The sequence below is a fragment of the Papaver somniferum genome, chromosome 6 (genome assembly GCF_003573695.1).
Source record: "Papaver somniferum cultivar HN1 chromosome 6, ASM357369v1, whole genome shotgun sequence".
Taxonomy (NCBI): domain Eukaryota; kingdom Viridiplantae; phylum Streptophyta; class Magnoliopsida; order Ranunculales; family Papaveraceae; genus Papaver; species Papaver somniferum.
Window position 1 is genome coordinate 141,105,483 of NC_039363.1, and position 72,089 is coordinate 141,177,571.

Sequence of the window (72,089 nt, forward strand, 5' to 3'; positions counted from 1 at the left end):
GGAAACCCGCATGGACGAACAATTAAATGAATTTTCAGATGAAAGTGATTCAGATGTTGAAAATGATGTTTATGAGGAAGTCTCGCAATATATCTAGCTTTTCGACCATCTCATTAAGAAAAAGAAGTCAACGTCCTGCTTGACTGAGTTTCTGACTCCTCTCTGTCAAGAAAACAAGAATATCAAAAAACTGTTTAAGGTTATGATTGTGGGTATAATCTGTTACAATCTCTTCTTAAAGACCGTGAAGAAGATGTGCTTTCAAAAAATTCTGAATGTGAAAATATTCATCGTAATCTATTTGTGTTGAAAGAAAAACTTGTAGAATCTGAAGCAAGGTGTGACTCTCAACAAAGTTGTTTCAGTGACATAAAATGCTTTTCTCTCTCGAGAAAAGCAATTAGAGGCTGACCTAATTGCTGCTCACGATAAGGTCAAAATGTTGTAAGAAAACTTGAAAATTTTCAGCTCTAGCTCAACCAAATTATCCACTATGCTGGGAGCATGTAAAAAGCATTTTGATACACGAGGTTTGGGTTATAAAGGAATAAAAGCTCCAAGTATTAGTATATTGGTGTTGTTCGTGCTAATAGCATTTTCCAACAAAAGAATCTCACTGATAACAAAAGTGATAATCTACCTCTAGCAGATGAAGTACCAGAGAAGGTTCGTCAACCTCCAAATACAACTCACAGGAGATCAGTTAGTGGCATTCCATTCAGTTGCCATTACTGCTGAAACAAAGTCACCTTGAAAGGAGATGTCGTTTTCGTCTACGAAATGAGAAACTTCATAACATTCTTATTTGGATGTCTAAAGAAGTGATCAAACTTGTATCTCATATTATTTGTTTTAATTATCCAACCTTTAGAAAAATAAAGTGTTGTGATGATCCAACCTTTGTTCGTAAAGGTAGCACAAATCCTTTCACAATTGTAACAGTTGTCGAAGGGTTAATGTTTTAAGGACAGATGACGGTTTTCGTGTTCCAATAAGAAGGAATATAGTAGTGCAAAAGAAAAATCTTTCAAACTCTCCGTTTATGGTTGAAGAAAGTTTTGGATCGGGAGGCTCAACCATTCCTGGATATATTCATGTATCAGAACACAAGACTAGCATCAATAGACTCAAGCGCAGCATTAGAAAGGCAAAAGGAAGGCAACAACATCATGTAATTCTTGTCCTTTTTTCTATTAATTCTCTTGAGACTAACTTGTTTGTTTCCCGAGAAAGAAAGGGAGAGAAAGTCAACACATTTGATGAGAAAAATGCTCATCATGTTACCACTTGATTACTTTTGTTTGTGCCTCCTCCGTTGAGACCATGTGAGGATGTACAAGATTCTCAAGAAGACATCTTCTTCTTGACAATGTGGTCTTTGTTGTACTTTAATTATTCTTCTTTTGTTATGTATAATGGAAAGCGATCATATTATTTTCGAGCCTTGCTCCAGTTAATATTTGGTTTTGATATTTTGAATGATCAGTAACTTTGTTGAAAACAATTAAAAGCTTCGTAAGTTCTTTCTTCAGAACAGGAAGTTAATTTGTTGTTTTTCAATAAATCTCTTGTGCTCTAAATTTATTTATTGAGCTAAGATGTTTTGACTGAAGCTTTAAACTTGTCCTTGATGATCGGTTCAAACTTTGTTTCTGGTTTAGATAGTTATGCAACTTGTATCTAGGTTAATTCAATAATCCTTGTCTTTTCTAAGGTTCTTCTCTTATAATATAAGGCCATTCAAGGATTGTTGATCATAAACCCTATATTTGGTAGATTTTAATCTAAGATCGTATACCGGTACTAGTTCGCCGAAATCTGGACTAGAGAAAACTTCATATAAGGTGTCTCATAAATTCCTTAAGAAGTTTTACAACATATCTCTAGATTTATTCTAGTTGTTCTTACTGTAGAATAGATTAGATATCTCTACAAGTGTTGAAGAGTATAAACCCTAATTCTACAAGTTTCTTTTAATATCTATTTTTTACTTAATAGTTGTTAAACAAACACAAGATTTTTGAAACCTTGATTCACATCTAAAGGAAAATCAAACTGATATTTTTGTGAAAGCAGAATAAAAAAGCCTTCACATAATTAGGATTGAAGAAACTCTTAGGATGCAAAGGACGTCAGCTAAGGGAATCAATTGCATAGAGCTTTCGAGGCTCAAGAGACGTAAGGAGCACGACTAAAGCTGAATTTCTTGGAGGATTGATTCGGTCTCAACTACATTCTAATCCGAAGTCTGATAGTTTAGTGTTTTTAGCGGCTTAATGTGGTTCGGTGTTCAAATTTGGACGAGGTCCCGGGGGTTTTCTGCAGGTGCAATTTTCCTCGTAAACAATTTTTTTTGTCTCGTGATTTACTTTTTACTTTCGCGTTATATTTGATATATAATTAAAGTAAAAGCACGTAATTTGATAAACAACCTAGACAATTTTCAACTATACCTGTATAAAACATACAAGACTTGTTCTTGTGAATACCTATCGTGAAACATAGATTAGAAGACTTGTTCTTGTTGGAATTCGGTTCATGTACTTTTCCAGTACATACTATGTTTATCTTGGATAATGATTTTTGAGGTCGTCCAAGAGTTCTTGTACACATTCAGGTTCACGGAACTTTGATCTATATTAGTGATTGTACATGAAAGATAAACCGTATATACAATCATATAAAAGGATCTTTTCTATAGGTTTACTTGTTGATAGTATTTGGTTTTGTCTTATAGGTCCAAACGAAAAAGTTGGTGGTGTACTTGGTCCCTTTAATTTCACGAAATGGAGTCCAAGACTTATTCCAAAGTCTATTGATGCAGTGAGTGTGAGTAGTGGAAATAGCAAGAGGTTGTTTGTTAATGTGGATGATTATGTGAATGTGGATGATGATGTGATAGACACATTTTTGTGTCTAAGTTGTCCTCAATTTTCTGTATTGTTGGTACTCGATTTTGTACTTATTATGTTGTTTTGTGTGTTTTTAGGTATTTTTTAGAAATAAACATTGTGGGAAAAATCGGCTCAAAAAATTACTCGGAGCACCCCAGAGGACAACTACTAAACAGACTCTCAGTTTGGATAAGGGGCACCTAGTTACTAAGGGGAAACTTCTTCACTATTTGAATCCCAGGACGCCACCCGTTATTCGCACCCCTGGTTTGGTTAGGGGCACACCCTTCTTCATCGTTCAAACAAGAAATATGGCGGGAAAGTTGATTATTCACTGCGGAATTTTCTAACTTGATTTCGATCGATATTTTCGTTGGATTTGGTTATAATGATCCTGTTTCCTTAAAAAAGAAAGCTATGTGGAATGGTTCGAATAAAAAGGGAGATTTAACCGAATTGAAGAAAAACAGAGGTCACGACAATATCTCGGGTATTCCTCTCACTTTCATGAGTCAGTTAAGATATTTTTGGAAGATTTCGTCTGCTGGAGAAAGTTTGACTCAATTCTAGATAAGATTATTGCATGCTTGGAGCGTGGAGTCAGCTGGAAAACGCGTGAAGGAGTTAATTTGGGAAATTATTTCCGCAACTGCATGAGAGTTATTACAGAGATTTTCGAATTTATTACGGGGGATTCTTGGTGCAGTGGTGTATATAAAGGGTGTTTGTGGTTCATATAAGGGTTATGGAGAGTTTGGGAAGATTACAGAGCATCAAAGAGTCGAGAAAATCAAGTTACAGAAATCACCATTTATGCTGCTGTGAAGAACACGAAGAACTTTAGACGCACAGAGACAGTCGTTTATCAACAGTGACAACGATAGAGGGGTGAGGGTCGTATGTTACAGCATCAGTAACAGTTTACATATATCGTTCTCTGTAACAGTTCGGTTTGTAACACTTATAACTGTTACAAACCCGGTTTTTAATAGTTTTTCTCCATTTCATCTTTGTAAACACCCTTTGAGCAATAAAAATGAATTTTGAGTGTGTTTCCAACATGATGATGAGCTAATTCTCCCACAACCAAGGCAATGAGGAAGTTAGTCACGCGTGAATAATTGGTAACTATTTTATTCTCTCTAATTTATAATTTATAATTCACTCAATCACTGCTTTGCAGAGTTTTAAATTGTTTGCATGATTTTCTTAATTACTTGTGATTCAATTTGATAGGTTATACTTTGTTTAGATAATCTATGCTTAGGGAATACAATTAATGTTTGAGAATATGCCTAATTATTTGTGAATTAAGAAATAATGGACTTAGAAGATAATTAGAGTTTTGGATTATTTACCATAACTTATTCATGTGTGATAGTGGAATCAGTGTCTTGGTTATTTTTAATATCTTGAAATCAATTTTGCAATAAGTTTTCTATTTTCAACTTTTATAAGTCTAAAATCTTTTGCTTTCACAAGTCTCAACGAACCTATTACTACTACAACATCATTGAAAAATCACATCATGATGATTGTGAGGATGTTATACTTAGTATTGAAACACAATAAGCTGAGTTGGAGTATGAGTATGAGGAAATTCAACTAACTTATGATGCTTAAGATGTCTGTCATCCAATTAGAAGTTTAGTTTCTGATACTGAAGAAATGGGCATTGATGTTTACTGTGAATTTGTGAACAAATACTTTGGGGACCACAATTCTGTTGATTTTATACACCTGCGGCAGTATATGAAAGAAATAAATGAGGTACAAGGAAATGGTGTTGAGCAGGAAGGTCCAAATATAAAAGCAATTGTTCCTTATATGCTGAAGAATCTGAATCTGACCACAGTGGTGACAATTCTGGTTGTGAATTCGAAGGTGAAGAATTTTTTTTAACTTACAAGGTTCTAGTTTACTTGGTAGTTTGTTTGTTTGTGTATCTGACCACAGTGGTGAAAATTCTGGCTGTAAATCTGAAGATGAAGAATTTTTTTTAACTTACAGGGTTCTATTTTACTCAGTAGTTTGTTTGTTTGTGTATAATGAACTGAAAACCCAAGTGCTAATGTGTTTGTATGTGTAACAGAACTACAATAAAATATACTGGAAGGTATTATCTCTTCGTAACTCATTGTTTTGTGAATTTTTATTGTCATGTATTGTTATTGGATGGGATTTTAGTCATGTTATTGGTATGCATACCAATATGGATGATCTCTTGAAATTATCTTCAGCTGTTGCAGCTTAATGACGAAGGAAGATCCAACTCAGTGGTATAGGGCCTTCTTTGATAGTTCTAGTTTTTATGAGCACACTAATAATATTTCTCTGAATTATTTGATAACATGATTAAAATATTAGAGACAAGCGTATTTATACCCTTGGAATGATGTATGACCAGCTATTATGGGTACTCTTTTCAAAACAAGAAATCTTAGTGCAAATTTGAAAAATGGTAAGTTGGTGCCAACTGCTCATATATTGATTGGTGAGATGCAGAAATATTGTGGGGCATTCGGGGTTAATGGAGAGATTATTGACAAGTTATATGAAGTGACTTCAAAGACCAATGATGTATTTCAAGTTGAAGTGATTGAGAAGACTTGTAGTTTCCTTCAATGACATCTTAGAGGAATCCCTTGTCAACATGATATGTGTGTACTTATGAACATGAGAATCAATTTGGTAGAGTGAGCTTTCTGACCTCTTTAGCAGTTATTATTTTTGTTTTTTACTTGAGAAGTTATTATTTTGGAAAATTTCTTGTTTGGTCCTAATCCCATAAGGTTATTTATAGTAGGGTCCAACCGGATTTTTTTTTATCTTGAGGTCCAAAATTAATTAAAACATGGAAATGACCATAATACCAATTGTTACCAAACGTGTGTGTTTACGCGTTCATTATATCGAGTACATATCCATTACACTGATTATAAATTCGAGTACATATTTGTTACACTGCTTATTAATTCGAGTACATATCTGCTACACTACTTATAAATCTGAGTACATATCTGCCGCGCTGCTTACAAATAGAACATGTATCCGCTAAACTGCTTACAAATTCGAGTATATATCTGTTGCTTACAAATTCGAGTATGTATCTGTTGCACTGCTTACAGGAAAAGTACATGTTTGTTAGAATCAATGATAAATAAATTAGAAAATGTTTTACATCATATATATTATAGGATCATACCAATTAATCTCTAATATTTCTTTAATAAAATATTAAATCATAGGAAAAATAAAAGAAAACCTTTATCTGCACTTTAAACACAGAAAAAGCTATACAAAATTATCACATATTTCAGTATTTCACATACGTACTCATGGATCAAAGAAATAAAAAAGTGGCAAAACTGAATAAAACAGAATCAGAAAAAAAATTTATCAGTACACCATATACGTACTACGTATTCATGAACTAAAAATCAACTGCATGTAAAGAAGAATTAATGAATTGATGAATATAACATAATCAAAGCACATATTTGAGTATTACACATACGTGCTCATGGATCGAACCGAAAAACAATGACAAAACTATGAACAAAACAAAATCAGAAGAAGTTTCTATCAGTACGTCATATACGTACTGCGTATTCATGAACTAAAAAATCAAACCACATGTAAAGAATAAGTGATGAATCCATGAATATAATTGAATCAAAGCACATATTTCAGTATTACACATACGTACTCATGGATCGAACCCAAAAACAGTGGGAAAACTCTGAATATAGCCGAACCAAAGCACATATTTCAGTATTACACATACGTACTCATGGATTGTATCCAAAAACAATGACAAAACTCTGAATATAACCGAATCAAAGCAGATATTTCAGTATTACACATACGTACTCATGGATCGAACCCAAAAACAATGACAAAACTCTGAATATAACCGAATCAAAGCAGATATTTCAGTATGACATATACATACTGATGGATCGAACCCAAAAATCAATTAAAAAACGCGATGCAACACAAGTACACTCATGGATCGAATCCAAAACAATGACAAAACTCTAAATATAACCGAATCAAAGCAGATATTTCAGTACTACATATACGTACTCATGGATTGAACCCAAAAACAATGACAAAACTCTGAATATAACCGAATCAACACAGATATTTCAGTATTACATATATGTACTCATGGATCGAAGCCAAAAATCAATTAAAAAACGCGGTGCAACACAAATAAACTCAGAGATCATACCAAATCGACAAAAGTAGACTCTTCCAGTTTACTATCAACATCAGATCTAATACCTAAACATTAGATTTTGCTATAAACATGAAAATTTCTCTAATCCGAGAAAGAAAGAAAACCTAAATTAAAATAAGCTTTTGAAGAAGGAAGGAAAAATGAAAACCTAAATTATACCAACAGTAAGGAAGTGAACCTACCGATTAATCTTAGTTTGAATTCACGAATTGATCAACACCTCAGAAGATCTTCATAGCCGGAGCTCTTCAACGAACCACATATGAGAAAATGAAGAAGAAGAATAAGAAGAATACATCGAGAAAATGAAGAAGAAATGGATTTGGTTACTGCTTTTATATACTTGAGGGTGTTTTCGTATTTAAAAATACGTCCTCATATGTTCCACACGTGTGCAGGACCAGAGCTTAAAAATTAGGTCCATTTTTCTGTTTTCTTTTTATTATGGACCTCCAGTTACTGGGCTTTAGTGGGTAGACTTGCCACTAACTAAGAATACTATAATAGGATCTATAGGTAATACCTACTATTATTTTTTGTGTTTTATTGTTGCAATGGGGATTTTAATGCATTTGTATCAATTTTGTGCAGTTACTGAAGTAAGTTTTATCTGGTTGATGCTTACACTCGGAAGAGAAGACTGAAATAGGGTGAGTTGTTTTTTTTTCTTTTGCTTTTCTTATTTTGTCCTTTTGTATCATTTAACTACATTATTTATGGAATCTTGTGGTTTTTTGAAAACTATATTTTAAGATTAAGGTTTTATTTTAATTACACTTCATCTTCTCATTTCATTTTGCAGCCATTGGATGGAATCAACCTATCAATAGATATGAGGAAATCAGGGAGGCTTAGCAAGAAAAGGAAGAGAGGACATGATGAAGTTCAAACTCAAAAGATCCAACAATCTGTTTTAATGAGACTAGAACATATTTTTTCACACATTTTAACAATGAAATGAGGTTATGGAAAAAATATTCAATCTTTAGATATGATTTTTATTTGAAAAATCCTTCTATTTATTTTTATTTATGATGATTTCATGTATAAATTAAAAAAACAGGACGATGATACAATAAAGAACATAAAAACCTAATACCTAAAACGTCGCATAAAAGGATTTAATGAGATATGGGGATATTTTGGTTCAAAAATAATTGAATTTGAGTACTCATTAATTAAACTTTCCTAATTAACGAATCGACTATAATTTTTCCCCTAGTCAGATCACGGATCACTAATTTCCCTCCCTTTAACAAAAATAAGAAAAAGGGTGCATTTAATTTAACATTAAATAAAATTTACTAGCAAGATGATTTAACCTAACATTGTGGCTTTGTCCGTGAAAAAAACAAGATCCTCCCGGTAACATCCAACACGAGTAGAAAATGTACCTATTTTCTAGATGGTTAGATCAGTATACGTATCTCGGACACTGAAGAACAATCTTAGTCCATCAATCAACACAAATATATATTTCGACAAACACACAGATACTAATAACTCCCATCACAAACAAGCACAGCATCAACCTATCAACGAAAAGCAAGAGAACAAGATATTGCATGAATTGACCCTAATGCCCAATTCCAAACACCTAGAAATTGACAAGACTCCGAAACATGCTTGACATTGTTCGACAAAAATACTTAACCCAATTATTTCCATGGCTACCATGAAATCCACCACCTCGTTGGATAGAAAAATAGTACACACAGCCAGGAGAAAAAAAGGAGGAAAAGTTTGTGGTTGAGAGAACCCGGACTACTCTTAAGATATTCCTTCTTTATAAGACGTGGTATCAGTTTGTACCAGTATTCTCATGTACACGTAAGCCTGTCACTTACTCCAACTTATCCACTAAGGAGTAGGCACGTCATCAGGTTGTTTCTCCACCTCATCCTTCATTTTGGATAGACACGTGTTGAGTGCATATTTATCCGGAGCAGGTTAACGGGTATAGTTTGTTTTCGTACTAAAAGTGGATAAGAGTGTATGACTAGCTTTGAGTTTGGACGTTTTTGTAATCCAGTAGAAATTGGGCCGAAACTTGCCGTATTGAGGGATACGGCGATCTGCAATTCGGCATTGCTCATCCAAAGCTAGGGCCCTCGCCCTCCAAATGAAAATCTAGATTTTTGTTTGATTTGTTTTTGAAAAATTGTATACATAAATTTTGACTGAGCGATCTAGAAAACTTGCATCCAACACTGCGTGTAAATAGGGTAATCTTGGAACTATCTGCTGTAAAAAATAAAACGGTTAAAAGTTTGACAAAATTAACCTTTGAAAATTAGAGAAAATCAGCATTCCCAGCCCAGTGTGTTCAGTCATGACTCATGATTAAAACTGTGGGACAGCTTCTTGGTCAGTATGATTTCAAAACGAAAAACAGAAATCTGTTTTGGAAAACAACTATTAGCCACCTTTCTAAAAAAAAAAAAAATCGATTAGAAATGCATTTTCAGAAAAGCAATGACAAATTCTTCCGCTAATGCTCTGTACCGTAAAATGACTAAATTAAAAGGTCACTTCTGGAAAAAAAAATTTTTAACAAAAATGGCACAGCAGTCTAGCTGGGTTGTGAATCTTGTGATGTGCTTAAACTTTAAACAGTATCTACAGTTAATCTTTGGGATATTATTCTGTTCATTAAATTAAGGAAATGCTTAAACCTTAAAAACAGTCTGTTTCTGATTAAGATAAACAACAGAAGGATCTAGAGTTTGCCCGCCGTAGTTAAGGTTACCACTAAAACACGTGTAAGTTAATGATTCGAAACAAATAAATATTTAATCTAGATATTCTAGGCAAATAAATCTTAACTAAAAAATTTGTTCACGTGTATAATATTAAATCGTTACCGTCCATCCAGCTCCCTCATTTTACTTAACTGGACCCACATCAGTGTGCTCAGTCCAAGTTGTTTCACACTCACTCATTTTAATCTCTTGTTCTTCTCTTCTTATAAATAAAAAACAACAGACTTACTTGATTTTTGTAACCGAAAACAAATCGAGATTGAAGAGAGAAGAGAGCTGAATCAAAGAAACCCTAATTAGGGGTTTATTTCTTGGTTCACTCTCTTTGATTTAATCACTCATTTTCTTTTCAATGGAGTTTTTGTAAAAAAAAAAAGTAAAAATGGCAGCAACAAATTCCAGTCATTTTACCACTACTTCTTCAGCATTTCTCAGAAGCAGAGTTGATAATGTCTCCTCCTCTTCTTCGTTAATTTGTGAATTGAGTTTTAGAAACAAAAGTAAATTATTGTGTAATATTAGTGGCAGAAATGTTGGTGATGGAGATAAAAATCTTCAACTCAAGATGAGTCGAATCTCTTGTTATTCTGACTCTGTATCACCCATTCGAAGAAAATCATCCAGTGTTATTGAAAGTGCTGAAGAATTGGGGTTTGAAAAATCTAAAAAAAATCATCGTCGGGTTAAAATCCAAGCTATTCCTACTGTGCCTTTCTCTTCATCTAGGTATACTTGTTTTTTCTTTCCTTTTTTAGGGTTTTAAAAGTAGGTTCCTTATTACTTATGTGCTGATTAATGTGTTTTTAGGGTTGATTAATAACATTGATTACTTGGTTGATTTTTGCTTGCAGACCTGGGGGTGGTACTGAACAAAAGAAGTTCTATCCTAGGTGTATACCAAATAACAATGCGCCGCATTCTCGTGATACTCCACCTAAAAGAGGTATAAAAAGAATGAATTAGTGGAATTTAATGTCAGTTTTTCTCATAATTTCATGCACAAAGCTTGCTAAATTTTGCTTATTTGACCCCAATAGACACTGGCATTGCAAATGAGAAGGATTGGGGCATCAGTTTAAATGATCATGTCAATGAAGCTGGTACTAATGAAGATGGTAGTACTTGGTTTCGTGAAAGTGGAGAAGATATTAATATAGATGATAATGGAAAGAGATGTCGGTGGACTAGGATGGGTGGCAAAAGTAGTGACGCTTCTTCGCAATGGAAAGAAGAGGTATAATTTAACAAGTTTTGAAGGTTCACTTTCTGTAATCTTATTGCGTATAGCTACAATATTAAAATGTTGGTTTTACATGGAGATGAGTTTGCTCCGATGTTGTGCCTTGGTTATGTTTTTGTGACTAATAACCATTATCCCAGGTATATACATTTAATTGGCTTTATTGATCTCTTTAACAGTGGTGGGAGAAGAGTGATTGGACCGGATATAAAGAACTAGGTGTGTTCCACACTTTTACATTCATTTACTTGTTTGATGTGCTGCATGTTTTATTAATGTCGTTAGAAAGTTTCCAATGTAAAGATGGTACTCAAATTCCTTTTATCTTGTTCTGCATAGGCGTCGAGAAGTCTGGGATGAATGCTGAAGGGGATTCATGGTGGGAAACATGGAAAGAGGTTCATCAACAAGATATATATAGGTGCAGCTTACATATTACTCGTCACTGGATTTGATGTCAGTTTTATGTTTGTCTAAACGTGTCGAGGAATTTTGTTAGTACTCTTTTAGCAGAACCTGTAGTCTCAAAAGAACTATCCATATAACTTGTTTCAACTTTCAGTAATTTGGCAAGGATAGAGCGAAGTGCAGAGAAACAAGCTAAGTCAGGCACCGAGGATGCGGTATGGTTTGAGAAATGGTGAGTAGACAATTCAGATTATACTTAAAGGTCACTTGTTTCATAGAACACTAATTTGAGTGAAGAAGTATACTGATGACAAGATCTTGCTTGTAGGTTCGAGAAATATGATGCTAAAGGTTCAACAGAAAAAGGGGCTCATAAGTATGGGAAATTGAATGAACAGTCATGGTGGGAAAGATGGGGAGAGCACTATGATGGAACTGGATCCGTCCTGAAATGGTTTGTCAAACCCTCTCTCCTACATTTTATGTTCACTGCAAAATAATGCCACTTCAAAAATTTCTGCGCGAATTTGTGTAGAACTTACACTAGGAATCTGATATGGGTCCTTGAAGCACGGCTTAAATACTTTTTCCAAGGACAATCATACCACAGAGCATCTATTAAGCTTTTGTGTAAAATTTGAGAAACAAAGAATACATCGAGTACTATAAATGTGCGACCCCTTGCAAGTCATTTTGGCAGGAAGACAGGTTGATAAGATAACACGGCTAGAATGATTAATGATAGTTGTGTATTCTAATGTAATTTTAGACGTCTTGTAACACAAAGACACTCTAACACGTGAATGCAGTGAATGTGCAACTACTATTAATCCCAAACTAATCATTTTTATGGCTAGCAAAGTACACCCGTTTTTATTATGCAATTAGTATTTAAACTGCTAATGAAGACTTCATAAGTTGGAATCCTTTGTTAATTTTCATTGTCTCCACATTTTCTCAGGACGGATAAATGGGCAGAGACCGAACTAGGAACCAAATGGGGAGACAAGTGGGAGGAGAGGTTTGTTTCTGGCATAGGTTCGCGTCAAGGAGAGACGTGGCATGTGTCGCCCTCTGGTGAACGTAAGTTTATCCTTTATCGAACTGCATCACTTTGTATCTTTACTTTCTAAATTTTAAGTTATTTATACAGAAACACGTCACATGTTCTTCTGAATGCCACTAAGATTTTTTTGATAATGCTTATAGGCTGGTCAAGGACGTGGGGAGAAGAGCACTTCGGAAACGGGTAAGCATTTCCGAAAATAAAAGAGGCCATTAGCATGATTCTTCTCTTTGTAATTTCAGCCCAATGACTAGAGACTGTTCTGAATCAGTTATTCGTTCATAACCTAGTAAAATCTAATTCCAGCTATTTGTGCCTATTTTATTTTATTTTCAGGAAAGTGCACAAATATGGTAAAAGCACAACGGCAGAAAGCTGGGATATTGTTGTTGATGAGGAGACCTATTACGAGTAAGTTCGTTCTCTGCTCAATATGAAATATCATATATCATAACCTAAAATTTGCGCACTCCATCCTGTAACAATTCAAAACTTCGCACTGCTAGGTCTAAACTAAAAAAATGTTTTTGTTTTTGTTGAAGAGGTCAACCTCATTATGGATGGGCAGATGTTGTTGGTGATTCAAGCCAGCTTCTAAGTATAAAACCTCTGGATAAACCACCTGGTTACTACCCCGGTCTTGGAATTCCTCCGTCACCTTCAGTTGATGAACCATTCTCAGATGACAAAACACCTCCAGTTGACGAACCGCCACCATCTCCAGGATTTGATTCAGAATGAAGAAAAATAGCTTCCCTTTTCTATTTTTTACATTTTAATATTTAACTTCCTGGAAGATGAAATATTTATTGCAGGTCAATTCTATAGTGGTAAACAAAAGACTCCTCCATGTAAACAAAACATCAAAGCAGTTAGTCTTTAATCTATTAATTCTTTCATTTTTGACAGTTGCTTATTCAACTGTTCTTTATTGACCAAAGTTCAGTCTATTATGTTGCTGCTACTTGATAGGGGTGCATTTGCTTTTTCTCTTTAGCAAAGAAAGAAAATGATGACAGTGTCAAGCAAGGCTGTTGAAGGCAGCAATCTAAAAAAGAACTGGAATGCAAGTGTTGAAATATTTTTGATGCACTGGTCTTGCTGGTTGTCGCCAAGTTGGTTCTCCTACCTGGTATATAAAATCTCAAGTACCATATTTGCCAGTTACCAATAGTACGTACTATACGATGGTTACACTCCACTAAGTTGAAACCTTAACTAGCAAAAATTGATCCTCATTAGATTGCAGCTAAAATCATTACTTGAAGATCGCTGAAACTAGAAAGATTCTCAGGAAACCACTATAATACAAATGCTGCAGCAGACAAATTGTAAATGCAAGCCAAAAAGAGTGGATCCACACATGGTTTGAAGATGAGTTGAAATACAAAACACAAAATCTAATTCTGGAATGCCATGTATTTTACTGGTAATCTAGTCTGGAATTTCCTTGAAAATAAAAGCTGGTATAACTTATGGCAAAAGTTAAAGGCCTATAAATTAACATAGCCACATAGGTCTGTTTGTTGTGAGCACTTGTTGGATGGTATCATGTAACTAACAGTTATGCAACAGTATTAACAGCTTCTATCCTGATTCTTGCCATTCGTACTTCTACTGAAACCTGAGAGTGGGAGTCTAACTCAGGGCTACATTGCTGAAGACACTTATATATACAACTGATGAATCTCAAATCTGCACGGGCACATCTGTTCTCTTTCGGAGGGCACCACATGTCAAGGTTAAAAAGTTGGCTCCGCACAAGAATGCACAATTGCTGGTTAGATTCGACCAGTAAAGGTAGTCTGAAGGAAGCTTTTTATTCAGTCTGATAGTAGCTCTTCCAACTCTGATTGTTCCTCATTTTTCTGTAACTCATCATAATCTGAATTAATTATATTGGCCACATCTTTCTCTAGAGGCTCATTCTGGTTATCCCAATAGTCTGTATCAGGCCACAATGGCTCACCATCATTATACTGATCGTCATTTGATTCACCGGTATCTTTGCTCTCATTTCCTTGATTTATCCTGCTCTGACTCTGATTACTTGTATCCTTGTTTAACTTGGCCTCAGAATTTTCACAGATGCAAGTTGAGGGGTTCTCATGAAATTCACCTCTGCCTGGCCTTACCTCACTCGGCTCCCCCATAAAGCCTCTTTGATAAGCATGAACCTTAGATGAAAATGTTTCCCAGCTCATCTGAGTACGGTTCAAAAACAAAGAATACAGTTTTCTACCATTTGGACGAATTGTACGCTTATGTCCAAAGTATCTCCTGCAATAAACAAGCATTGTGAAAAGTTAATTTCAAGTTTGTGCTGGTTTAGCAGATTAGAAATAATGAAAAGGAATGCAAAGAACATCACTATACCTTCGCCCAGCCAATATTCTGGCCATGTTACCATTGTTATTGGTCACAAACACGTTACTTTCATCACAAACAATGAAGTCGAGAGCAGCCATGCGTGAAGAGAATGATGAGAATGGTGCCAATTCTTCCTTCCTGGCTATAGTGTCTTTTGAATGAAAATTAGGGAAGAGACGTTTTAAGGGTGCCAATGTTTCTTCTCCTCCATAAACATCTCCAGATGCTACGTAGATGTGCACGTCGCTACCAAACCCAAGTGCTCGGAGCATAAGACCAACCTCCTCTGGAGTAAGTGGACATCTTCCATGCCTCCTTTCCTTGTCTGGGTTGTTTGACTATTATATATATATATAGTTTATTATAAAACACATCTGAAGCATCAGTCATTTGACTTAAAGAGCTGTAAATGCTTTCAAGTTTCAACCAACCACTCAAACTGTAGAGACTTACATGTAAAGTTTTCCATCTCTTGCGTATTGCACCTAGTTCTCTTATTTCCTTCTCTCCTCCACCATAATAGCAACCCGAAAAGGCTAGCATATCAGGTTCAAACCTGTCACGGGAAACATCTGACTGTATCATACAGCTTTTCTAGTATTCATTGTCGATCTACAAAGTTCTTAAAACAGATGCAGTTACCATATATGGGCCAAGTGAACAAATACTCTATGTTTCTAAACAGAAAAAGTAAGCAAGCATGCGGGATGGAAGGGAATATCTAATTGACAGACCATTTCCAGTAAAGTTTCCGATTTCCCAACGCATACAACCCTTTTATCAATCTAACGGGCATGACACTATTGACCAAAACGTGACTTTGTGGGAGGATAGAATATTTGTCATTTTAAGTTTTTAACTGCTGACCAAAGCCAATAGCTGGCACTTTTAGCAACTTACACAGTTCAATTTTACAGAACTTCGACTGTATGTTAAACACACGGAGACAAAAACAAAGATCTTCCACTGGTATCATATTGGTAGCCAAGATCGGAGTTAGCATAAAGCTGAACTGTACCTTAGGTGCAGGGCAATGAAGTGGGTGCTTTTATTCCTCATCCTTCGGACCAATTCTCCACCCATTTTGAGTATAGGATCGGTAAACTTTAAAGCATGGTAGTTAACTCTACATCTCAGCTTTTGTAAGTCTTTATCCAGCTTATTTGCAAGCCTGTAATCAAACTTGGTTAAGTGCACAGCCTGTACCACAAAAAGGAAGCCATTTCAACAAAGTCTTCTAGCAATCCATAAAAAATAATGAGAATATTCAATTTATTGGACATACATTTAAATCTGAATTACAAATGCTAGGTAGAATCCGAAAAAGAATAAATAGAACTCACGTGTTTTTTCAACAGAACAGGTAACACACGGTTTCTATAGCATTTTGCGGTGCACTTCCTTGGGACACGCATCCTACGTGGAATCATAATTTTCCCTCCCTTTTCAGGAAGTTGCTTTATAATTTTTACATCATTTGCGAGAAAGGAGATGAACCAATCAACATTGAATATCTCGCCAAAATTGCTGCAGAAGAAATAATAGAAAAGAAAATTAGTGCACTAGTATTTGACCCTTGGTGTAGAAAACTTAAAGCCAGAACAATCTTTAACCACAAAAATCGCCAGTAAAAAACCTGGAGTCTTTCCAAAAAGATTTTTCATCCAGCTTGGGAACAACAAGAGTAGCATTCAAAATGCGAGCCGCAACAACTGCATCTGTTATCTGCAAATGTAGTAAAGCAATAAGCTTACCATAGGAACCTAATTAATCAATTCAGGTAGTTAAGTAATTTAATCTGCTGAATGATATCAGCATAAACCAGCATCGAAGAATAATCTTACCCCGGTTCTTTGCTGATTTAACCCTCCGCTAGCTGAGATCACTAAATATCGATTTGCCATTGTATTATCTTCAGCAGCTGTTACTCAAAATTGCCATTCACGTTTAATAAGCACAACCATGACGGCGACAACAGCATTACATACAATCAAAACCCTTAAAACCAAAACAATATGAAATCGTCGAAAAATATAACCACCATCTATTTCGATAACACTTCATTGCAAGACTAATCTCTTCTACTTGTTGAAAATATGCACTAGATTCAAAACCATGATTCATATTGTTTATCTATATCTACTATGTGTGATTGATAAAGATATACGAAAAAATGGGTACTTACAAGTAAATTTTTTGCTAGCTTCACTACAACCATAGTATAACTTTGACAAGCGTGAACTCCATAGATCACCATGACGTGTAGTTCTTCCAGTAATCTAAACCCCAAAAATAAGAACCCAAACCCACAAATCTCAATATACAAACAACAAATTCAATCACAAAGAGATCAAGTAAAAAGACAGGAGAAAAAGCAAACCCTAACCGGAACATGAAAAACATTGTCATTGTTTTGGATCTCATTCTCATTCTCCTCATCATTAGATTGAAAAGCAAAAACCCCATCAATTAAAACATATGCAATAATCAAAAGGTGAAAAAATATTAGAAATGGGGTTTGGATTTGTTTACTTACAAGGTCATGTTTACGATTGGCATGACGATGACTTGTATTCTCCACAGGCGTAGAAACCAGAACAGAAATAAGAACTATTAATATGAGAATGGAAGCTGAGATTGCTACTATAAAACATCTTAAATGTTTTGAATTCGAATATCTCCTTCTTAGTAATGCCATTTTTTTCTCTCTAGTAGTTACTAGCTAATGAAGTAGGTTTTAAATAGTACAGAAGAATCTTCAATTTCTTCTTCTCCATTTATTTCTTTTTCTAGTTGTTTTAGACATCTCAATACTGAATGGGGATGAAGAAGAAATTAGTTATTCCATGTATATCAAATGCCAGCTAAAAATGAAACTGAAACTGTGTACGAATCCTTCCTCACAATAAGAACAACAATTTGTGCATTGCCTACCTTTTCCAATTTCGTTTCTCCCTAATCATCATCGTTGGATCATTCAACTTCTTTGACCTAGATTCTACTGGTCAATGTATCCAGCGGTCTATGCTAGTTAAGTTCACCTTTGTTCAAAATGTAATGGGCTGTCTAGGTCCACCAGGAACCACATGGATCGCATAAGAGACCGGTTCATGCATGAATTATAAGGGCCGTTACCAGTCTTACTAACGGGGATACCATTCGGTCGATCCAACGACCGGAACACTTTAGATCATTTTGTCTTATATGGAATGGTATCCCTTAGTAGGACTGGTATCAGCCCTTATAAATCATGAGTTTATGTGGGAACTATCAAATTTTCATTTGGTATGCCTGACACATTAGCGGTGCTATTATGGGAAAAGGGTTCAGCGGCAGAGATGGTATTGGGCGTTCTTACGGATAGTGCCAGCGATATAGTATCTACTGCTGGTGTTGAAGATTCTATCGTTCGGTCGAAACTCTGTCGTTAACAGCTATTTACTAACGGTTATTTCCTCCTTATTGCAGTCTTATTTATTTTAAAATCGATGGTTTATTCTGGCGAAAAAAATGCAAATTCATATGGATCGATTTAAATCATGACATGAAAAGCGTATTCGGAATTTGTAACAACTTGATGATGAGGCAGATGAAGATAAAGAACTAATCAACACTATGATGCCCGTACATTTGGCAACATATACCTAGATCTCCAGAGCCAAAACAAGTATTCACAAGAACATATGCGTATGGATGGAGGAATGAGTTCGATCAAAAGCTGATGCATGATTATTTAATTCGCGATTGTGTGTACTCTAATGAATATTTCTAACGTCGATTCCCCATGATACTTGGTGATAAATATTATACTAAGGAACTTTGTCAGGTAGAATCTTAATCCAATTATCAGTTTGATGCACATAATTAAAGTTCATAGTACTGAACAAAAGGTCAGTCCATCCCTAAGGATTCTTGGTTGCGGAATACTTGCGGATTCGATTGATTAATACCTTTGTACGAGAGAAACAACTTCACATGAGTATCTTTTATTTTTTTTCGAAACAATAATTAATCATTTTAGTATAACGTATTTACGAGAACCAGCTGAGGAAGATGTTAGAGAAATATTACACTAATATCAGGATATGGGATTCCCATGAATGCTAGGTAGTCTTGACTATTTGCATTGGATAGGGACGAGTTTCCCTACCTATTGGGGCGTCAATATAATGTTAATTACCCAAAACCAATTGTTATCCTTAAAGGTGCTCCTTCCTATGTTGGATATGGCAGAATTCTTTTTGGTCTTTGGGGTCGCAAAATGAAAAATGATTTGCATAAAGCGTCTCTATTTGAAGATATAAAGTATGAAATTTGTCCCAGAGTACATTTTACAATCAACGTCCATCAATACACTTATGGGTATTATGTTATGGATAAAATCTATCCAACATGGTCGACCTTAGCTCAAGCTCACTATCAGCCCCCTCCGGGCGAATTGGGTCTTTCATACTAGTATTTTAACAACAGACAAATGGATTTGAGAAAGGATGTGGAACGGGATTTTGGAATTTTGAAGCGGAAGTTCGTTATCTTTTGTGGGTTATATCTTGGTTTAAGTGCTCATAAATGCACAACACTATGATCACTTGCATATTATGCATAACATGGTAATTCAGGAAACCCGACATAATAAGAATTGGACTAACAATGATGATGAAAATTTGAGGCCTGAAATTCGACCATAAAGAAGGATGCCTTCAAGGAACTATACTCCAATTACTAGTTACATTTGGAACCTAAATTTGCATGGCAGGTTAAGAGAAAATTTGAAAGTAAATACTTGGGTCAAGTATGGAAGATCCGACGGGCGTGATTTTTAAGTTTAATTTAATTTTAAGTTTGTTAGTGTATTAAATATTAATTTTTATTAAAATACTCAATTGTCACTTAGTTTTTCTCAGGTGATCGAGAGACAAACATTCCACCACTAACAGCTAGTTTATCCCCAACGACTTTTAATGAGTAACCTATATATACCCACCATCCCAATTTCAAAATGACAACTTCCAGACCAACCTTCTACGAAAAAATTCTACTCTCACTTTAATCTCCAAAAATATGTTTCAGACGAACATTTATCTCTTTGCAGAAACTATGTAATATACTATCCGAAGAGGAGTGAAAAACAACGCCAAATTGGTTTAGTCAGTCAGAGTTATTGGGGAAAAGTTCATGAAAGCTTATGCAATGACGCTGGTAACCCTCATCGTGCAACATTGATCTGTTGATATTTTGCAATAAGAAAACAAGTTGAAGAATTTATAGCTTTACTTCAGTTATAAGTCGATATAGACTTAGGGTTGAAACTTAAGATGAAATTATTCTGCGGTCTCGAGACAAATGACGAAGATGGGAAAAAACAAGAATAAAAGAGTTTTGAAAACGAAACGCATTTCCATATCCTCAAGAAGTTTCTCATTACCCGTAGGCAATATTAATAAGATGTAATGTGGTTTTATAATTAAGTAAAACTTATTTGGTAGAATTAGGCAAAATTTAGAAAAAGTTATCATTTCAAATTTAGTTTAAGTAAAATTCGGTAAACATTTTATAATTTAATATATCAATTATCATTAATTAAAAGGTTTTATTTCATCATCATCATCATCATCACCAATAAGGTTTCTAGAAGTTGATTATTGTTCCACCTCTCTTCGTAGTTTATCAAAATCCAGTTGCCATACATATTTTTGTTGGTCGTTCATTATTTTAGTGTCCGCACTAAAAAATTTATGCTTGTCATAGTCGTAGGAAAATTTGTCTTTAGAAAGCCGACTTATTTTTCAATTCCTTATTTTGAAATTTCCAGTCAACCGTGTTTTATTTCACGATGAACTTATGATGATTATAAACTCCGCTATGCTAAAACCTTCACAGCTTGCTCCTTCTCGATCTAATTTTCTTGCTAGTCTTGCAAACATGATGTATAGATTAATAAAGACTGGATTCAAGCATGGCTTAGTAATGTTTATGCCCAGACTTACAAAGGTACGCATGGAAAGATGGTAACATCTGTTTTGGTGTTTTACGACTCTTGGCTTTTAGGTTCATCCTGACTAGAGTCTTGGAAACGTCAGGTATTTGAAATTATCAATCTCATCATTTATATACACTAGGGTCTTGGGAACTTTGTGATAATAATATGTAGTGGTTTAAATAAATATTCATATACTAGTGATCTTAGCTCTATTGGGTTAGTAAATACAAACGCTTGTACTAGCATTTTGAAGAATCATGGTTTTTATGTCGTGTGGGACCATCGTTATTTTTGTGACTGACGAAATTAAAAAAAGTCTAACAAGACGATGTTTATTTAAGATATGGATCATAATAGTTGATTCTGTCAGGTTATCCATGTTGTTATCGTTTTATTAGTTGCATCAGCAACTTTATTCTTTTATGGAAAAAAACTCCACATAATCAGAATACATAGTGACAAATTACATATAAAGAGAACTTTTATTTCCAATGTTTCACCGCACTTAATTGAGAATGATTACTTATATCATCAAATGATAAATTTTATTTGCATATGTTGCAGGACATGATGTTGAATTATCTATTCATACAAATGGAGCTTCTTTTTAACATGTGCGAAGAACGCCAAGTTGCAAACTATCTCCTCTCTTTTCTTTTATTAATACTTGTAAAGGAGACTCGCGGAGTTGGAAATGCAGTTCTTTCTTTTGGCAATAGTATATATTTAGAAATATACCAATTTGTTATGTTAAGCTCTCTTTGTGGCAACACTATAAAAGTCTGTGTCTGCCAATCGTTTGTGTTTATATTACGACACCTTAATTTTACATACGTATATGTTAGAGATGGAATTGTTGAACTCATTATTATTGATGTTTTTCATATATATGTTTCAGTATGGATTTTTAGAATTTATGAAGATATTTCATGAGAAATGATAAATACCCGAACCTTATTATTACCGGTTGTATTTATCAGGTCCAGTTTTAAGTCCACGGGACTGAGAACTGGACCCTGAACCGACTCCAATAACCGATTTTGGTTCTAGGTAGTATATTACCCGGACCCGATGAGACTTGTTGGCGACCCTAGCTAAATGGTATATGTGCCAGTTAGCCAATTTTGTTTGCCGATTTGTTATACTCATAGTCGGTATAACAGTGACAAATTTTCTCTTTTGTTATACCTGTAAGAATCGTCCTAAGAAAAGCTTCTTTATCAGGGGTGTCAAGGGGTTTAGTCCCACTACAAAAACCAAATGGATCTGTCTTTTAATATTTTTAGTTTCATGTCTAAAATATATGGATTTAGAACCGGTTCTTTAGAAAACGTTTGAATTTCTTACTAAAAATCATCATCGATTTTTTTTTCTTTTCATAATCCAATAAATTTATAATTATTTTTTTACTAACTTGTGGGCCAAGCATGATATGCTATCAAAAACCATATAACGACATCCATTTTCAAAAAACTATGAAACATATATAAACCCGAGGTAACACAGCGATTTACCAAGTTAAAAGTTAAGATAAGAAAATTCATATATGCTGGAAAGGTATCGGTGTTAGGAAAGGAAAAACCATTACTTATATTTCATTCGGCCAACCACTGCCAAATATAAGGGTATTACAATATCACCACCTTAAATTGGATCCGTCTTCAGCTCCAGAATATATTCAATCCTAGACCTCTGACGTTCCCTGCCTCTCATCAGTCAGTGCTTGACGTATCATGTCCAGCGTGCGCTTTCACCCTCGATAGGTGACCCGTTGTTGGATCTGATATCATTTCTAATGACCCATCCCTCCACTGATACTGTCCCCACTTATCCACTGCGATAATCCAGAACTGTAGGGTTTTCAACAGGCATTGTGCGGTCATCCAGCAGAAACTTCCCGGAAGGTCACCCATCTTTGGATTACTCCTGTCCGAGCATGCTTAACTGCAGAGTTTACTGCCAAATCTGGAGCCAATTGTGTTGAAAAGGCCTCGGTATTATGAAAGGACAAACCCATTACTTATATTCCATTCATCCAACCACTACCGAATATTGGGGTATCACAACACTACCACCTAAAATTACAGTCGTCCTCGGCTCCAGAATATATTTAATCCAATATCTCCAACGTTCCCTGCCCCCGCTGAGACTAGATACTGACATATCCCGTCCAGCGTACTGTCTTACCCTCAACAGGTGACCCGTGTCGGTCTATGATACCATTTGAAATGACCCATCCCTCCACCAGTATTTTCCCACTTAGCCACTTTGGTCATCCGGCGGTGTGGGGTTTCAATAGGCACCATTGCGTTCATCTAGTAGCAGCCTCCCAGGAGGCCAGCTATCCCTAAATTACTCCGTTCGAGAACGCTTAACTGTAGAGTTTTCTACCAACTCTGAAGCTAATTGTGCTGAAAAGGCCTCGGTGTTAGGAAAGGACAAAGCATTACTTGTATTTCATTTGGCCAACCACTGCTGAGTATTATGGGTAGTAACCCTTCTTCCCACATTTTTGGTAGGAAATCGAGATATCATGGGTCCGAGCAGTGGATTCTACTTGGAAATCTCTGTATGATCATTCGGTCAGGAAATTCCTACCATCTGAGGATTCTCTAGATGTACACTTCTTTCATATTCCCTGGAAAAGCTTTAGTGTCTAGAACAAGATGATCATGTAAGCATTCTTTTTTCCTTATTTCTTCTTCGTTTATACTTGTTGTTTATTTTTTAATGTCTTTTTCGTTCTTGACAACCTCGTCCAGAGGATGTTGTTATGCATTTTGCTTGTAATATATACTCTGTTCTTTCTTAATTGATGAAACCTCTTGAAGCGGGCCAAAATAATGTGTTGATGTAAAAGGGACTTGCTAAGTATTGATGTGCATGCCTATGCGAAGTATTGTGCAGATGCCCCATCTTACGAGTTTGAACGCGTCAAGGCTATTCGTAAGCTAGATGATGATGAGGATGTTTATATCCTGGATTTCGATGAGTATACCATGGTCAGTCTTTGGTGGGTTAAGATGGTCAAGTTGTACAGTGTTTATCGTTCTTTTCTTTGTGGTCTTCCTCGTTTATTCGCGTAACTTTGCTTTCATGGATTTTATTTTTTGTTCAATCTTATTTAGAATTCCATGTAACATAATTAATATGTAGTTTTAATTGATGTCATTAAAAATTACTTTATTCACCTTGCCTTTGTGTTTGATTGTTCTTTTCGCTTCCCTTGGTATGTCCGCTTTCTTTAGTTCTGCATGATTATTATCCAGGATACGTCACTTTAGATCTTACAGAGGTCAGTCACATCTTAAACGTCTCTTACTATCCCGAATAATTGTTTATCCTTCTACGTCTTTCTTCAGATTGATAAAATCCTTGTAAGACATTCGTATAAATCGAGAATAGGGGTACTATACTGCCACATAATGTGTTAAAGATTCTCTTTTTACCACATAATGTTTTTATACTGCCTTCGTTGGTAGGGGTATTCCCTCACATATATGTTTCGCCATTCAGAGACAGGCAAAATCCTTCGCCAATTTTTTTTCAGGATGTAGACTTCATGTTGTGTTCCCCATATTGCCGGACGAAGAGCATTCACAATGGTAAAATGGGCATTTCATACCCAAGTTTTCTATTTTGGTGTTGGGTTGATTGGCTTGTTCTCTTGATTGTGTACTTAAAATTTCCACTTTCACCACTTTCAATTTGTGTTAGGTTTTCAAGATTTACTATTAGCACTGCCCGACTCCTTTCGAAGGTTAAATATGGTTTTCTTTCGTAGTTTATCTAATGAATATGTGGGTATAACCATGAGTCACGATATTCAATCGTGGTAGGAGCATATTAGAAACAAATCATATCTGGAAACAGCATTTCATCGCGGAGAAAAGAATGTTAAAATAAATAAATTATCTCTGGACGCGGTACGGAGGAAACACATTAAGAAAATATATTATCTAGGGACGCGCGAAGTGCTGAGGAAGCATGTTAAAAAATGGATCATCTCCAGACATAGAACTTCGTCGCGGAAAAAATATGTTATGAAAAATAGATCATTTCCGGACGTGGAACTTCGTGCGGAGGAAACAAGGTAAGAAAATAAATTATCTCCGGACACAACACTTCTTCGTGTAGGAACATGTTTAAATCAAATAAACATATGCTATTGTATTATTATTTATTTATTTTTATCGTAATGAGAACAAATCTTTAGGTTTCATGGATAATTATGCTTATTATTTTTCTGTGGTGGAGTTTTATTTTTTTCCCGCCTCTATTGATGTTACATTTTGTACACTTTATTTCCCTCTTTTAATTTTTTTGTTCTGTCGTCTTATTTGTGATTGTCTCGATCCATGTCTTTATGATTGTATCTTGTTCTGCAACAAAGTTCAAAGTCTATAAAATAAGCATTGAGTTTGATATTGAATAGCTTCTTTATGACCGACTATTTCTTTGTTGTCCAATCTTGACTGCTATCGCTACATATATGTGTTTGCTTCTCCACTGTCGTAATATCTTCTAGTTATTCTCTGTCTTTGTCTGAAACCTTTCATCGTCTCCACTGGTTTCATCTTTGCGTTCTTCCACTCTTTCCCCGCTTATGTAATCCATGTGCTTTTCCGTTTGGTTGTGTAAATCTATCTCCACGGTAAGCGTTGTTTACCTCCAGAAAATTCGAGGTGCCTCGCAAGGCGGATCATGTTGATTCATTCAGAGACTTTCTAGTACCCAGTCGTAGTTACTATGGAGCATGTCATAACACTATAGTTATGCTCTTTGATCTTTGAGGGTTTTGAAGTGTTTCATATGCAGATGTAGCTATCCATTAGCTAGTTTGCACCCGTAGAGCATGACAACTTTATAAAGCCAAAAAAGATTAACATGAACAGAAATCGTAAAGATGAATGCAAATTGAAATCGTAAAGACAATTACTTATTAACTCCGATATGCAGACTACACGTACCGACTTTCGCTTTTCAAGCTTACCCCAAGATGATATCCATAAAATACGCTTTATGGACATACATACGCGCTTTCAGAGCGCTTACTCTATTTTCGAACACAATACTCAAGTATTTTAGAAAATATATTTTCCTTGGATGAACTGAACGGTAACAAGAAAAATTGGTAATTTTTTGTTGGAAATCTTAAGTAACATATTCATAAGAGCTTTATGTATGATTTTTGGGTGGGTTCTCATTATGTGTTTCTCAAACAGAGAACTCACAAAATAATTCTTTTTACCATGATCTTGTATAAAAAATCAAAACAGTTTAAGCTGCATAAAACAACTTGAACAATGTGCTAACATAGAATAAATCTTCTAAAGAAATGAGTGGCTCTTAAAATTAAAAAATATAAAGAACAATAAATAAATAAATAACTTTTTCAATCAATTGCATAAGGTTAAGTCGAAAAAATCCCCTCAATCGATGCCAAAAGGTAGTTTCCTTGAAACTAATTACTACGCCCAAGTAGACATAAACTCACAACTAAGCTAAAAACATAAGTAAAAAGACATCAGAAAAAGAACTTGCACTTTAGTAATTGAATCTTCAAGTTGGGTCCTTAGCTTTGCGGCTGAGATTACATATTTTTAAGATTGTTGGAACACCTCCTCAATGATATGGTGCTCCTCAAGGGGTACATTATCTAAGTTACATAACTTCTAGAGTATTCCTAGACTTAGACTTGACGCCTTTAATAAATACTATCCCTTCGGGATTATGAGGACATGTAGAGTATGGTATCTGCAAAAACTACAAAAATTATCCTCATGTTTCTCGCCTATTATTTTATTTTATTTTTTATTTTTTGCACATGATTGATTAATTTTCTTTAAGGAAGGAACTAGAGATGTTATAAACTTAGGATCTCTCATACATTAATTCAGCAAGTTCTCGGTCCAAGCTGTGAGATTTTTTTGAAAAAGTAAGTTATGGATTTTAGTACTAAAGTTGAAAACGCGGGGTACCAAAATACACCACCACTTTTTCCCTTAGGTAATTTGTATGGACAAACTCAATACGACTCCGAGAGTTAAACTCAATCAAGGAATAATATCTAGAGTTATATCTCTCTCTTGCGATTAGAATGTTTACAGAAACAAATCCATGAACCTAATCACAAAGAGATAACTTGGACGGTACCAAAGACCAATGTCTAAGAATCAATCAAGTCGTACCCAACAAACAAGTTCGGATGTATGTAGCTACTATGATTGATCAACGCACAACCTGTGATATTTCAATTATAAAGATAAACAATATAATGCAGAAAAATAAATAAGACAAACACCAGAAGTTTTGGTAACGAGGAAAGCCCAAATGCAGAAAAACCCCGGAACCTAGTCCTGATCGAACAGCAAACTGTATTAAGCCGCTACAGACACTAGCCTACTACCAATTAACTTCGGACTGGAATGTAGTTGATCCCTAAAAGGTATCCCACCGATTAAGGTACATTCACTCCAGGTACGATCATTATAAACCAAATGTGCTATGAAGCATGACTAGTCATCATTTAGTTATTTTTCATGCCTCGGAAAATCACCGATAAAATGGACCACAAAAACTTTGGTTGGGAAAACAAAAAATGAGAGAGGCTTCTAGTGTAAAAGTTTGGGATACCAAAAGCGTTACGATTTTTAAACATTAGAAAACTGGTGTTCTAAATAAAGCTTCTCTTACTAAACTGGCTTGGAGGACGATAGAACCCCCAATTATTTATGGGCCCAAATTCTTAAAAGAAAAATATTTTAAAAAGACCTTTAATCTATGATGTCAACAAACATGGTTCTTTCCTATGGAATGAGATCATTGATAAGGATACAAAAACTTGGAGGATAAATATAATAAATGTTGTGTTCACTACGATACTGTTAGAGATACAACTAAAAACAACCTTAACATATTTTCCACCAAGAATACATCATTTTTTGTGAAAATATATTCATAGTTATTTGCGCACTAAGGATAAAGTGGCTAAGTTCTCTGAACATCAGGATACCATGTGTATTCAGTGCGGTAATTAAGTTAATTTTATTCAGGATTTATTTGTTGAATATATTGTTACTTGAATAATATGGAACTTTGTTAATCCCGACTTGTCTAACCAACTATAGAATTTCAATTTTCATTCTTGGTCATGTGCCTTATTTAATATTACTCTTCATCCTATGATTAATCCTAATTTTCTTGAAACTGTCAGCTTCATTTCATGGATACTAAAGCATCGCTCAGTCAAACTCACAAGTTTTGGTATGTCAAGCTTGTTATAAAATTTAGTTGATCAAAACTACATCTTGATTTATAGTCTACTAGAGTCAGTCCCGAACTTCGAATAGAGCATGGTAATTGAGTATCAGAATTCCCCAATCGACCTTGAAGATTTAAGACTATAGAACAACGACGTCAACAGAAACTTTATCAAGACTGACTATCCTATTTACTCATAGTATTTACCATTCTATCCACGAATACATATTGAATGACTTTAGTATTATGATGTACATTGCGGTATTATGATGAACATTGCGAAGAATAATTCAAGTAATAATAATTCGTCAAGTTAGTTCTTATGTTCATAAAATGTTTTGCTCAGTTTGCGAACTCGAGCTTTTAAAATAAAGACTTGATAAATTAAATCTCAATTAACTCGCGCATATAAACTGATTTTATTAGTTTGCGAACTGGTCGATTTTAAAATGTTCTCAGATAAATTTTTCTTTCAATAGTACGCGAACTGATTTATGCAGTTCACGAACTGGTTGATTTTGAAAGGTTCCATGATACTTTTTTGTATTTGAGTACACAAATTGTTTTGCACGGTTCATGAACTTATCAAATACAAAAGGGTGCTGAGTTACGAGATGACGTATTATTCACAAACTATATTCAACAATTCACCTACATATTTTGGTCATGTGATATTATACTTCAATATATGCTTGTCGGTTCCAAAACTACTTAACCATTGTTCTTGGTCTAACCACTTGGTGTATAGCGTACGGGTGCACATTTATCCTTTGTGATTCAGAGCAAGTTTCTCACATGCTTACATGGATAATCTATATGGAGAAGTTAAGCTTGCTTGATTACAAAACAATTTGTAAACATGGAAACTAATATACAAACCATTTTTATTTGTAAGCTACCAATTCATGTTCATGAATATGAATAAAGGACTCCATGCACACTAAAATTTCAATCTTGGCACTTCTGTTTGCGGCTAGAACCGTCCTCTAAAATCTAGGTCTTCTTTGTGAAACTGCATTAAGTTACGATCTTGAAAGACTTCACTAAGGGATTCGACCAGGATTTCTTTTACCTGATACATCTTTATTATCTGAATCTTATTTTGATTGATCGTTATAGTTTTCGAATTATAGCTCAGGAACAAGATATTTGGAAATCACAAAGTACTCTTTATCTTAGAATTTGTGATTTTACAAGATAGATATCTAAAATACTTGGTTTTGATTTGCTTATATTTTTCTAGTGATATGGTAGTGATCTAGACTTCTATTTGATAAGAGTGTAACCGTTCCAGATCCTTGAGGTTTGCATGACTTTATTGTTCACAATGTGAATACCAATATTCTATGGAGCACGTGTCACGATCTTAGTGGCCGCGTACGAATTCAACTGTGTAGCCTTCGCTGGACAGAGAAACCTAAGTAGAAAAGAATACCTCCGCAGATCTGCTTTATCTCGCCCCAAGAAAGGAATCCTCGACGGTTGAGATGAGAAGAGTAAAAAAGCCTAGTCTACAAAGAGGCAGCTGGCGAAGGGACATAGGTAGGTGACACATCCAATCAGCATTAAATGCACAAATCTCTTATCTACACGCATGAATCAAGGCACGTGGAAAGAGAAGGCGTGGAAGAATCCGATTGGAAGAAGCTGGCGGTGAACGAAGGTACAACCTGTGCTAAGGTTGGGTAGTTCCCGAAGTAACGTGGGTTAGCTGACGTGGCGGAATGCGACTAGAGAAAGCATGCGGTGGACAAAGGTACTATTAGTACAAAAGGTATATCAGCAAACGATGGACTCAGAGACAACAAATATATACCTGGAGCATAAGGGGCTATAAATACCAAGCCTCACCAACAAACTAAAGGCATTCAATAGCTAGGAGAGAAGATCTAGTCTTAAGCTTATACCTCTTTAATGTTTAGAACTTAAGTATTACTTCAACTTGAGTTCTCTCTATTACTTTGGGAAGCATTTAAGATCTCTTGTAACCACCACAACTTAATACAAAACAATCACTCATTACCCCGTGGACGTAGAAAAATGTCGAACCACGTAATCTCTTATGTCTCATGATAATTTAGAACCTTTTACATTATATTTGTATTCTTAGTTATTATTATGATCTTGAATATCTTTTATTACTTAGCATTATCAGTTCAACAGAGGTATCGATACTACTTAGCATCAGATCCTCTGAGCTGTATACATTACGTAGACTACGGGAAAACGAGTAGTCACAGTTTGGCGCCCACCGTGTTTTTCTCACGAACCTGAGTTTAGACACAGTTTTACCTTTAACTTATGCATCTTCTGAAACGAAGGGATCTGTGTTCCAAAGCGATGAATCTCAATCTTTAGTGATCTTTTCATCCATTGTTTGTGTAGGTTTTTTGAGTTCATAGCCTCGAAAAAAGTACCTTGTTACAGATCTATACAAAAATTTTCAAAAGCATACTCACAAAACGCCAAAATCTTTGTTTTATATTAAAACAAAACTTTTTCAACAAAGCATATTTCAAATCTGAGAACCTTTGACTGACAGAGGAATCTCAGTGAGATTTTAAGGAAGAAAGATCTTCTAAAAGCATTTAATAACCTTGTTTTTCACGAGATCTGACACCCTTTTTTATTGGTTTTCAACGTTTAAGGTTGTCTTTTCCAAGGGTGTCATAAACATTTAATACATGTCTTTCAAAGACATTATTCAATAATTTTTCTGAAAAAGTTGCTTAGTCGTCTTATGTGTCAGAGCATAAATTTCTACTTTTAACGAAGGTACCCATGTAGCAGATTTCGTCGCTTTTTCTGTGACCGCAGGATCACAAAAGCCGAAGGCATGCAGAAACCAAATGACGTACCAACAAGCTCACGACTAGCAATCACCATAGGAAGATCCCAAAAGCCGTCTCAAGCAAATCAAAGGAATGAAGCAGAGGACGGACAAAGTGAAATAGCAAGAAGAACAATTGCTAACAAATCACCTATTCCTGCTGAAGGGATGGGGCAGACATCTGGAGCTCAACCAATCTACGACATGCCGTTATCGGAGCATGCTACCAATACAAAGCCACCTGCGGCCAACGCAAGGTTACCCAAAACCTTAGCTCCTATGAGACGAGGGTTGGGAAACTTAACCCCAATTCAGATAGATCCAGGCGCACCAATCATAGATGAAGGAGTGGAAAACTCTGAAGATCTAGTTGACATCACTCCTCATGGAGGTGGAGCTCACAATGAAGATCAAATGGCGGCACAAATAGCAGCTTTATTACTCTGTAACAATGAGAACGAGGATGCATTGCACGAAATGGGCCAAGAGAACCAGAACCTCAAAGGTATGCTAGACATACAGATCGAAGGTTCCCAAACTCACCCTCCACCAAAGAGGCGTGATAACGGAGCTATCTCAGGAAGACGAGTGGTGGATCTCAACCCACCAAAGGTCAATCAACCTAAGGGAACCAGTAGAGCGCACCACGATCCAGACGAGATGGACTCGACATACAATCCCTCTCAGTCCTACTACGACGAAGCATTTTCCAAAGATGCTCACAATGTGAACATGGTCATGGAGGAAATGGAGAAAATACGAAAGGAGATACAAGGCCTAAAAACTGGCCATGCAGGTGCAAGACTAAAGGAAGTGCTCCAAGAAGCAACCACGTCCCCACTATCTTTTCGCATTTTGAGGGAACCCATCCCTCCGAAATGCCCAGTACCTACGTTCCAAGCATACAACAGTACCTCAGATCCCGCAGCCCACCTACGGTATTACACTCGTGTCCTTGCCCATTGGGAAAGAGATGAGGTAGTACTCTGTAGGTACTTCCCTGCAAGCTTGACGGGATCAGCACTAACCTGGTATGACAACTTACCAGCGAACTCAATTGACTCCTTCGAGCAATTGTCTACGGTGTTTTTGGAGACATACATGTACAACAAATCAACAAAGGCAAGGTTAGATAGGCTATTTTCTTTAGCTAACGGACCCCGGGAGACATTGATGCAGTACGCAGACAGGTGGCAAAATACATGCCAAGCAATAGGTAAAGTCAATCCAGAAATTAGCATTAACTGTTATAAGTACGGACTTGATAGAACCTCAGCCATCTTCGTGGAGCTTCACAACAGAGCCCTCGATTCCGAAGGCGAGCTCAGGGTTGTCCAAGACCGCTACATCAGACTAAAAGAAATCCAGAAGGACAACCCCAGGGTACAAGCAAAGACGACAACAACTCCGCAGCGAACTAACTCTCTGGAACCAATTCCGGAGGTACCTAAGCGACAAAATGAAGCCGGGGGCAAAATTAGCTCCCGAGACAAACGATCCAAATACGGAGACAGAAAAATAGGCAAAGGAAGAGAAGAATTTGTGGATAAAATCTACACGAAGCTAAACACAACTTTCTCTCACATCCTAAGCAAGGAGCAAAGCCAGGCTTTCCTTACCCTAATACTAGGGAAAAGCAAACAGAAAAAACGAAGGAGGCCAAGGAGTATTGTGCATACCACCAATACTATGGGCATACAAATGATACGTGCTACCACTTACACAATGTGATCCAAAGATTCATCGACGAACGCAAATTTATGGAGTACGTACAGCTACAACCTGCGGAAACTGAGGAGACCCCAAAGAAAATGGTAGAACTACCTCAGGACGGTAAATACATCAACATGATCACCTTCTCCAACGGAGGCCAAGAAGAAATGCTCGAAGATATCCTCGAGTTAGCTCGAAATAGAAAGAAGATAGAATCCCATGAGGTGTTCAAGCTAAGTGGACCACCTACTAGCACTTGAGATGAGTGGATGGCCGTGCCATTAACTTTCTCAACAAAGGACGTCAACCAGGAGGTTGAAATGCAGAATGGTCCATTAGTAATCACTCTTCCAATACACGTATGGAATGTTACGAAGGTCCTCGTTGATGGGGGCAGTTCGTTAAATGTGCTATTTTATGAACCCTACCTACACATGGGTTTGACAGCGGAGCAAATGGATTCCTCCACTTGCAAAATATACGGTTTCAATGGAGCAGTCTCTAGACCAAAAGGATAAATTGTCTTGCAGGTACATGCAGGACCATTAGTAACCAATACACGGTTCTGCATAGTGGAAGCACCTTCACCCTACAATGTCATCATGGGAAGACTATGGGTCCATAGATTACGAGTAACAGCTTCGACATATCATCAATACCTACGCCTTCCCACACCTATGGGTGAAATGGGAATCAAAGGTGACCATCAAGACGCAAGGCTATGCAATCTAGCCGAAATCAGACTCAACGAAGAAAGAACTGCTGCTCAACAGCATGAAAGAAAAAGACGCAAGGAAAACACCAAGGAAGTACAGGATGGAGCCTCCTAGTACCCAAAGTCGTCTCAGCACCGGAGACAAGCACCTCCGCCACTCCAGGCGCAGATGTCTCCGACAAATGACAATTACATAAAAGCACTCCTCAACGACCTCAGCAACAAATGCTCACCGGTAGAACCAATGAAGAAAATCAACATCAGGACGGAGGTAAAACCAAAGATGCTCAACATCGTAACTTTGCTTGAAGAGGAAGAGGAGGTGCAACTACAAAGGTTACTAAAAGAATACGTAGACTTATTTGCGTGGTCAATGGAGTACATGCCAGGAATTGATCCAAATTTGGTCTCACACCACCTTCGGCTTAGACCGGAAGTACCACCGTTCAAGCAACGCATACGTAAAGTGGCAGACATCTACCACGAAGGAGTAGAAAAAGAGTTGCAAAAGATACTTACAGCTGGATTCATACGAGAAGTCAAATATCCCACGTGGATATCCAACATGGTCATTGTTCCTAAGAAGAACGGAGGCGTGCGCATTTGCATCGACTTTAGCAATATCAACAAAGCGTGCTCCAAAGGCAGCTACCCACTACCAAATATTGACCAGCTGGTCAACGCAACCGAAGGCCACCAAAGACTATCTTTCATGGATGGATACTCAGGCTACAACCAAATAGCCCTCGCGGAAGAAGATCAAGATCATACTGCGTTCTTTACCCCACGAGGCCTTTATTGCTATATAAGGATGCCTTTTGGACTAAAGAACGCGGGGGCAAGATACCAACGATTAGTAGACAAAATCTTCAACCCATGGATAGGAAAAATACTGGAGGTCTACGTAGACGACATGCTCGTCAAGAGCAAAGAAGCAAAAAACCATCTCTCAGACCTAAGGAAGATATTTGCAGCCATGAGGAACTTCCACATGAAGGTGAACCCGGAAAAATGCACGTTCGGAGTGACCTCAGGAAAATTCCTAGGATATCTGGTGACTAAGCGAGGAATCGAAGTAGACCAAGAAAGGGTCAGAGCAATAATGGAGATGCCATCTCCACAGACTCTAAAAGGAGTACAAAAGCTAAATGGAATTTTAGCTTCCATGGGAAGATTTATATCAAGATCGTCAGATAAATGCAAAGCATTTTTTGATACGCTAAGGAAAGGAAACAGGTTTACATGGACCGAGGAATGCGAACAAGCTTTTTACAAAATCAAAGAGTACTTGGCATAAGTACCAATCCTGCATAAACCGGAGCCAGGTGAGATACTCACCCTATACCTAGCATCAACAAGCTACGCTGTGAGCGCAGTGTTGGTACGAGACCAAGGGCAGGGAGAAAAGACCGTATACTACATCAACAAGACACTCAGTTCAGCGGAGCGTAATTAAACCAAGGTGGAGCAACTCATATATGCCTTAGTAGTGGCAACACAGAAACTAAGGATATTTTTTCGATGCGCACACCATTCGAATTTTCACAAAAGCTCAAATAAGTCAAATCCTCGACAGCACGGAGAAAATTGGAAGAGTGGAAAATGGAATGCCATGATCAAACAGTTTCACATAATCTTCGAAACCAGGAAAGCGGAGAAGTCACAAATCTTAGCAGACTTCTTAACGGACCTACCTCTGAATGACGAAGCAGAGATAGACGACATCCCAGGAATGGAGGAAGAAAAGCCGGAACCAGAATACCTTTTGGAACCGCAAAATTCATGAAGGTGGGAAATATTCGTAGATGGATCCTCAAACAGAGAAGGAGCAGGCATAGGGATTGTGATAACAACCCCTACTGGAGACCGACTCATCTATGCATTCAGGTTAGAATTTGAACAATACACGAACAACATCACGGAGTATGAGGCAGTCATACATGGTCTGCGCTTAGAACAAGAGCTGGTTTTATCGGATGTTCGTTTGACTAGTGACTCACAATTAGTCATTAGAAAAATATTGCTCAAATACCAAACTCTGGATCCAATATTATCTTCATACCTAAAGCTAGCACAGGAGCATGCATCAAAGATCAAAAGATTCACATTCAGGCATGTTTGCCGGAAAGACAACAGACACACAGATACCTTAGCATTTATATCATCAATGTTGAGGGACAGAAATACCACCTCTGTCCAAATTTGGAGAATTTATGAACCTTCGACAGAAGGACTAACCTCAGCAGTTGAGAGAACCCTGGCCATCCAGACCAGGGTCATGAGAGAAGCAGAGAAAGAGAAAGAATACGAAGAAATGGAAGAACCAGATAACGAAGCCGATGAGGCTGACGAAGATCAATCCATGTCATACGGAAGCAACGAAGACGAAGCGGAAGACGATTGGAGAATCCCAATTCCCCAGTACCTTGACAAAGATACCCTCCTCGCAGATGTTAAAGAAGCTCGAAAACTCGAATCAAAGGCAGCAATGTACAGCCTACGAAATGGAATACTATATAGAAGGTCATTTCTTGGACCTCTGATGCGGTGCCTCTCACAAATCGAAGGTCGAAGAATACTGCATGAAATACACAGCGGAGAAGCTGGCAATCATAGTGGACAAAGGTCTTTGGCGATCAAAGCCAAAATGCAAGGATACTATTGGTTAAGCATGGACGAAGATGCAAAGAACGTAGCAAGGCGTTGCGAAAGATGCCAACGCTTTTCCAGGAAGATTAAAGCACCAGCATTGGAGCTTAACTCGGTCATCAGCCCATGGCCATTTGTCAAATGGGGAGTTGACATTGTTGGACCCTTGATAGAGGGGACATCGAAAAGAAGGTACCTTATCGTGGCTATGGATTACTTCACCAAATGGGTGGAAGCAAGGGCTTTGGTAAGAATTAGGGACACAGATGTCTTTAAATTCTTGTTTGAGCAATTTATCTGCAGGTTCGGAATACCAGCCGCCATAGTCTTCGACAATGGCAAGCAGTTGAAAGGAAGGAACATAGATATGTTGTTTAACACATTCAACATTCAGAAAAACAAGTCTACTCCAATATATCCTAAGACCAATGGACAAGCGTAGGCCACTAACAAGACGATAACAATGAACTTAAAAAAGAAGCTGGGGGCATACAAGAAAACATGGTGTGAGCATCTGCACAATGTCCTATGGGCCTACCGAACTACAAGAAGGACGACCATGGGAGAAACTCCATTCTTGTTAACTTACGGATCCGAAGCAGTCATCCCACCGGAGATAATACTGCCAACAATGAAAACAGAGGCATGGGAAGAGAACCTGACAACGGATCTTATGCTAGAAAATCTTGATGACCTTGAAGAAAGGCGGGAAGTGGCTTTGCAAAGGATGGTGAACTATCAATGAAGGCTGGCTCGTGGATACAACAAACGGGTAATTCCTAGAAACTTTGTGGTCAAAGAGTACGTACTACGTCAAATACCACTATATCAAAGGAAGAAAGAGTGGGGAAAATTAGCTCCGACATGGGAAGGACCCTACATCATACACGATATTGTCGGGAAGGGTTCATACTACCTAAGGAACCTCAAAGGAGAAGTATTGCAACACCCTTGGAATGCAATGTACCTAAAGAATTACTACCCGTAAGTGAATGGTTATCACTCAGGAGAAGAAGGTAAGGGGCAATGGCCCACCATGTTCTATCCCTGATCAAAGGTATTATAAACCTAACTAATCAATGAAAGAAACTTTTTGCTAAGAAAAAGTACATGTTGATTTAATACAAATTGGGTTAGAATAGACACACTCCGTCAGAATTGACGATGAGGCAAGGCACGACATAACTGCGCATATGTCAATCTCGGATCCTAAGGGAAAATGAATCCCACTAAAAGGCAAATAATAAGCAATATACCCCACAAAGAGAGATACTTTGTCGAAGTAAAGCAGCCATCGCGTTGAACGCGTAGGGTTACAGGAAAATTATTTCCCACGTAGGAGTCCTCACCACCACGGTACCTTCTGGCCAAAGGATACTTGGGTAGGATGATGAATGTTCCACCAAAGGTTAAACATACCATAGCACCTTGTGATGACTCGAATGTGCAAATAATTAGATACAACACGTCTACATGTATTCATATAATAATGAAGGTACCATAATTGTGTTACCAAAATACGAATAACATGTCTTAAAAGTTGCAGATGACAAAGGTTCAAAACGTAACAAAGAGTTGGTTCAAGGAAAGGAGACAACAAAGGCCCCCCAGGTGGGGGCATTATACAACAAAGAAGTTCAGTTGAAAATAAAGCCAGCGTAACGTGATCATGGGTAAGGAAGACGGGGAAAGACAACTCCCTCAGCCTGGAGCTCGGCCTCCATAAAAGCATCATTGATGTAACCAATGGAAGAACGCTCAAATTGCACCTTCATCTGTGAAGCATGAGCCTCTAGATCCGAAGCCAACTTATGGCGGAGCTCCATAATCTGAGCACTAAGCTGATCATTAGCTTGCTGAAGTGCCTCAGCTTTAAACTTAGCAGCAGCATCAAACTGGCGAGATATCTCCAACGTAGATATCTGACCCTCAATGCGGCTAATCTTGACATTTGCACCCACCAACTTCTCTTGGAGACTTGCGGATACGAAGGGTATCAACAACAAGAAAAAGCAGTGTAAGACACAAAGAATTCTACGGAAAAATAATTATCCTAAGCTACCTCCGACATGGATAAGGGATTCTTCTAAACTATGTTGAGCCTCAGCAAGATCCACCTCAGCCGCATCGAGATCTTCCACAAGGGTATCCCTTTCCGTCCGGGGTTCATCAAAATCTATCCGGAGCGAAGCATTCTCAAAGGATAAAGCTTAGTACACACTCTCTAACTCTTCAAACCTTTTTACTAGGGATGCATGAGACATGGAAGAAGGCACGAAGCTGGTATCGACAAGTTGGTTCTTAAGAGAACATACCTCAGAAGTTAAGACGTTACGCTCCGCAATAACCTTAGCTAAGGAAGCACAAGCATCTTCAAAATCGGCATGATACTTCTTGCGAATAATTTCTTGAGTTTGAGAGACGTTTTTCGACTAAGGTAATATCCTCCCTTTGCTTAAAATGAGACTCTCTTTCCAGCTAAGGGCTTCGTCACACTCCTTACGAAGCAAAGTCATCTGCCTCACTAACTCAGCATTATGGGCAGACTCGAGGGAAAGTTGGGCCTCATTATGGACGGTTACCTTCATCAGCCTATCAGATTTCTTTTGATAACACCAAATGTCGGAGGTTAACTTGGCCACTTGATCTTGGAGATATCTAAGTTCACTATAGCTACCGGCTGGCAGACGAAGGTTGTCCCAGGACTATGCAACCAAAAATGAAGAAAAAGCTAAGGAGAAGAATAAACAAACCTATGGCTTTAGAGGACCCGGCAGCTAAGGCAGAATCAGCATCTTTGCGACCATCCTCAGCAACCTTGGAAGCATTATTATCTCTCTCAAGAGCCAATAAACAAGCTTCCAAGAGATCTCTGAGTCTTCCTCAGATCATCTTCCAACGAAGATATCTTAGCAACAGAAGCGGCACTAATGAGCTAAATGAGGGGAAAACGTGCCAAGTATGCTTGGGAAAATGCCGGGGCCAGCATGCTAAATTCTTTACAACTTGGCAAATCAATATTGCCAAGCCCAGCAAAGGGGCAAAGTCTACCAAGAGTAACTCAAGAGGAGAAGAATACTCAAGACAAAAACAAAAACGATTATGAAGAAAAAAATAGCACATAAGTAAAGATGTTTTTTTCCATTTAAAGCAACGGGAATCAACTTTCAAGGAAAAAAGGGGGGCAAACACACATCAACCACAGTCGAAAACATCAAAAGAACCGCGATGGAGTATACTTAGTTCTAAAGGGAACATCAAAAAGAAATGATTCAATCAAGGATAGGAAAACCCTGAACCCACGGCATCTCCTAAGATAGGCTTGGAATTAAAAAAAACTTTGCCGGCTTTTCCCTAACAACTGAAGGGGCACATAAAGACCGGAGGATGCGCCAGAAATCACCACCATACTGCATCACCACCGGAGGGAATTCCCTAACTACATGGTCTCCAGCAGAAGATGACTCAAGCACACTAGGTGAAACCCTTCTCTTCTTTACCATATTACTAACAGAGTCAGGGATAGTCTTAGCAACAGATCCCAGAACAGTCCCAATAGACGAAACAGGGGCAGGCTACAAAAGAAAGACATCATAATATAAAAACTAAGATATCAAAGAAAATATATGCAAAGCCGTCAACCTTCAAAGAAAAACGAAGGTTACCTCGTGAGAAGCGGCAAGGCGGGAAACCCAAAGCTGGTGCCCGTCACGTTTCATAGGCAAAGAAAAGGAAGTATGGGGAACGATGGTGTCTGCAGTAGCAGAGCCTGAAAACCATGGATCAGTAATAAGAAAGGGAGTATACGCCCAACATTTACCACGATCAAGATAAGAAGATTCGGTAATCTCAACTGAGGTTGGATGGGAGTAGCTATCTTTGTCACAAACTGACAGCCTTTGCAGTTCATAATAAGGCGGAGGATGGGGAAGATATTCGACAACAACTTCTTCAACCTCAGGGGACGCAGCCTCCTCAGGCACCATAGCCACCTCAGCCTCCTCGGGCACCATAGCCACCTCATTCTCAGCAGGCACCTCAGAGTCCCCAGGAGGAGGGGATGGCGTAGCATCAGGATGATCCATTCGCGGAGGAGGATCAGTCGACGAAGACATCTTTGGACCCTTGCACGTAGGCTTCTTAGGGAACCTCATAATGCCTAACATCAACAGGAAGAACTTCTCCATCAACAAATAGTAGAGGAAAAGTGCAACACATTCAAAAGCAAATTAGGGGCAAAAACTGACGTACTTTGGGCATGGGTTTTACTTAACCAACCAAAGGCGACAGTTTAAACACATCATGGGGCAATATCAAGGACCATTAATCACATGGTCTAAGTTGCAGATGAAGAACAATCATGGCGAAATCACCATCAATGGTCAAATTGGAACAAAACCCAAGTTCCCACACAATACGAGCAAGTAAAAAAGAACAAAAGTTCTTACATGCAAGTATAACATCAACATCAGTAATCCCCTAGCCAAAGAAAGAGACACAGGACCAAGCATGAAGAAAATCAAAACTAAAAGACGAGTATCACTTACTTGTACTATCAACTGTGGATCCAAAACACTCCAAAAATCAAAAGGAAAAAGTAGCATTTAGCAGAAGGAGAGGAATCTCAATGAAAGATATAGAGGGCGACAGTTCGAAGAAGAAGAAAGGGAATTAATAAAAAAAAATCCTTCTCTTTGTTCCCATCTTATAGGCGGTAGGAGAATCCAAAAATTTGGATGTCCCGAAATTCAAGGAGAAGTTATTTCATGAAAGGACATGTAGGGACCACTCAATCGATACGTGCAAAAATGGCGGCGTAACGAAAGTTTTCTTCCACATCTACCAAACGGTGGAATATGAAAGAAAAGGGGCAAACTGTGAATACCAATATTCTATACAACACGTGTCACGATCTTAGTGGTCGCGTACGAATTCAACTGTGTAGCCTTCGCTGGACAGAGAAACCTAAGTAGCAAAGAATACCTCAGCAGATCTACTTTATCTCGCCCCAAAAAAGGAGGCCTCGACGGTGGAGATGAGAAGAGTAAAAGCCTAGTCTACAAAGAGGCAGATGGCAAAGGGACAGAGGTAGATGACGCATCCAATCAGCATTAAATGCACAAATCTCTTATCTACACGCATGAATCAAGGTACGTGGAGAGAGAAGGCATGGAAGAATCCGATTGCAGAAGCTGGCGGTGAACGAAGGTACAACCTGTACTAAGGTTGGGTAGTTCCCGAAGGAACGTGGGTCAGCTGAGGTGGCGGAATGCGACTGGAGAAAGCATGTGGTGGACGAAGGTACTATTAGTACGAAAGGTATATCAATGATTGACTCAGAGACAACAAAGATATACCTGGAGCAGAAGGGGCTATAAATACCAAGCTTCACCAACAAACTAAAGGCATTCAATAGCTAGGAGATAAAATCTAGTCTTAAGCTTATAGCTCTTTAATGTTTAGAACTTAAGTACTACTTCAACTTGAGTTCTCTCTATTACTTTGGGAAGCATTTAAGATCTCTTGTAACCACCACAACTTAATACAAAACAATCACTCATTACCCCGTGGACGTAGACAAATGTCGAACCACGTAATCTCTTGTGTCTCATGATAACTTAGAAGCTTTTACATTATATTTGTGTTCTTCGTTACTATTGTGATGTTGAATATCTTTTATTACTTAGCATTATCAGTTCAACAGAGGTATCGATACTACTGAACATCAGATCCTATGAGTTGTATACATTTCGTAGACTACGGGAAAACGAGTAGTCACACACAACCCTATCAGATAAAAAAGTTAGTGGTGTACTTGGTACCCTCTCCATTTCAGTGACATGTTTGGAAAAGGAATCGTATTAAAATGTTTGACAATGTGCAGGTTAACGAGGTAGATCTGAAAAGAATTATCTACGAATGAATCTGCCTCACTTCCCAGGTGGACAACTTTTGAAGTTGTTGTAGAAAAAAATTAATTTTGACGCTTTCTATATATATCCGCTGCAAATTCTGAATTGGGACTAATATGCAGGAATTACAATGATTGCGAGGGTTAGTCACAACTGATGTAGATCCTGAACAGACTGAAACAAAAGCTTTGTCAACATCAGTATTATGGGCTAAGTAGAAGGTATTAAGTAGATATTCATTTGGAAGGGGATTGTGGCAACATGATCAACGCAGTCAATGAAAATCCACGACCGTTAGCTGGACTTCGTATAATAATAAATGATGTAATTAGAATTTTAAATACCTTTGAAAGCTAAACTTGTTCTTATATCCCTAAAAATGCTAACCATTTAACGGATTTTTTAGCTAATTTTACCCGAACTCAAGTTGGTGAACAAATCGATCAGATGAATGACCTAATTGGATTAAAGCTATGATCGAACATGACCAGGATAAATTGTAGTATTTCCTTTTCTTAAATATATTCATCTTTTTATGTCAGAAAAGTAGTTATAACTGTTTAATACATAGTGATTATTCCTGACCTGGCCAGGAAATTTTACGTTGACTTAACTTCCTAGTTAGAATGTAATCGCACGTAAACCAGACTACTCCCTCCGTCCCAAATTAGATGAGCTAGTTGGTTTTAAATTTTGTTCCATAAATAGATGAGCTATCTTACTAATCAAGGGAATATTTCTAAAACTACCCTTTTAATTGATTAATGCTACAATAAGAAATATGTACAATTTGATAGTTATGTTTATATTCGTTACGTGGGTGTTTTAAAAAAAAATCAACGGTATAAAGTTTACAAAAACCATGGTATATTTTAAGAGATAAATCATTTCTAAGTTTTACTAGTTATTATTCATAAGAGTATAATTGTAAAAAATACTTAAGCATACTCCACTTTCCTTATTTCCTTAAGAATTGTGCAAACTACAACTAGCTCATCTAATTTGGGACGAAGGGTGTATTATTTTGAAACTGAGGGAGTAGATTTCAATTTATTTAACCAGATGTCTTCGAAAGTAAAACCACAATAAATTCGCAAGGCTGCTGCTGGGACCAAATTCCTTACGCTTCTCAAAGAATGATGGAGGATTAGCCTTTAGGAATTTAGAGAAGTATAATGAGGCTTTAATAAAAAAATTAGCTTGGAGGTTGTGTACTGAATCAGATCAGCTCTGGGTTAGAGTGATGAAGGAAAAATACTCACCTTACTATGACTCCATCCATATCCAAGAAGAACACATAAATTCTTCTTGGATTTGGAAAATAAAACAAGGGCTCGAAAATGTGAGAAAATATCACATATGGGAGGATATAAATGGGAAAAAAAATTGTAGTCTGGTATGATAAATGGGTAACAGGATTAGATGGGCCACCAGTTCCGAATAATAACTATAGAGATCCAGCCAAATTTGTGTATGTCTTTGATCTTACCCTTAAGAATCCTAGAAGATGGAACACCAATCTCATTACCTCGTTATTTCCACCACATACATCTGAACTAATTTTTAATATGTATATGGATCAATATGGAGAGGATAAAATGGTGTGGGAACCAAGTATAACAAGAATTTTCACAGTAAAATCAACTTACAAAACTTTAAGTTATGCTGCCCATCAAAGAAATCAGCAACATCAAAATATTCCTAGAATAATCTGGAAGAAGCTATCGAAGATCAAAGCTCCTCACAGAGTGAAACTATTCTCCTGGAAGTGCTCGAAAGGAATTATTCCAACACCGGTGAAACTGAATTCTTTTAAAAAAAATATAGGTATAACCTATCCTCTTTGTGGTACTGCATAAGAAAATATGGAACACATACTCATTGAGTGTGATTACTCCAGATCTATTTGGATCATCATGAATGTTAATATCTCAAATATTCAAGCTGATCATACTAAAATTATTTCCTGGATCACCAGATGATTTATAAATGATTCTCATACGGATGAAGAAGAATAGATAGGTCCATACCATGATAATAACAACTTGGTACCTTTGGAAAAATAGGTACATACATTTTCTTTCAAAATAAGAGAATCAATAATATTTTAACTATTATAAACATCAACAACCTAGTAAATCAGTGTAACATAGAAATGTGGAATCAAGATGGAAGTGTGAAAGAAAATAAGAGTTTGGTGTCTAATAACTGGTATGCTCTTGACTCAAACCAGATTAAAATCAACATAGATGCTTTTTTTGATGAGTTTTACTAAAATATTTGGCGTTGGACTAATCATAAGAAATCATATAGGTACCTGCAGAGGCATTAAAGGCAAAAACTTCAATGCAGGCCTAGATCCAGAGCTGACTGAAATATGCTGATGTTATAAGAGAGGATGTAGATAACATGACTTAGAGCGTCCACAATGGACGACTAAACCCAAATATAGTGTCCAGTTGATAGGCGTAGTGGGATGGACCATCGATCAAAATTTGATCAAAGACTAAAATCCAGACCAAATTTGGTCTGCGACCAAGACCAAACCCAAATATAGTCGGGTGTTTATATAGTCCACGCCCCATAACCAGGCGGACGTATAGTCCACGTCCCACCCCAGGCGGATGTATAGTACACGCCCCACACCAGGCGAAAGTATAATGCACGCCCGTCTTTTTTTTTTTAATCTTTTGTGTGGGGCGGGCTTAATACCTCCGCCCCACTCTTTACAAACTTCAAATGCATGGGGCGGGCATAATACCTCCGCCCCACTTTTTTTCTTTTTTTTTTATTTTTTTTTCTACACCGGGCGAACGTATACTCCCCGCCCCACACCAGGCGTTGGTATATTCTACGCCCCACACCAAGCGTTGGTATAATGTCCGTCTGACCAAATTTAGTTTTTCTACCGTAGGGTCACACACCAAATTAAACCCAAAATTTGGTCTTTTTTTTCCTCTTTGGTCTTTGATTATACTGGCACCACTGCAGTTGCTCTTATAACTAGCTAATGAATCTTTTGTTTGTGTCAAAGGAAAAAAAAACCAATCCGGTGTGAGCACTCTGAGGATTGTTTAGATTTCTGTTATTGGGCCTGGGCCAAAGGTACTTTTACAGTTCTCCCCTAATAAGTGATAACCGGAGAAAGAGACCAATGGAGGAAGAACTGTAACAGTTTTACTCATTTCAGTTTTTAGGGTTCCGACTAGGTATCGAGGTTTTTAGATAGGAAAAATGAATTCATTGAAGCTGAATCATTGTTCGTTTTTTTCAACACCGTTACTTCCTTCTTGTTCGTCTTCATCCTCATCTGCTTCGTTCATAAGATTTCCATTAATCAATAACAATAAAGGAAGAATTGTTATAACAAAATCTCAAGCTGCTGATGATAATAGTAAAACCAGCCCAGTCAATGGAGATACAATACCTACCAATGGAACCACGGTATGTATTCTTATTTGGTTTTTTGTTATAGGTAATTATGATAAGGACTGACTCTCTTTTTGTTGTTGTTGTTGTGGGGATGATGTTATTAGCCAAAGAGTAGAAGGGATATATTGCTTGAGTATGTAAAACATGTACAGCCAGAATTCATGGAATTATTTGTTAAAAGAGCACCACAACAGGTAGTTGAAGCAATGAGACAGACTGTTACAAATATGATTGGAACACTTCCTCCTCAATTCTTTGCTGTCACTGTTACAACTGTGAGTATGTTTTCATTTTCTTTTCTTTCTTGCAATTGTATTTCATGGTGATAATTGAAGATAGTTATTAGCTTGTTTTTTTTTTCTTTTCCAAAGGATTGTTGTTGTTGTTGATGGTGGTTGATTATTTCAGGTTGCAGAAAATCTTGCTCAGCTTATGTACAGTGTTTTAATGACTGGTTACATGTTTAGAAATGCTCAATATCGTATGGGATTGCAGCAGAGTTTAGAACAAGTTGCACTTCCTGATGGTCAAGATAAAAAGGTATGTGGTTGATCATGTTTTGCTTACCTTTTGTTTGTGATGTTATGGATAGGGAAATATGGTAATCCGTCAAATATAGGTGGTACATAAGTTTTAGAGATATTGACAAGACCCTGTATTTGGATGTCTAGTTGAACTGGATAATCTTGGCGCTTGAGTTGTAATGTACTTCTAAGTGAGGAGGTCAATTATATTTGGAAAAGCAATATCAAAGTAATTATAATAAAATGGCATCAAGAAGGATTATATATGTTTGCAATTGCTGACAATCTGCTCATCAAGAGGATACTGGAAGATTTCATTGGTTGGTGGATGATTTCCGTGATTGCGAGAAAAACAGTTATAATAAAGTCAGCAGATTTAGAGTGCTTTCTTTTACGGCTTGATTACTTATTAGTGACTGTTTGCAGTCTTTTAATCTTATTCTCCTTTGCTTGTCGATAAGGTAATAGGTCCACTTTTAGTTTGTGTTAAATGAAAGTGAAATGTTTGAACAGATATATTGATTCCTGTTTATGCCCTTGAATATTGCAGGACACACCAGATTATGCGCCTGGGACACAGAAAAATGTAACTGGTGAAGTTATCAGGTGGAACAATATTTCTGGTCCGGAGAAAATAGACGCAGTGAAGTACATAGAAATACTAGAGGCTGAAATTGAGGAATTGAATCGTCAAGTAGGAAGAAAGTCCTTTAGTGGACAAAATGCGCTATTGGATTACCTGAAATCCCTCGAACCACAAAATCTTAAGGTAAGCTTTGGCTATTGATCTGATGTTAAGATTCGTCGTAAGTATCCATGACCTCTGTGAATAGTGATTTCCCTTATACTGAAACTTGATCTCTTTGGATCCCATGAATATGCTCTTCAGGGACTCCTCCATCCACCTGGACCTGAAAGTTGTACAATAAAATTCCACTTGTTTAGCTGAATACCCTTGGCATGTTTCATATCCTTTCATTATTAAGCTTGTTAATTATGTCTTACATGCCCGCATATGTAGGAGTTGTCGAGTAATGCTGGTGAGGATGTCGTAGTGGCTATGAACACTTTTATAAAACGCCTCTTAGCAGTTTCAGATCCTGCCCAAATGAAGGTTTGCTACAATTTTTTGCTCCCTTACCGTCTTTTTTCGTTTTTGGATTGATTAACTTGCATACGATATCTCTCATTGCTGATTGCAGATAGCAGCAACTGAGACGAGTGCACCAGAACTTGCCAGGCTGCTCTACTGGTTGATGGTGGTCGGCTACAGTATACGCAACATCGAGGTGCGATTTGACATGGAGAGAGTACTTGGTACTTCTCCAAAGCTAGCTGAGTTACCACCGGGAGAAAACATCTAGACAGCCAATTAACGATATTAATTCAAAGAGCATTCACTTTTCAAGACAGCATAAACACTTCTTATACAACCAGGGAGGTTACATATCAGATATTAGAAAATAGTGAGTTTGTGTGGTGTATCCCAATCTAGTCAATGGCAAAAATTGCTGCTGCTGTCAGGGATGGGTTGGCGTTTCTCACCAAATTTTATGTTTTGAACCCCTGGGATAGAGCAATTCCTTTTATTTGATTTCAAGTTAATAAAAACAAACTTTTCCATATACTGCCTATTTTTTGTAATTGGTTAAGAATGTTAGTTTAAGTGGTGATGGTGATCTTTTCTTAGAATAGTGAAGTTGTGCATTTTCAGTGATTGATCTAGAATTATTTGGTTGCATGTTAAAATTTTCTTGGGATTGGGCAGCTCGCCTAAGTTCACTTTGGAATTGTGTGATCATAATCTATCTGGATACCCAAGAAGTGTGACCAAAAAATGGGATCAGAAAACATGACCATAATCCAACTGGAAATTCCCATTAGTGAATATATCTAATTTTCCGATTTATTATTTATTTGCAAGAGGTAAGAGCAGCTAAAGAGACTGACATTTCACAGCAAATGTTGATTGTACAAGTGTTACAGGGTAATAACATAAATCAAAATTTCTGGTGGGGGTGCTTGAAAACTGTGAGCCTACCAATACCACCTCATCAACTGTACATAAGTTGAAAAAGAAAAAACTTCGCCAAATTCCCATCGACTGTGACTTCTTTACTGGACCCTGTAATGCATTATTATTAAGTGAGAAGGCAATAGGAAGCTGCTCACTTCTGAAACATCATGTGTTGCTAGTATAGCTGGTGTAAAGCCCTTGATTGATCCAATTCCAGGTTATTTCATGGTATCATGGCATAGAGAATATAGCCCTTCATGAAGACTTTTCCGCCCACCCGCATATATGGGAATCTTCAAAATGATAACTGTTGCAGTATACCATCTCTTCCTTCACTAACCAGTAGTTACTGAATCTAGCAATGCAGATCACATTTTTGAAGAGCCTATAAGAATAATACAAGTAGAAAGAATCAACCTTCAGACTTCTGTATCTTCACTTGGAGATGGTCTCAATACTCCTGAACCATAGGCAGACGAGAGCCTCTTGGCCCAGGCACTTTCATTAGGTTGCCATGAAATTGAGAATCCACATACTTCAATCCACCTTAGGTTCAGCAGTGCAGCAGCAAGGTTCTCCTGAAACTTAAAAAGTTTGATGATCCGAAATTCAGCTTCTGAATCTTCAGCAAGGATGAAATCCTCTTCAAGATCCTTCCTCTTTTCTTCCAGAACGTTTTCATCTTCAGAGATCATTCGCATACTCAATACTTGCAATGCTTCTATTGCTGTGCTAATAAAATTACAGTCCATATATGCAGAGAAAACATAAGAACAAGTTGTTGGATCAGGTTGTATATTTTCTTGGTGCATTCGCTCGGCAATGTACTCCAGTAAATCAATTCGTCCCTGACAAATTGACAGACTTGGTAAGATATACAGTTACAAGAAGTGTCCTAGAAGAGAAACGAGAGGCAGAACACAAGGTACAGAGGTAGGAATGGCCATGTGATTGTGCCACGGAATGACCTTATGATCATGACTAACTGATAAAGAAACAACAAACAAGTTCCCTTGTCTTACCGGAACAAACACAAATAAATTGTTGTCAAAAGAAATAGTACCTTAATATATGCTTCTCGAAGAAAGGTGTTAAATAGTAACACATCTGGGTGATTGCCTTCCACTCTTAGCTGATTCAAGAGCCTCAATGCCTCATCAAAATCTTGGCTTGCCAACAAAATCTGTGCCAGATGGTTAACTCAGCAGTGACCAGAATGATCAATCCAAACAATGTTATATTTTCTAATATATACAAATTAACTTGGCTGTCACATTAGATTTACTTCTAGGAGGCCCCCTAACGAGTTGAAGAAACAAGATATGATTTATTTATATGATGAAAAGACGATACATAAGTTGTCTCCTTCAATCAACATTTATGAACTTCCTTAGATTCTGATATTCTGAATTCCCTTGCAAAATAAACCAGTTAATATGATTGTTACTGGTATGACTTTGTCTGTGATTCGTATATCGAATAGTCACCTAAACACTATGGCTGTAGGTTAAGAGGGAACATTCGTTAACGAAGCAAACACGGATCAGAAATAGTAATCAATACCTTTATGAGAGCAGTGTAAGTGGATGTCCCAGGAAAAAAACCATCCCGTATCATCAAGGAAACAATTGCACAGGCGGACTTGTAACACCTTATATTGCTGCAGCAGTCAACCATGATAGTGTATGTTGCAGCATCTGGTTGCAAGCCGTTACTTATCATTTGTCTGAAAATATGTATGGCTTTGTCATTCTGCATTTCATGAAAAAATAGTAACCATGCCGTGGCGCACTGGAATAGACCCCCAATTTACAGAATGTAAGATGTATTTAGAATGCCGGCCAAGAAACTTACTTCCTTTGCGTCAACAAGTGAATGGATAGCTGTATTGCACATAACTTCTCTTCTGTAAGGTTTCCTACCACCGAATAGATCTCCGGCATAATCTAAATAATATCGCAGTTCTGTTGTCATCCCCTCGGCTCCCAGGGATTTCAACTATAAGAAAACAAATAAGTTATAAATGTCAGTGTATTTTTAAAGTTCCCCAGTATAGGGCATTCAAATGTTTCATTTAAACTATGGACCAAGCAACACACAATTGGGGGATCATATTATGGCATAAAATGTTCACCAAATTTTGTATTGATCGAGGGCTGTGCTGGAAACCGTTTTCTATCATATCCGTCTCTATTGCTTTTAATCTTTCAGTAGCTTCATTCCTTGACAACAGATCTCCCTTCTCATAAGGAGCATTCACGGTAACAAACAAAGAATAGAGAAGCTCGTAAATATCCATATCGAACTTAACTTTCATCTTCTTCATTTTAGCCAATACGCAGATAGCGCGTTCTGGTTTATCCTACAATATCACAGAGAAATTACATCTATTTGCAGTACCAAAATAATAACGAATGCAAAGATGAGGTGAAAGCTGGATTAGGTAGAACCTGAAAAATTACAGTCACGCAATACTAAATCACAACAAAAAGAAATTAAACCAAACAAGTAACACTAATTCCATGCTGATTCTTATTTGGTTGGGCATCTAGTTGATGTGTGTCACGTGTTATAAAGCAACGAAACCAGGATGTTGAAGCATATTTCGTCTATAGATCATAGATTTGCATCTTCCACGCTTAAGTTGGTTCCCACATCGATGCCCAAGTGTCACCACTACTAGGTACGATAAGATAAAGCCAGGCATATCACAGGCTAACAGCCAGCCTTGAATCTGTTGGGTCAGGCAGTGCCCATTAACACCTTAATAATCTCAGAGGGACAGAACAGTTAACAAGGAATCCCAATATGTATAAAGAAAATTTACCATATCATTGCATGCACCAAGAAAGGCACGACAAGGATAAAGAAGGTATTGAGCTTCAACAATTTGATCCAGTAAAGCCTCAGCTAGGTCCAGTTTTAAGATTTTACTGCAACCTATTGAAAGGTTTGCAAGCGTTTTACCAAATGGCTTCAAGTTCTTCTTTTTCATAGCTTTCAACTGCCAAGAAAGTGAAAAGGGAAGACATTAAGGCGGACCATTTTATTTGCGGAACACATCTAATAAATGGAAATCATCAACAAACATAGCCACACCACAATTTAATAAGAGATCTCACCACTTCCATGCCATCGGCAACTCCCTTCCACATAACAACAACTTTAATATAGCGATCATAAGTAAAGCATGATGGCTCCACACCGAGTTTGTGCATCTAGACAGTAAATGAGGTCGTCAGGAAAGGTAAATGAATAAAAAGGAAGACAAGCTTATACAAAGATCAGAACAAGAAACATCAAGATTATTTTACAACCCACACAAACACGATACGAGAACTAAACAGAAGCAGCAGAACCCAACATGAAGCATCACCCACAAACCACTTACCCATGCCAAACCACCACTAGGAAAAACAAAGGCAATCAGACATGAACAGAAATAATATGTGAACAGCCCAGAAACTCAATTAAGGCCTCAATAAGAGAATCTCATTAAGTAATCAGATACATCAAAGAAGCAATATTCAAAGCATTTTAGTATTAGATGCCCAATACAATCGGGTTGACTTTATGACTTCACTATCTCTTGAAAGAATGGCAATTATACTCGACTAATACGCTATTTCTCTTTCCATAGTGTCTACATGTAGCAAATGGTAAATAACTCCAGGTGTTCGAATGCATTCTTCCGCTCTTATTATAACCCCATTCAACACATATTCTTTAAGACTGCTTCTTTCATCACCCAAACCTATAACTTCTTGTGAAGTACATCAAGCTTTACATGGAGACCTCTACAAGAAGATGATCTATAATTTCAAGGTTATTAATGTAGAAACAACAGTCATTTACGAAGATCTGACCCCTCTTTTGAAAAAAGGTTGTCAATAGTTGCTACTCCTTTATAAGTACAACATGATTGCCAAACAAACAAGAATACTTTCAGGAGACCAGATGATATAGAAGGAAATGCATATCTAAAGTCATAAGCATAATATTCAATTCAGATCCAGAAGGTGAACTGGGCAAAAAAAGAAAATTGTCCTTGCATGGAATGAACTTATAACTTGATAGTTACCAACAAACGAGAAAAGAGGAATAAAGTTAGGTCAAAAGATAGTGTTTGAAGTTTGTAGAAATACCTGCTGGAACAAATGGTCAGCAAGCTCATAGTTTGCAGATTGTCCACATGCATGTAGTATGTCATTGAAAGACCACCTCAAGACATTCTGAACAGGTCTTGTTTCAAAATTTCTTTTCAGAAAGCTAACGGCATCATTCTCGCTACTCAGAGAACCAGATCCATCACCCTGATTAGGCACAGGAAACAATGGCAAACAGCTATAATTTATCTGTGGGAAATAATTGATGCCATTGAGCATGTACTTTTCCCTGCTGGACATATCTATATCGATGCTTAGTATGTCATCTTCTACTGCTGTTGTCTTAGCACCATGAGTGTGCGATGCATGGACACAAGAGGCATGTTTCTCCCTTTTATTCATTCCAAAATCATGATTCACAGGTATAGGAATGTCCAATCTAGAGGACCTATATTTTGCCTCGGCAGATGTCATCGATAAGTGACTTCCCTGTAAAACCAGTGCCACCATATGCTGCAAAGCTCTACATGCAGACGCCAAATCTCCAAATCGTGTGAAGGAGGAGATAAAGTGTCGAAGACAAATAATGCTTGGGGTATAGTACTTGGTGAATTCCTTCCAGATACTATGGACTGCAGACAAATCTTCGGCGAGCTGCAGGTTTGGGAGGAAACCCAAATTGATATGAAGTTAAGGATATTGCAGAGTTATAGAAAGCAACTGCTAAAAAGAAAAATTACCAACTGTCTTTTATCACACAAAGGAAGCAAAGGCACAAGTTACATACCACAGTGATGAGAACTTTTTTAGGACTCGGGACTTAAATTCAAAACCTTTTGCAAATAATATTCATGGATTACACATTTATAAACAAGAAATTTTCTATAACGTCATAACAACATTTTTCTGGCACAAACCTTCAGAAGCGCGACATACGTTACTGGAGATTTACCCATGAACCGGTCCTCCATTAACTTTAAACATCGCACAACAAGCTGTGCAACATGAACATCACCTTGCATTTGAGCACATGCATTCAAGAAGACATTGTACATGGGCAAATCAGGTTTCATATGATTTTGTTCCCCAAGAAATTCCATCAAATTGAGTGCCTGTAAATGTTACTAGGGAAAGTAATTATATAGTTCCGAAAGAAGTTTAACTGTAGGAAGATAGTATTGTAAAGAATGTTATGAAATTCAAGTGTCAATCATCTAAATGCAGCCTATTAACTAAGCGCTTATGGCTTATCAGTAGACCAAAAATAGAGAGGGGAGACAATCACATATAGAGTGCGAAATTATAAAGCAACAGGAACTTTGCACTACAATAAATTAATATAAAAGAAGAAAAGAAGAAAAAAGAAACGCGTACCACATCAAGGTGGTTCCCTTTGGCGAGAGCTTGAATCACAAACAAATGACATTTTTTCTTCATACCTATCTCTTTCTCTTTCATCAAGCTCCATGTCTCCAAAACAAACTGCAGAAAAACCTAAAACGTTTATGGCCAAGTACAAAAAGGGACAGACCAACAAAGTAAGAGGGTATCAAACTGGGTCATGAGTAGCAGAACCACCTTTCAAGCTGAATCGATCAGTTAAGGATAGACTCAGATAAAAGGATACAAGAAGCTAGTTGTGATCAAATGGAACTTTTACTATTCAGTTAACTTCAAAATACAGTCATAGCTGTCACTACTGACCAAAACAACAAAACTGACGACAAAATATCAAGTGAAACCAGTACACATTATTAGCACAGAAGTGACTGTGCTTACCACCGGGTCTGGAGCTTTTGCACAATATTCAAGGATATATATAAAGTCATCATCTCTTAAAGAGTCACTCCCACTGCTAAGTTTCCAGAGCAGATTTACAGCTTCGTCCCTTTTACCCAAACGAAGAGCATTAACAATTTCCACTTGCAAATTATATGTGATTGGTTTTGGTTCATACGGGACACGACCATATGCTGCAACAAGGCAATTCAAAACTGTCAATTAATTATCCATTTTTTATGCTTTATCCAACTCAATATAATTTTTGTGATCTGAATGGTGTCATAGTTGATATGAAATTACAAAAATTTGTAAACAATGCCATTACAAAGAAGAAAAAACCGACTCCTAATTTTGTATTTATTATTGTCATCTGTCTCACTTCAATGATAATTATGCCACCCCTGGCTCCTCTCTGCTAATGCTAATACTCTATCAATCTGAAATCTTGCTTCCTAATTAGCTAGAAGTACAGGTTTGCCCTCTTTATTGTTTGTTCTTCCTCAGATGGGTATTAGGAGTTTTATCAACTGGGTTGACCTCTACAAAAACTGAAGCAGAACTACAGTACCTTTTGAATTAGTTTGAATGTATCGTATCCTCTGATGAGTCACATTCTTCTCCCCCTGAACAGCATTGATAATTGATTGCACAAAAAATCAAATTCGATTGTAATTCATTCTTCAACTCTCAGACTACAGACTTTTCAATCAAAATTCCATAAACTGAAAATCTATTCACAAATTTTACCTTTTTTGGAACTTTCAATTTATAAAATGAATCTGCAAGCAATCTAAAAGGTACCCTAAACCTGAAAAAGAAAATGTTACAACTAATCAGAGAAAAGTTGAAATTTTTATCAGTTCATAAATCAATGTGAAATATAGTAATTGAACAATGCAAGTAATAGAAATGAACTTACAGAGATCTATGCATGCTCTGGAGCTGGTTCCAGTGATCTCTCCAACGCGTGAGTAGATAAACCCTAGCTCCACCCTAGGGTTTATCTTGTATATGCCCTAATTTCGAAATATTTTGAGCTTTCGGATAGACGTTGAACAGTATATGTTTCAGAAGCTGATGAAAATGTTTGGTTTTGGGTAAGGGAGATCGGCCAACTGATTTCGTCACTGCAGATTATTTAGGCATAGTCCTGTAAGTAACTCTTGTTTCAGCAACGGTGTTTGTGTTTACTATTCAAGACAAACTCGTACCAGCGCCTGACGAGATTGGCCAACTCGGGAATCGAGTAACGGATCGTCATTTTTTTCTTAATTCAAACGGATCGTCATCTTACCCCTAGTTATTTTTTACTTTCGTTTTTCGTTTTTTACTCGTGGTATGAATCTCACTTAACATCTAACTCGGTCTGAATCAGTTGTCGGATCTTTTGTTTTTTTTTCCTTCAATTCTATATCTGACTTGAGGTTTGTCTCAAAGGTATATATTTGAGTCTGGTATAATTTTGTAATTGTAACTGATTCAATGGGTATATATGTGATTGAATTCATAAAATTTCATTACCCTCTAGTATTTAGTAATTTTTGAATTCGACGTAACGGGTCAAATTCGTATGTGATATAAGTTAGAGTTAGTTGAGTGAGAAAAAAATTAATACCATGTTGCAATAAAAGTGAGTTTCATTCCACCAAAAAGAGGTAGGGTAGGGTAATACACCGATTTGGCAGGTAGGGTTTCCCGAATGGTATATAGGTAATGGTTTGACTTTCTCAACAACGGGGCCTTAAACTGAACAATCGGTTCCAGAGTTGGCAAAAAGCTCTGCAGTTAAGCTTGCTCGAATGAGAATAAGCCAGGGATGGATGACCTCCCGAGAAACTGCTACTGGATGACCGTTACCCAGTCAAAAACTTCACGCTGCCGCATGACCACGATGGACAATATCGATGGATTGGGTCGTACAAATTGTATCAAAGCCGACGAGAGTGAAAGAATACGCTGGATGGATTGCGTCGGGTAGTGGTCTGGCCTCACAAGGGACATGGAACATCGATTGCTTGAATATATTCTGGAGCCGAGGACGACTCTAACTTAAGGTGGTGGTATTGTAATACTCCAATTTGGCAGGTAGTATTCACCGATTGGAATATAAGTAATGATTGTCTTTTCGTAACACCTAGGCCTGATCGTACACTATTTGACTTATCTGTGAGAAAAAAACTTCTCAGTTAAGCGTACTTGGGCGGGAGTAAACTGGGATATATGAAGTTACTGCTGGATGACCGCAGAGGTGCCCGTTTAAAACCTCAGTCTTCCAGATAACCGCGGTGGCTAAGTGGGGACAGTATCGGCTTGAGGGTCGAGTTATTACACTTACAATCCCAAACTACCTTCATTGAAGATTATATAAAAAAAGTTAGGGGAACTGACTTTCATTAGTTAGGAAACTCCATGGACTAGTATGCTCAGCGAAGGCATACACAACTTTGTTGGAATACCTCACACCACTTAAAACCTTTAACTGACTTTAACAACATACTAATATCTAAACGAAGATTGTGGTCTTTCCATCTACGATAAGCAAAATTTGAAACAACAACTTCAACCACAAACTTGCAATCTTCTTTCGTAACAATATTTATCATTTATACATTGCAACTTCCAAAAGTAAGTGAGTCAGCTTACTTAATATTTTTCGCTTAATGATTCTTCATCGATTTCGCTTGATGATTCTTCATCAAGGTTCTAAGGAATCCTCTTGCGAAATCTCTCACAATGTGATAAGGTCATCATCTTTAGTTTAAATATCAAATGCAACATCAAAATTTTGTTTTTTCCTAGTTTTTCTAAGAATGAAATCCATATTTTAGATTTAGAGTTCATCTTACTTCTTCCTCGAGATGAGTTATTTGTCAGTGACATAAATGTTATATTCGGTGCAAAAGCTCTGGATGCATATAATAATAATTTTTCAGTTACTTTTTAAAATTTCAAAAACCTTAACACATTAGTGCTTCCAGTTCTGCCGTTATGATATAAACAAACATGGCGCTTTAGTTATTTATAAAGGATATTATTCTTTGTTTCAGATGCCAAGAATGTATTCATTGTTTTGGAAAGTTGGCTTGTTGCTGCAATTGTAAACCTTTAGGAAGAAGAGCAAAAAAAAAAAATTCGTTAAATCATATTGAATGGGAAGGTTGTAATACCCTCCGATTCAGCAGTGTTTGCCAAACTGTGTATAAATGAAGATATAGCTAAAACCAATGTTAAGGCCCTTTTCAACTCAATATGCTTTAGAGTTGGTGTTTTTTTTAGTTAAAAGAGCTTGTGTGTTATTGTAATCGTTCTATGGCATACATCGGTCGTGGCGGTCTTATGTCGTTGCTCAGGTTTTTCTTCAGTGATGGCGGTGCCAAAATAACGGTAATGATATATGCTCATTGAGATTGTTTTTTATTTAGGGGAATACAGGTGAAACTTTTTCTATTTCCTTTATCCTTATCTAGACAGGCGATTTACGATAGGGAATAAACTTTTCTTGGCGAGAGTTAATTGCTTAAATCTTGAACTAGATTACGTAGTAGTAGTGTTTAACTACTGTTTCTCATAGCTTGGAAGTTTAGCATTTAGAGTTTTTTTTTTAACTTTTTAGTTGTTTTCAAAATGTGTTCTTCCTGGCATTAGGAAATTTAGTTATGTCTATATGGCGTTTCTCGCTTCTGTTTGAGGGTGATAACTGTTTCTGCTGATTTTGGTAATTTCATCTGTGTGGGTGAGAAACGAGTCTAAACCCTAAAAAATGTACTGCAAGGGAGTACTTTGATTCGAGAGATCAATCTGTACAAATCCGGCCTAAACCAAGAAATTTTCTTTCCAGACTTGCTTCGGTCACAAAGTGAAGGAGAAGGGTTGGTCTTAGGGAGGGAAGCGAAGAGAGTGTTGAGACCAGAATAGTTGATTCTGGAAGAGTGGTCCTTTGACGACTTGTATCAGAAAATGAAACGCTAGCAGATTGGAAAGCTAACAAGTGATTTCTGAGTGTTGTATCCTCCTGACAAAAACTTGTTTTTTGGTGGAAATAGGTGAGACCTATTTATACAAGTCGCAACGAAACGTACTTTGGTCTCGTAAGAAGTGAAAACGGTTGAGTAAATGGAAGAAAGCAGTAACGGGTAACGCCTGGAATTGATGTTTCCATAATGAAGGAAACGTTTCACCATTACTTCTTTTATTTACTAACCGCCTCACTCTTATGACACTTTCTTGTAACGGGCGTAGTGTACGCCGCACGCTGTAAACCGCCAAACCAATATCCTGATGAGCATCCCACAGTTTGTGACATGTTTTGATGCCTCAAGTGTTTTGTGTAGCATGTTCCTATTGTTTGGAAAGTTGAGCTTGGGAGGCTTGCCGGCTCGGTGGTGACCTTCGACGGTCGAGATTTTGCATCTTGAGAGGAAGGTTAGCCGTTGATTGTGGTTACCTTCCGTTGGTAGCCAGTGGCGTGGCCACGGTGCTGGCATGGCTTGCGCATGCTCTTGGCGTGGCTAATCAGGGTTTGGTGCCGTGACCATAGAATTGTCATAGCTAAGTGTGCGTCGTGGCCAAATACTTCTCAGTGTAGCCAAAGGTTGCCACAAGTCGTTTGGTTTAGTGGCGAGTTTGTACGGCTGAGATTTGCATCTCAGAAGGAAGGATAACCGTTGATTGTTGAAACCTTCCGTTTGGCAGCCAGCGGCATGGCTTTGGCGTGGCCAAATTAGGGCTTTGGCACCGTAGCCAAATTAGGGTTTTGGCACCATGGCCAAGAGTTGGCACCGTAGTCAAGAGATTGCCACAAGTCGTTTGGTGGCAAGTTTGTACGGCTGAGATTTGCATCTCATAGGGAAGGGTAGACATTGATTGTTGCAACCCTCCGTTTGGCAGCCAGCGGCATGGAGGCATGGCCGGCATGGCTTTGGCGTGGCCAAATTAGGGCTTTGGCACCATGGCAAAATTAGGGTTTTGGCACTGTAGCCAAGAGATTTCCACAAGTCGTTTGGTGGCAAGTTTGTACGCTGAGATTTGCATCTCAGAGGGAAGGGTAGCCATTGATTGTTTCAACCCTCCGTTTGGCAGCCAGCGGCATGGCCAGCGTGGCTTTTGGCATGGTTTAGGCGCGGCCAAGCTAGGATTTTGGCATAGTTTTAGGCGCGGCCAAAATTAGGGTTTTGGCATAGTTTAGGCGTGGCCAAAATTAGGGCTTGGCATTGGGCCAAAAGTTTCCACGCGTTTGGTGGCAAACTTGGACGGCTGAGATTTGCATCTCAGAAGGAAGGGTGGTCGTTGATTGTTGCAACCCTTCGTTTGAAAGCCAGCGTCATGGAGGCATGGCTTTGGCGTGGCTTAGGCGCGGCCAAGATAGGATTTTGGCATAGTTTTAGGCGCGGCCAAAATTAGGGTTTTGGCATAGTTAAGGCGCGGCAAAATTAGGACTTGGCATTGGGCCAAAAGTTGCCACGCGTTTGGTGGAAAACTTGGACGGCTGAGATTTGCATCTCAGAATGAAGGGTGGTCGTTGATTGTTGCAACCCTTCGTTTGGCAGCCAGCGGCATGGAGGCATGGCCGGCATGGTTTAGGCGCGGCCAAGCTAGGATTTTAGCATAGTTTTAGGGGCGGCCAAAATTAGGGTTTTGGCATAGTTTAGGCGCGGCCAAAATTAGGGCTTGGCATTGGGCCAAAAGTTGCCACACGTTTGGTGGCGAACTTGTACGTCTGAGATTTGCATCTCAGAAGGAAGTGTGGTCGTTGATTGTTGCAACCCTTCGTTTGGCAGCCAGAGACATGGAGGCATGGCTTTGGTGCGGAGGTGTGGCTGGCATGGCATGCCTTTGACGCGGAGATGTGGCTGACATGGCATGCCATTGGCACGCTGGTGCGACTGGCATGGTTGGCTGGCATGGCATGTCGTTGGCACGTTGGTGTGTATGGCATGGTTGGCATGCCTTTAGCGCGGAGATGTGGATGGCATGGCATGCCATTGGCACGGTGGTGCGGCTGGCATGGTTGGCATGCCTTTGGCGCGGAGATGTGGCTGGCATGGAATGTCATTGGCACGCTGGTGCGGATGGCATGGTTGGCATGCCTTTGGCGCGGAGATGTGTCTGGCATGGCATGTCATTGGCATGTTGGTGTGGCTGGCATGGTTAGCATGCTTTTAGAACGGAGATGTGGCTGGCATGGCATGCCATTGGCACGGTGGTGCGGCTAGCATGGTTGGCATGCCTTTGGCGCGGAGATGTGTCTATTAGTGTTTAGCGTGTCGAAACCCTAGTTTAAATATGTGGCACGCGTGATTGGCACGTTTGGATAGCATGCTGGCATGTGCAGAGATGATGCCAGTCAGTACCGAGGGCTCTGCCGTGGAGCATGGCATATACATAAAAAAGGTACCCCGGTAATTTTACGCAGACATGTTGAATGGTTCAATAAATGTGATAGTGGCGACATTATTACTCAAGTGTGACGTCACTGTTTGACTAAGGTTTTACGATTTTAAACCTAAGCTAAAAACCACTATCAACATTAAGTCCCCTGCTTAGCTCGGAACAGGGGCCTTGTTGCGAGGTAAGCATGAGATGGTGACAGACGAGGACAAAATCTAAACGGAAAGTCATGAAGAGATGGCCAGGAAGATCTGTCTAACCTTTTTCGGGAGGTAAAGAGAATCCACAACTCTTACGTTGCCGGCTTTGCGTAAATTCGGCTCGGCCATGGTATGTTGGCATCAGTGATGCATCTTTGGCTACTGGTCGACAGAGACAGCATTGCAATTTGGTCCGTGAGACGGTGATCTAGTCAGCCATCGAAAGGTGAATAGTGTTGTTGGCTAGGGAACAGAGTGGCAGAGATGGCCGCTGGCTGGGACGCAGGCCGTTGGCGTCAGCTTGGCTTGGAGCCGCTGGCATCGTGCGACTTGGAATGGAGCCGCTGGCATGGTGCGGCTTGCAATGGAGCCGCTGGCAGTGTGCGGCTTGGAATGGAGCCGCTGGCGCTGGATGCTATCTTCGATCCACGAAATGGTGGAAACTGGTTTCGGAAATTCGGCTACCAAACGGTGGTGATGACGCTGGAACTTCGGCTACCAAACGGTGGTGACGGCACCTGGCAAGTTTGTCTAAATTAGGGTTTGGCATGCCGAAACCCTAATTAGCGCCTCTTACTAAAATCGTTGTAGCATTCTCGTACGAACTCGGATTTTGACGGTCCGCCCCTCCATTTCAATCGGAAAAGAATTTTCTACCTCCCCCAAGGGAATATTTAGGTTTCGAGCCCGTTTAGGAGGTGAAAACAGTCCGACAGTAAAACTCAAGGAAAATTCAGGAGGGATGTTGCGGGCCCGTGGAACGATGGCAACTGGATTCAGTTCTGTGGAAGGATGACGACTGGCTTCAGTTCCGTGGAAGGGTGGAAAATGGCTTCAGTTCCACGGAATGGTGGAGACTGGCTTCAGTTCCGTGTAAGGATGACGACTGGCTTCAGTTCCGTGGAATGGTGGAGACTAGCTTCAGTTTCGTGAAAGGATGACGACTGGATTCAGTTCCGTGGAAGGGTGACGTCTGGCTTCAGTTCTGTGGAATGGTGGAGACTGGCTTCAGTTCCGTGGAAGGGTGACGACCGACTTCAGTTCCGTGAAATGGTGGAGACTGGCTTCAGTTCCGTGGAAGGGTGACGATCGGCTTCAGTTCCGTGGAATGGTGGAGACTGGCTTCAGTTACGTGGAAGGATGACGACTGTCTTCAGTTCCGTGGAATGATTCAACTTTTTCTAAATTAGGGTTTGTCATGTCGAAACCCTAATTAGCGCCCCTTACTAGAATCGTTGTATAATTCTCGTATGAACTCGTATTTTGACGGTCCGGCCCTCCGTTTCGAATGGAAAATAATTTTATATCTCCCTACGAGGGAATATTTAGGTTTTGAGCTCATTTAGGAGGTGAAAATAGCCCGACAGTAAAACTCATGAAGAATTCATGAGGGATGTTGCGGGCCCGAGGTGGCATAGTCGCGCCCAATCATCTATTCTCGTTCATGTATCAAGAAGGAATCTTTATTCTGTTCAAACTCTAGAAACTCCGTCCGCATAAAAAGAGGTATCGACCCTTTTCTGTTTTCTGTTGCTCGTTTGGATCTGTGCTTTTGTCTGCAGTGTCTCTCCAGTAGATTCCAAAATTTACCAAACTCCATTGCATTCTTGGGTTGGATGGATGAAATGTATGCTCGACAACGATCATGTCAGGGCTAACCTTGGAGATTGTGGTTGCGTTGTCGGTCCATCCTCGACTTTAGGTTGTTCAGTATCTGGACCTTCTGATCGCGATGATGATATGTTGTGGATGATTGTATGGTAGAAACCTTCCGAAGCCACGGGATGAAACAAATGAGTTGGGAGACATTCTGTTGCCAATGTGTTGTTATCAAGTCTTCAAGGACTTTGTTCCAAGAGACATCCTTTGAACCAGCTTCTGAATCTTGGACTATCGTATGAAATGGGATGCGACGAGCAGTCCCCAGTTATATTTCTGTTAGATCCGATGGCATGGCCGAATATGTGAATGTATCTTTGTGGCGTGCTTTTGGAGTCTTTGATGCACATGTACGGCTTCATGTTGAGAAATTCCTGCGGCTCGTAAAACTTTGGCAGTGATGATGTTGAAATCAGAAATAACCAGGTTGAGGGGGGTGAAAGCGTCTCATGCTGGTAGTACCCATGTGTAGCATACTTTCATTGCATCGCCTTGAATCCATGTCCACGGGATTTGTTACAAGCTTATTGTACTCTTTTGGATGTGACGCTGGGATGCTCAGGATATCACATGGACGAAATATTCTGGATAGCGAAGAGGTAGATATAAGAGAGTTATGTTGTTTATCGTGGCTCCCTCTGTTTCTTCAAGAAAATGTTTCAGCCACGTCTCTGGAGTTATCTCATGAGTCTTTAATGATCGTCGGGATGGACTGCGATGAGCAGTCCCCAGTCGCATTTTTCTTTAGTTTCTGAAGTTGTTTTCCTCTAAGCAGGCTTGGGATCCACCGCGGCCTCGTAAAGTGTTGAAGGCGTCTTCTAGACAGAAAGGTGATGATATTCTTGCGCTATATGGTGGGCCCGGGAAAGCGTATAAAATTGAAGCGAAATGAAACGCGGGCCTACAGTAATACCGCAAGTGCACGGTCGTCGGTTGTAGCTCGTGCAAGTACGGGTCGATCCACAGAGAATGGGTGTGTTTGGATTATTTAGCTACTTTGGGCTCTAAATTGCTATTGGGCTATGAATAATCAATGGGCTTTTGAGTGCTAATGGGTTATGAATACCCTTGGAATGAGTTGGGCTTTCAGTGGTTTTGATGGGCTGAACTTGGGTTCAGTTGGTTTCTGATGTGAATTGAACTGGGCTTGATCTTTGGATTGAACTGGGTCTTTGCCTCAGTGAACTGGGCTTCAGTTTGTACAAACAATGGACAGTGGGCTTAGAGAGTTTTTGGTCAAGAAGAAAAGAAGTGACCTCTACAGACAGGTAACAGTGAGCAACAATGGCTCTAGGCCAAAACAGCAAAGATAGAGGAAGAAGGCAGTGAGGCAATAATACAAAGGCAGTTAGCCTAAGGCAAAGACAATGAAGAAAATTAAACAAGACAATGACTAAACAGCAAAGAACTAAACAACAATGCACTAAACAAAACAGTGACAAAAGATTGTGAAAATGATGAAGATAGTAGTGAAATAATGAGACAATGGAAATGAAGCAATAAACACAAGGTAACAGTGAAGTAAATGTGACAGTACAATGAAACTACAAGCAGAGAACAATGGAACCAAGGCCTAAGCCAAGGGCAGGGGAGATGGTGAAGGTGAAATGGTGAAGGTGAGCCTAGGCATACTACTAGAGTGGGAAGAGAACTAGTTTGATCACAGTCACTAGTGAGCACTAGTTTCTCCCCACTGCTCAATCAATACAGTGCCTCAAAGCTAAACTTCTACCACTAACAGTGAACAAAACATGAATTTAAACACAATAACATAACATGGGAAGCACATAACAGTGAAGGTGAAATGGTGAAGGTGAAATGGTGAAGGTGAGCCTAGGCATACAACTAGAGTGGGAAGAGAACTAGTTTGCTCACAGTCACTAGTGAGCACTAGTTTCTCCCCAATGCTCAATCAACACAATGCTTCAAGGCTTCTAGCCTAACATTCCATCACTTCACAATGAACAAACTTAACATTTGAGCATTTAAACTAACATTAACATTACATGGAACACAAACATCAACAGGAACATGCACTAGGAAAATTGAAGAAACTAAACATCACAGTGAACAACAAGATAGACGGCAACAGAACAATACATGAACATTTAAACATTAACAACACACATTAACAGGAACAGAGAACAAAATGGAGAAACTCAGAACAGAACTTAATATGAACAGCAAAAAAATGAACATTAACAGAACAAAGTTCTGGACACTGGCTAGTCCAGCATAAAGTTTTACAACAACACCCACAAGGCTATTTATACCCACAGACCCCATTTCCCCAAAATACAAAATTAGGGTTCTTCACCCAAATCCCAAAATCAAACAACACAGAAATTAGGTATTTGATTCTACCTAATTTGATAGTACAATTTGAACCCATGTTTCTCTCTATTCGTCTCCAGGCTTTCCCTAACAGAAATTAGGGTTTTCTATAAAAATCCCCAAAAACCTAATTTGGACAGTTGAAATTAGGGTTTCGAATTTTACTCACCAAACATGTGATTTGACACTTCAATCGTCGACCCATTATTTTCCTTGTTCACCTGCTCCATTCCCACGCGCCAATTGCTTCATCTATCAACCTAATTCACCAAATCCAACCCTAACAGTGATGAGGATGGTGGAGTTGTTGAAATAGATTAATAGGTGATGGGGGTATTGAGGGATATGATGGATTGTGGTTGTTGTGGGGAGTTGTTGATGGAGAAGGAGGTGGCGATGGAACTGGTACGGCAGAGTAGGTGGTGGTGGTTCTGCAAACAGGGTATGGTGGTGAAGGAGAGCTCGATGGAAGAAAGAATAAGGGGTAGTTTGTTTGGGTTATATGTTTCTGGTACTATGGTGTTAAGCGGGCGTATCGAGTTTGATGATCTGCGACGCTGAGCCGTGGGGTGTGGAGATGAAGATTGATCTAACGGATAAAAGTGAAGATGCTGGCAGCGACCGTTGGATGCAGATATACAACGAAATAACGGCGCCAGATGGAGTTAGGTGTTGTAGTGTTAAGCGGAAGTATCTGGGTTTGATGCGCAGGCAAAGAAGCGATCGTTGGATTCAACTACAATCTAATCTGAAGGCTTGGAATTTAGGCACTATGGTGTTTTGCAGGAGCTTCATATTTGATGCGATGAAGGAGCGACCATCGGATGATGAGATGGATCCAATCCGACGGCTGAGAATGGAGGCGGGTATGGATATAGAAAATGGGTTTGGGTAAGGGTTTTGGGCTTGGGTATGCCAAGCCCATATCTTCTTTAAGAACAATTCTTCCTTCTTGAGCCCATTTCCAGCTTCTTGGACGTGCGCTCCATTCTTTGCGGCTTCCTTGCGTAATTCTCCCGGCTTTTCATACTCTTCAGCTCTTTTCCGCTCCGCAATTCATCCAGACTTTATTTATTACCTAAAAATGCAAAATTAAGTAAGAAAAATATTTATTCTTGAAAACAATGAAAATACAGAATATGGGATAAAATGTAGAATTAATGCACAAAAGATGAGTTAAATGCCAACAAAAGGGATAATATATACATATTTGGCACTCATCAAATACCCCCAAACCTGAATTTTACTTGTCCTCAAGTAAAACAAAACTAAGGAAATCCTAACTATACCACTGTCGCTGGTCTCTCGAATGCATTTAGCGTATGCACTAAGCCTTTTAAACCACTAAGTGTCCCTAGTGGACGAGTTGAAGTCTCGTGAAGGTTTGCTTAGAACGTACCTACAAAGTTCTAGGTCAAAATATAAGCTCAGATTCCATCAAATGTGACATGTGCAAAACAGTTTAAGCTCACAGCAAAATGGAGATGTCAATCTAGCTATCGAAGGCACAATCCTAGCACTGATAACAAAAAAAGACATGTGATAAGAGTGTAAAGTGTATCTACACATGTGTAAAGAAAGATCTGAAGTTATGACTACTAATCACCAAGAGATAGTTTCTCAGGCTAAGAACAAGGTCGAAATCTAGCTAGCTGTCCGGACTTTACGAGAATTGTGAATGAGTTGGAGGTATTTCACAATTACTCGCGTTGTACATCAATGGCATACACCCTCCTTGCTTATTACAAAGAAACAACAAAATGACTATTTACATGACTCTTATTTACATTGACTATTCTCTTTTTATTTTTGGAACAAGAGATGATGGAATTGATAAATACTTGATTTTTTGTATTTTTCTGTTTTTTTTTTTTTTTTTTTTTTTTGATAAGGAAACACTTTTGATACATACAAAAGGAAACAAAAATTACATGACACTTTGCAAGAGGTAGCCCTTTTTGATGCACCCAGTTAAATTCGATGGTTGTCTTTCTTAATGTAACCTCCACCTTCTATCCCAACCAACCAAAGAACAAGCTAGTCAAGTTTCGTTCAGTATTCTAAAGTGATTGGCAATCGTAACTTCCTATCAAACACCTTGAAGATCGAGGCCATACATGTATTGGTAGATCGTGCGCGTGCAAATTTCTTATCACTATGTGAATTGTGCTAGAATCAGGGTGCCTAAATATCTAGACTAAGACTCCTAAAATTACATATTTGCACAAGAGTCAACATTTCAAGGTAAATGAGCTCCATTTTTATTTTTTTTTTTTTAATTTTTAATTTTTTTGAATTTTGGAATTTTTCAATTTTTTCAAAAAGAAGAAGGAGTTCGTTTTCAATTATGGCAAATTATCATGGTATCTACTCTATACCCCCAAACCTAAACTAAACATTGTCCTCAATGTTTCAAAATATGGAAAGAATTAAAATGCAACATATGGAAAGGGACATGCTGAGTAGAGTAAAAGGAGAGAGAATACCCGATTTCGGCGAAAGCAGAATTAAAACTCCGTTATTCAAGGCAAAAAATCCAACATATTTCAGCCGAGATCATATTGGATTAGCAAAATATATACAAAAGGAACAAAAGGGTTTTAAGAAATTTTATCTACTGGATTATATACAAAAAATTCACCATACACTAACAATCTAAAGAGTTGAGGATCAACCCAAAAGACAAAGTGTAGACATTTCAACAGCTTCACACAATATAACAGGAAAGAAACGCAAGTGAAACTGTGAAACAAAATGAGCTACCCCCAAACCTGGATTTACAGAAGATATAATTTTGAAAACAAAATCGCGCAGTTTTCGGGGGTTCATCATGCAAAAGGTCTAGCTCAAAGTGAACTGTGCTAGGGACGGGCAAACATGCAATTTCCAACTGTGGTTCCTCAAAGATATTATACTTAGAGCAAAATAGTCCAAGAGGACTTGGGAAGCACACAGTTCCAAACCTAGGTTGGGCATTCTCAGAAAAATTGGTTTACAATATTGGTACAAACCAAATCTAGGTTGGGTGGAAGGCCAACAGATTGTGACTCATGTAGGAGAATAGGTGCGTCATTATTAATCAAATCAAAATCTCCTAAATCATCTACACATGTCACATCATGCTCACAATCATCAATCAAATTGGCAAGTTCACACTCAGAATCATCAACATCATCAACAAATTTATTCTCATGCATCGGCAAATCAGGAGAAATATCACAATGTGACCTAGGTAGAGAATCAGACACATCAAATATATTTTCATGCATATTAGTGTCTACAGAAGATTCAACTATTCCTATGTCATGCTCATCTTCACAGAATAATTGTACGAATCCCATGTCAATATCAAAATCATATGAATTACAATGAGTATTAGAAAAAACAACATTCATGAAGGTCGAGGGCGAGAAGCCATATGTTTTTGAACCAACAGGTTCCACAATATTTTCATGTTCTTCTAACATATCATCATAATCATCATAATCATCATCTGGTAGCATGCATATTGGTCCTCATTAACAGTGGTGGTGTCATTAGTCGATTCATGTTCCTCTAAATTAGGTTCATATTCAACATTATTTACATGAATGGGACTAGACACTTCATTAGGGACAACATACATTTCCTCATGAATTTCCTCCTTTTGTCGGTGAAGCAAAATCTGATCTAAATGTGCATGAATTCGTGATGTAGATCTATCATAGTCTTGCTTACAGAGTCTTAAAGCTTCTGTGGTGGAGTCTAAATTCATGGGAGTACAAAATTCTTCATGTTCAAATTGTGGTGAATGGTACATGTGTGCATGGTCATTAGGGTTTACAAATATTGATCGCAACCCTCAAAGGATTGATTATGGTCCCAATGACTACCATTCTCACAATTTATGGGCATTTCATACATTGGATTTTCTCTAGATTGCCTAAAATTATGCAAAATATGACAATTCTCAACAGGGTGGTCTAAACTACCACATGCGGGACATGCATAGATTTGGTTGCCTAAGAAAATTAGATGTGACAGTTCCTCATGTGATTGCATTTCTAAAGCTGTGATTCGAGCTTCTATTTGATCCATAAGTGATGATTGTGTGAGTGAGGCACTAGCAAAATGTTCATTTTCACGTTGCGATGAATGATGCATGTATGAATAGTCATTAGGGTTCATGTATTGCGGCTCGGGACTTTGAAAGTGTCCATAATAATTCCTATGACTATTGACATCATGGTCCGTGGAAGGTCATAACGTGGCACATCCCATAAGCAAGTTCTCTAAGAGTTTTATTTCCATCCCCAGGAGCAGACCAAAATCCAGACATGATTGGCTCAAAAGCTAAGTAACTATGTTACAAAGCCCAAAATTTGGTTTTTTAAAGGGTTTGGATTTTTGGGAAAAATTTGGTTTTGGTGGGAGACATTTGAAAATTTGGTTTTAAAATGGGAGTAAAATAAAATTTGGTTTTTTGGGGCAAAGAAATTTGGTTTTTTTTTTTTTTTTTTTTTTTTTTTTTTTTTTTTTTTTTTTTTGAAAAAGAATAAAATTTGGTTTTGAATGGGAGCAAGCCCACTGTTTGTTTTGTGTCTGCTTTGGCTCCGCTTGGTTGAAAACTTTTGTGGAACTGAGTCCAAAATCTCGGCCTAGAATTTGGGTACTCGGCCCACTAACGAGTTCAACTAGCGTGATCGGTTACAAGCTCAGCTGGGTTTAAAAACCCAGAATACAAAATACAAGTCCAAATTAAACAAGCTCACAAAAATTAAATACAAGCCCACAAATTAAACAAACAAGCCCACATAAATTAATTACAAACCCAACAAAAATAAAAAGCCCAAAAATTGGCTTTAATATTACAGCCCACAATTAAAAATTGGAAGCCCACAATTCGGGTTCTCTTAAATGGGTTACCTTTTAAGCACAGCCCAGCTGCTCTGATATTGTTGCAAAAACCCAGTTGGGCTTTGGTTCTTTTCCTTGGTGGCGTCCCAGCAGAGGAAAAACTGGTTCAGAACAGCAGGTCCAACAGCAAATGAAGTGAAGCAGATGCAGATGCAAATGCTATGCAGTGAAATGCAAAAATAGCTAATAAAACTACAAGAAAAACACAGCACCAGTCCACGGCAGCGGCGCCAAAAACTTGGTGGGCCCGGGAAAGCGTATAAAATTGAAGCGAAATGAAACGCGGGCCTACAGTAATACCGCAAGTGCACGGTCGTCGGTTGTAGCTCGTGCAAGTACGGGTCGATCCACAGAGAATGGGTGTGTTTGGATTATTTAGCTACTTTGGGCTCTAAATTGCTATTGGGCTATGAATAATCAATGGGATTTTGAGTGCTAATGGGTTATGAATACCCTTGGAATGAGTTGGGCTTTCAGTGGTTTTGATGGGCTGAACTTGGGTTCAGTTGGTTTCTGATGTGAATTGAACTGGGCTTGATCTTTGGATTTAACTGGGTCTTTGCCTCAGTGAACTGGGCTTCAGTTTGTACAAACAATGGACAGTGGGCTTAGAGAGTTTTTGGTCAAGAAGAAAAGAAGTGACCTCTACAGACAGGTAACAGTGAGCAACAATGGCTCTAGGCCAAAACAGCAAAGATAGAGGAAGAAGGCAGTGAGGCAATAATACAAAGGCAGTTAGCCTAAGGCAAAGACAATGAAGAAAATTAAACAAGACAATGACTAAACAACAAAAACCAACAATGCACTAAACAAAACAGTGACAAAAGATTGTGAAAATGATGAAGATAGTAGTGAAATAATGAGACAATGGAAATGAAGCAATAAACACAGTAAGTAACAGTTGAAGTAAATGTGACAGTACAATGAAACTACAAGCGAGAACAATGGAACCAAGGCCTAAGCCAAGGGCAGGGGAGATGGTGAAGGTGAAATGGTTGAAGGTGAGCCTAGGCATACTACTAGAGTGGGGGAAGAGAACTAGTTTGCTCACAGTCACTAGTGAGCACTAGTTTCTCCCCACTGCTCAATCAATACAGTGCCTCAAGCTAAACTTCTACCACTAACAGTGAACAAAACATGAATTTTTAAACACAATAACATAACATGGGAAGCACATAACAGTGAAGGTGAAATGGTGAAGGTGAAATGGTGAAGGTGAGCCTAGGCATACAACTAGAGTGGGAAGAGAACTAGTTTGCTCACAGTCATAGTGAGCACTAGTTTCTCCCCAATGCTCAATCAACACAATGCTTCAAGGCTTCTAGCCTAACATTCCATCACTTCACAATGAACAAACTTAACATTTGAGCATTTAAACTAACATAACATTACATGGAACACAAACATCAACAGGAACATGCACTAGGAAATTGAAGAAACTAAACATCACAGTGAACAACAAGATAGACGGCAACAGAACAATACATGAACATTTAAACATTAACAGCACACATTAACAGGAACATAGAGAACAAAATGGAGAAACTCAGAACAGAACTTAATATGAAAGCAAAAAAATGAACATTAACAGAACAAAGTTCTGGACACTGGCTAGTCCAGCATAAAGTTTTACAACAACACCCACAAGGCTATTTATACCCACAGACCCCATTTCCCCAAAATACAAAATTAGGGTTCTTCACCCAAATCCCAAAATCAAACAACACAGAAATTAGGTATTTGATTCTACCTAATTTGATAGTACAATAATTTGAACCCATGTTTCTCTCTATTCGTCTCCAGGCTTTCCCTAACAGAAATTAGGGTTTTCTATAAAAATCCCCAAAAACCTAATTTGGACAGTTGAAATTAGGGTTTCGAATTTTACTCACCAAACATGTGATTTGACACTTCAATCGTCGACCCATTATTTTCCTTGTTCACCTGCTCCATTCCCACGCGCCAATTGCTTCATCTATCAACCTAATTCACCAAATCCAACCCTAACAGTGATGAGGATGGTGGAGTTGTTGAAATAGATTAATAGGTGAGGGGGGGGTATTGAGGGATATGATGGTGTGGTTGTTGGGGGAGTTGTTGATGGAGAAGGAGGTGGCGATGGAACTGGTACGGCAGAGTAGGTGGTGGTGGTTCTGCAAACAGGGTATGGTGGTGAAGGAGAGCTCGATGGAAGAAAGAATAGGGGTAGTTTGTTTGGGTTATATGTTTTGGTACTGTGTGGTGTTAAGCGGGCGTATCGAGTTTGATGATCTGCGACGCTGAGCCGTGGGTGTGATGAGATTAGAGATTGATCTAACGGATAAAAGTGAAGATGCTGGCAGCGACCGTTGGATGCAGATATACAACGAAATTAACGGCGCCAGATGGAGTTAGGTTTGTAGTGTTAAGCGGAAGTATCTGGGTTTGATGCGCAGGCAAAGAAGCGATCGTTGGATTCAACTACAATCTAATCTGAAGGCTTGGAATTTAGGCACTATGGTGTTTTGCAGGAGCTTCAGATTTTGATGCGCGATGAAGGAGCGACCATCGGATGATGAGATGGATCCAATCCGACGGCTGAGAGAATGGAGGCGGGTATGGATATAGAAAATGGGTTTGGGTAAGGGTTTTGGGCTTTGGGTATGCCAAGCCCATATCTTCTTTAAGAACAATTCTTCCTTCTTGAGCCCATTTCCAGCTTTTT

General features: G+C 38.3%; 4 protein-coding genes across 6 annotated transcripts; 2 read left to right on the forward strand and 2 right to left on the reverse strand.

Moving 5' to 3' along the window:
• Positions 1 to 10,115: 10,115 nt before the first annotated feature.
• Positions 10,116 to 13,556, forward strand: LOC113289564. The gene is made up of 11 exons (XM_026538849.1): positions 10,116 to 10,628; positions 10,754 to 10,845; positions 10,940 to 11,136; positions 11,322 to 11,361; positions 11,482 to 11,563; positions 11,705 to 11,782; positions 11,879 to 12,004; positions 12,512 to 12,633; positions 12,760 to 12,799; positions 12,953 to 13,027; positions 13,159 to 13,556. The coding sequence occupies exons 1-11, from the start codon at positions 10,285 to 10,287 to the stop codon at positions 13,355 to 13,357; spliced, it is 1,395 nt and encodes a 464-aa protein (XP_026394634.1). The 5' UTR covers positions 10,116 to 10,284; the 3' UTR covers positions 13,358 to 13,556.
• Positions 13,557 to 13,918: 362 nt separating this feature from the next.
• On the reverse strand, positions 13,919 to 17,891 carry LOC113289562 (O-fucosyltransferase 16-like). Of its 3 annotated transcripts, none has more exons than XM_026538846.1 (10): positions 17,523 to 17,890; positions 17,373 to 17,420; positions 17,172 to 17,265; positions 16,831 to 16,907; positions 16,623 to 16,711; positions 16,330 to 16,513; positions 16,005 to 16,186; positions 15,440 to 15,542; positions 14,993 to 15,324; positions 13,919 to 14,896 (listed from the first exon to the last, which is right to left on the reverse strand). In XM_026538846.1, exons 1-10 carry the CDS (start codon positions 17,682 to 17,684, stop codon positions 14,440 to 14,442), a joined length of 1,728 nt encoding a protein of 575 aa, XP_026394631.1. In that variant the 5' UTR covers positions 17,685 to 17,890; the 3' UTR covers positions 13,919 to 14,439. The 3 variants fall into 3 exon arrangements, with proteins under 3 accessions (XP_026394631.1, XP_026394632.1, XP_026394633.1); XM_026538847.1 differs by having other exon boundaries at positions 14,440 to 14,896; positions 17,373 to 17,417; positions 17,523 to 17,891; XM_026538848.1 differs by lacking the exon at positions 17,373 to 17,420 and having other exon boundaries at positions 14,440 to 14,896.
• Positions 17,892 to 45,195: 27,304 nt separating this feature from the next.
• Positions 45,196 to 47,629, forward strand: LOC113289565. The gene is made up of 6 exons (XM_026538850.1): positions 45,196 to 45,492; positions 45,585 to 45,755; positions 45,889 to 46,020; positions 46,555 to 46,773; positions 47,026 to 47,118; positions 47,207 to 47,629. The coding sequence occupies exons 1-6, from the start codon at positions 45,283 to 45,285 to the stop codon at positions 47,366 to 47,368; spliced, it is 987 nt and encodes a 328-aa protein (XP_026394635.1). The 5' UTR covers positions 45,196 to 45,282; the 3' UTR covers positions 47,369 to 47,629.
• A 302-nt stretch (positions 47,630 to 47,931) lies between these two features.
• LOC113289566 (pentatricopeptide repeat-containing protein At1g76280-like) lies at positions 47,932 to 55,068 on the reverse strand. Its single transcript, XM_026538851.1, has 14 exons — positions 54,829 to 55,068; positions 54,657 to 54,717; positions 54,478 to 54,532; positions 53,907 to 54,100; positions 53,502 to 53,609; positions 53,045 to 53,239; positions 52,167 to 52,781; positions 51,144 to 51,239; positions 50,849 to 51,025; positions 50,156 to 50,383; positions 49,876 to 50,019; positions 49,585 to 49,773; positions 49,085 to 49,204; positions 47,932 to 48,869 (listed from the first exon to the last, which is right to left on the reverse strand). The coding sequence occupies exons 1-14, from the start codon at positions 54,840 to 54,842 to the stop codon at positions 48,441 to 48,443; spliced, it is 2,625 nt and encodes an 874-aa protein (XP_026394636.1). The 5' UTR covers positions 54,843 to 55,068; the 3' UTR covers positions 47,932 to 48,440.
• Between the last annotated feature and the right edge of the window lie 17,021 nt (positions 55,069 to 72,089).

Excerpts from the sequence above, each read along its gene's own strand:
- LOC113289564 (XM_026538849.1), top strand. The coding sequence starts at position 10,285 with ATGGCAGCAACAAATTCCAGTCATTTTACCACTACTTCTTCAGCATTT. Across the intron at positions 10,629-10,753 it reads GTGCCTTTCTCTTCATCTAG|ACCTGGGGGTGGTACTGAAC; the intron begins GTATACTTGTTT and ends TTTTGCTTGCAG. Across the intron at positions 11,564-11,704 it reads CATCAACAAGATATATATAG|TAATTTGGCAAGGATAGAGC; the intron begins GTGCAGCTTACA and ends TTCAACTTTCAG.
- LOC113289562 (XM_026538846.1), bottom strand. The coding sequence starts at position 17,684 with ATGGCATTACTAAGAAGGAGATATTCGAATTCAAAACATTTAAGATGT. Across the intron at positions 16,187-16,329 it reads CTGTTCTGTTGAAAAAACAC|GCTGTGCACTTAACCAAGTT; the intron begins GTGAGTTCTATT and ends TTTGTGGTACAG. Across the intron at positions 15,325-15,439 it reads AGAGATGGAAAACTTTACAT|TCAAACAACCCAGACAAGGA; the intron begins GTAAGTCTCTAC and ends TATATATAATAG.
- LOC113289565 (XM_026538850.1), top strand. The coding sequence starts at position 45,283 with ATGAATTCATTGAAGCTGAATCATTGTTCGTTTTTTTCAACACCGTTA. Across the intron at positions 46,021-46,554 it reads CTGATGGTCAAGATAAAAAG|GACACACCAGATTATGCGCC; the intron begins GTATGTGGTTGA and ends TGAATATTGCAG. Across the intron at positions 47,119-47,206 it reads CAGATCCTGCCCAAATGAAG|ATAGCAGCAACTGAGACGAG; the intron begins GTTTGCTACAAT and ends TGCTGATTGCAG.
- LOC113289566 (XM_026538851.1), bottom strand. Across the intron at positions 54,533-54,656 it reads AATTGAAAGTTCCAAAAAAG|GGGGAGAAGAATGTGACTCA; the intron begins GTAAAATTTGTG and ends AATGCTGTTCAG. Across the intron at positions 53,240-53,501 it reads AAGGGAACCACCTTGATGTG|GCACTCAATTTGATGGAATT; the intron begins GTACGCGTTTCT and ends TAACATTTACAG.